A 72,089-nucleotide genomic window follows, 5' to 3' on the forward strand; every position below is an offset into this window, starting at 1 on the left:
TATGTGAGGCCATCACTAGACTCTCACTGCGCAGGAGATGGAGGACGGTGAAGAAAAGGAAAGGGCGAGGAGTAAAAACCAAAGAGGATGAGCAAAAACTGTTAGGATGAAGAATTAAGGAAAAGTTGACAGAAGAAAGGTCATTAAAAAAAAAAGAGAGAGAGGGACAACACTGGTGGCTCAGTGGATGAAAATCCGCCTGCCAATGCAGGCGACATGGGTTTGATCTCTGGTCCGGGAAGATCTCACATGTTGCGGAGCAACTAAGCCCATGCGCCACAACCACTGAACCTGTGCTCTAGAGCCCGCGAGCCACAACTACTGAAGCCCGTGAGCCTAGAGCCCGTGCTCCACAACAAGAGAAGCCACCGCAATGAGAAGCCTACACACCACAACGAAGACCCAACGCAGCCAAAAATAAATAAAATTAAATCTTTAAAAAAAAAGAGAGAGAGAGAAAAAAGAAAGAATTCTCTGTTGCTGACTCCTTGATGAACAAAGACGGTTATGAATTCTAGGAAAAGTGTTTAACTGGCAACCAGACAATTGCATAAACATTGACTCATTAATTTCTATTTATGAAGAGAAAATATTCATTTAATTGCAAAGTTAGGAAAGTAAACTTTCACCCTTTATAAATATTAATTTTCAAAATACTTAGAAAATTATTCGCATCGATTTGGCAGATTTGCTTTGGACTATCTGGGAAATTTCATGCTGAAACCAAATACACATTTTTATTAGGTGGAGGCTAATACACTGAGAGATGAACTGGAGAAAATTCTCAGTTATTTAAGGCTCTTTTTTGTTTAAAATTCAGGGAGGCAAAGAGAAGCAAGCAGTAAGTGTCAGCAACTGTGAATTTAAAACACATTTATTAGCAAATTAGTCTTTCTACACTTATCTTTATGCTTATTATTCCTAGAATAAACGAACCCACATATTGTAAGTAATGTCGATATCTTTTTTTTTTTTCTGCGGTACGCGGGCCTCTCACTGCTGTGGCCTCTCCCGTTGCGGAGCACAGGCTGCGGACGCGCAGGCTCAGCGGCCATGGCTCACGGGCCCAGCCGCTCCGCGGCATGTGGGATCTTCCCGGACCGGGGCACGAACCCGCGTCCCCTGCATCGGCAGGCGGACTCAACCACTGCGCCACCAGGGAAGCCCCAGAATATCTTTTTTATAATCATACACTGTTACCTGTTTGGTAGCCAATACTATAGTAATCACTTTGTTAGCATACTAATGAATGTCTGATTGACTAGAGTGAACACTGTTTTACACTGATTGTTAGAATTCAGGGACAAAACATCAGCATGCTTTTTTACTGTAATCTATTATATCTGAATTAGCTTATGTGATTGGACATGGTACTGAACAATCTACTGCCCTCTGGAAAAAGTGTGCGATTTAATAATTCTCTGCAATATACTTGTCCTGAGCATTGATCAAAGATAGTACTGTGATCTAATTCTTTTTAGTTTTATCTAAAATTTACAATACTACAAAGTACTAAATGAGCGAAATATAGAAATATAGTGAAATACAGAACCCATTTCTGTGTGCTGTTTAAGGACAAGTGTATGTTAAGAAATGATGGCATAGCTGACGAACATATTCACAAACACAAAGATATATGCAATGCCACATTTGCATGACATATGATCTCTTACCACCACAGAATGTATTCCTCATTATACTTTTATAAGCCTGTGGGGTTTCATTGTGTTTGTTTATTTTAGAGCATCCACATATTAACTTAATAGATTACGATGATATAAATCTATCTACCAGGGGTTTAAGTTCAATCCTATTTTATTTAAACTTGAACACTATATAAACACACATGTAGGTCTGTTAACTAAGAATCACCACACTGAACACTTACAGGTAAGTATGGTTATTTTATGGTGAATTATATAAATGTAAATATGTATATATAGGTTATTCAGCATAAAATAACCATATATAGTATTTATATATTCCTCTCTCTATATATATTCCTCTATATTTATATGCATATAAATATATATTCCTCAAAATAATCATTAGATTGCTCTGATTATTATGCTCATTTACCAAATGAGAGAAAAAAAATTTTTTTTTCAAAGAAGTAGTTTGCCTAAATTCACCAGCCTGTAAGTTAGAGACCAGAATTGGAATCTGGCTCTGTGTCACGTCAAAGCCTTATCACCCATCACTTATCACCTTATCACTACGCTAAACTGAGTAAAGACTGAGTTCATACATTTCCAACAAAAGCAAAGAAATACTGATCCTTTAGTTAGTCTTTGTGATCTTATCAAAGATATTAAGAATAAAACATTGATTTCTGTTAAGGAAATGACTGAAGAGTCTGGAGGATACCCACTGTGATTTTTCACAGATCCCAAAGGTTCCTAGACCTGGTTGGAAAACTTGTTTTAGGCATCCATTAATTACCTTGATAGTTTCTTAGTTTATTTGGATTTTGAAACCCAATGTTTAACAAAACAACAATACTACTACTCTTTAATTTGCCAACATTTTTGAGAAAGGAAACAAGGATCATACTGGGTTGTTATTTTGTTCTTTTAATCATCCTCATATTCGTAGTGTCTAACAGTGTTGAGCAGCAGGTACCCGATAATTATCTGTTGAGGCGATTATAGATATTAGGAACAGGTGGCCATTTAGAATCAATCGGTTAGGGCCATATGTTATTGTAATGTCTTGTCGTTATCATTTGCTTTAAGTGGAGGGTAACTTCTGAGTTTCAAAATTTGAGATACATTGTAATTTTAAAGCAATCGTGCCACGTAATGGATTCCAAGATCCTATGAGATTTCTAAAGCATGCTCTAATTCTATATTTACTCTGTGCAAATAACCACATTAATTCCTTTCACATTTTTATTTGTATTTCTCTCATATCTTGAATACCCTCGAATTACCCATAGCAATGAAATAATGTAGAGATGTAAATGTGTACATGAGCAGGTGTAAAGTATGCACACATGCAGCCATGGCTATGACAAAAATTAAAACTGGTATTCAATCCTAACAGCATATAATCTGTAAGATGATTGACAAAGAATGAGACATTTATATATATATACATTAATAAAGATTTATTTGTGATGTCTTTGCTAGATTAAACTAATACAGTTTTTACCTTAAATGTTTATGTATTTAATGTTTATCTTAAGCAATACTGTGCGATTTGTCAAGTCATGCAATTTTAAATGATGGTAGGTCCAAAAACTTTGCTGTTTATTAATGTGTCATTTAAGTATTACCCTGATTCAGAAACTGAGCGGAATGCAGGATGGCAGGCAATATCTGTGCACATGCTAAGGTTAACATAGTTTAAAATTAAAAGATTATCCAGTAAATAAGCTCAGGTATACTAACCCAATTATCTCCTTCTTTTTTTTTTGGTAAATACGTTTTAATGAAAACTAAGAGTAACAAAAATGTGTACTTAATTAGAATGTGTCCTGGAGATTGTACCAAAACAAAGAATAGACTGAGTACACGGTTCCACTCTGCTGTTATTCAAAATCCCCATAATGAGAAAAACCCAGAAAGCAAAGTAGGATGAGGGAGAGAATGAGGGAGAAGTAGACCAGGAGGGTGTACCACTAGGAAAAGAGACCACACACACACACACACAAGCCCAAACATCTTCAAGTGAGCACTAAAACATTAGAGGACGCCATTAGCATACCAGACTTTTGTAGGAATTCCTGGAATTTAGAAAGGAGATTAGAAAGACCTATGAAGGTAATAAAACAAACATAAGAAACCAGAGCCCCAAACTTGTGTATCGATCCTGTGCTAACGTTGTAGCGCTCAGGAGACCTCCTTGATCCTAATCCAGAGGCCACCTGACCATTCATCACCATAATTATTAGAGTAGATGGGCCACTGCTTCCTCATCTCTTTCCAGTTTATACCAAGCAGTTGCCACTAACAAGAGTTTGCTTTAAGCTTTTGATTTCCAATTGAAATAAAATAGAAAACTTAATTGATGGGTTGATTTGAGAAGTGGATAGAGCTATAAAAGAAACTAGTGAGGGGCTTCCCTGGTGGCGCAGTGGTTGAGAGTCCGCCTGCCGATGCAGGGGACACGGGTTCGTGCCCCGGTCCGGGAGGGTCCCACGTGCCGTGGAGCGGCTGGGCCCGTGGGCCATGGCCCCTGGGCCTGCGCGTCTGGAGCCTGTGCTCCGCAACGGGAGAGGCCGCAACAGTGAGAGGCCCACATACAGCAAAAAAAAAAAAAAAAAAAGAAACTGGTGAGCTCAAAAATTGATTTTTCCTCTAGGAATGCAGAAAATAAATATGTAACACAGTTATGATTTAATAATCCAGGAATATTGCAAAAAATTTTATTAATACTAAATTAAACCCTGAGCATATCATCATCGGGTGACTGGTGGAGAAGGAACACATACATAGGGAACAAGGACGGTGAAGGTATGTTATGGTCATTTTCTAAATAGAAACTAATTTAAATTACCCTTCCAAAATTACAGTATAAACATGTGTATTAAACAGTGGTAAGTAACTCTTAAACATGATACACAATGCTTAAAACTAGAAAAAATGGGAAAAGACAATTTGACCCAGTAAAATACAATTAAAGAAACCCAAACAGATATTAGGCTAAAGACCATAGTATTAAAACCTCGTATGCACCATTCATTCACCTCCTCAGACCCACCTGCTCTTCTCTCAGCCCCCTCTGTGATGACCGGCTCTGTAGTTGCAGACCAACTTCTACAGGTGTGACCACACAGCAGTCAGCGCCCTTGCCTGGTGCCTCCTTCCTGCCTCCTATTCCCAGCATTTTGTCTTTTGCATATAAGTGCAGGAAGCTAAGGACTTTTGCTCAGTGCCCATCTATGTGTAGCTAGAATACAGGGCAAGGGGGAATGACTATCCCATCAGCCAGAATTTAGAGTAGTGGGCAACAGGAGCGAGTGGATAAATTCTCACCCCATTCTCCCTAGGGCATACTGTTCTGAGTCAGACAGTTTCTGGAAGAGTGGTTCTGAAGGTCAAGCATCAGCTCAATAAGCATTCTCTACTGACTCCCTTCCTTCCTCCTCTTGACCTCACTGTTCTCCCTGGGATCACACTCTTTAACGTAGCAGAAGCACGTAAGCCTTTGCTTCTGGGTCTCCTTTCTGGGGACCCCAAAGTAAGGAACGCTAACCAAGTCAGTAGGTACAACAAATACAAATAAGTTTTATTCCCTTATTATAAAACAAACTCCCTAACATCAGGCAATAAATAAATAAATAATAAAAGAAAGAAAACAGATGAACGACAATCTCAAATCTAGCTAATGCTATATGAGCGTGAGAGAGTTAAAAATATAACATAAAGTATGATAATAAAATAATGGAAAAAGTAGAGAGGGCAAATTTTAACAACGAGAACCGCACATTGCACCAGCAATGTAAAACCAATTATAATAGCAGAAAACAAAATGATAAATGGGACAAGCTAAAAATATGTCTTACTGGTAAAAGTAAAGTCATGAAACCTTTGATGCCTAAAATATATTATCAGGCTACATATATAAAACTAACCTGATAGAAATACAAGGAGAACTTATATTCAAACAATTAACAATTTTATTTAATAGTTATATGTACAGAGAGAGAGAGAGACAGAGACAGGAAGAGAGAGAGCTGCACTCTTATACTACAGTTTTTTCAAATACTCGTGAAAGGATATTTAAAAATTTCATGTAGTAGATCGCAAATAAAATCAGAACAAATTATATAACAGAAATCCACATTCTCTGAACAAAATATTTAAAAAGTAAAATTAAAAAGGAATAGTCAAAAATAGCCATAAGAATAACAAATACCCTTTCCTTGGAAATTATAATATATTTAAAAATAACTCTTGTACTAGAAAGGATATGAAAACTGAATTTATAAAATATTATTATGCAAAAAATAATTATCAACATGTGACCTTCTTTTGGGTTCTCCAACATGCTGTGCTTATTCGTATCTCAGACCCTCGCTGTTTACTACCTTAACTGCATAACATTTTTCTCAATTCTCATCCAGGATAATCGTACTACCTACCTCAACTGGTATTTGGGAGGATTAAATGGATTAATTTGTAGAAAGCATTTACAAAAGTGCCTAGTATCCTTGTAAAACTAAAAATCAATTTATAAGTGCTATCTAACTACTGTCATTATTATCATCATCATCACTATTATTATGTTGTCTATTTATAGATACTATGTGTTTTATTTAATTAGCATCCATTTTTAAATGTCTTAAGTTTGAAATCAATGCAAGTCGTCTATGTTTACAAATTGCAGATGGCTTAGCTTTTGCATAGAGGGTAATCAATGTGTTATTTGTGTGGATATTGTTGCCTAAATTGCATTATTAGATACCACCATAATGCTTTCCCCCAGCCCTGTAAAGTGGTATCACTTGTCCATTACACAAAGCAACTGGAAGTTATCAGATTCAAAAGCCGTTTGACTAATTTTGGCATGACTGAAAAAAAGTAAATGAGTCGTTTTCATCTGCATTTTTCATCTGCATTTTTTCATATGAATTTTTAATAACAAATAGACAAAGTATAAAAGTTTACCCAGAAGCTCCTGCAGAGGTCAGATTCTTGTTAAATAAGTACCTAAATAGGAGGGAAATCTCTGTGTTTGCTCGTCTATTATTTTTATGTGATTGAATAATGTTTGCTAGCATTTAACAATATTGTTAATTGTGGTAATTCAGAGCCTTGTATCTGCGGTACCCGGGCCTCTCACTGTTGTGGCCTCTCCCACCGCGGAGCACAGGCTACAGACGCGCAGGCCCAGCGGCCACGGCCCACGGGCCCAGCTGCTCCGCGGCACGCGGGATCCCCCCGGACCGGGGCACGAATCCGTGTCCCCTGCATCGGCAGGCGGACTCCCAACCACTGCGCCACCAGGGAAGCCCCATAGCCTTGTATCTGTAAATGGCTAGGGAGGAGACAAATAGAATTTTAAGAGTCTTAAAAGAGTCTCCAAGGTAACCAGAAAGATTCTGATTGTTTGAAAGAGAGTAAGGCATCACAAGGAATTTCTAATTCATCTTGGGCTGCAGCAGGAAGCATGGACCCTCAGAGATATGATAAAATGTATGGTTGTGGAAATACTATATCTGTTCTCCCACATGGCATGAGCACCATCTCCATATGTTACCCAGAACATTTTCTAGGCTTAAAGAGTGTGAGGGGCATCTCTCTGAACTCAGCTTATTATTAGCATAAGATGAACATTCCTTACATAGGACAATTAATAATCCAGGATGAAATCAGAAGGGAGAAAAAGATTTTAGGAGAGCATGTGATCAGAAGGTCAAAGCTATTAGAATAATCGAAAGTGTTATGAATGAGTTCCCAGAATTTTCATGTAATAATGTCTATCTATCATCTATGTATATCTATCTATATTTATCTATCTTAGTATTTACTGTGTGTTAACTGAATGCATGGTACTGTGCTAGACACATAGCTTGTTTTATACAATGTTTCTTGCTCTCATGTAGCTTATAACACTGGAGGAGAGAGCTGCTAAACAAATAATTAGATGATTAATAAATTACATTAAGGGTAAGGATTAAAAAAATAAGTGATCCTCATGCTTTTAATTGGAAATAATTAATTTTGTAAACTCTGGTAAAATTTGATGTCTACTTTGGGAAAATAAATGTTATTCCTCATGTCTCTTTCTGTGGCAAATAAAAGAAACCCAGCTGAAAGTGGCTTAAACAGTGTCAGTAACTGAAAAGTTCACTGGTACAACTGACTGCTAGCATGGTGTGTGCCCTGTATTTCCAAGTTATCAGGAAGCTCTTTCCATCTCCTGGCTCTTTTTTTTTTTTTTTTTCCTATCTTGGCTTCTTTTTTCCTACTGGAGCCTGGAGCAGCCCCAAGCTTTTTTTTTCAAATCTTGTTGAAATATAATTTATTTTCTGGTATTTTTGGTTAAAATTCTGAGTTTAGTCCTTATTGGCTCTGAATGGGTCAGATATCATGAAACAGATATCATGGATGGAGGACCAGAGTGCTTTGATTGTTCAGACCAGAATCTCACGTGTTCTGTTGAAGTCCACACTAGACAGAGCTCTCTTAAACCACTTTCCAGGGAAGTGAGGGAGCATGGATCCCTTAGGAAATGAAGGCACTCTTATTAGAAAAGAGAGAATGGATATTATGTAGGCAAACAACAAATATCTACTATTTATCAAATAGTTTGTGTGAAACTAGAGGACAAGACAAGAGACTTCTTTAAAAGTCGTATGACTTAACAGACCACAGCAGACTCATTTTCTTATTTGGGAGCAGTGGCGTCTTTTTCTTTCCCTCCCTCCCTGTCTGCTTCCTCTCTCTCCTTTCTCTCTCTCTCCCTCTCTCTTTCTCTCCCTCCCCTTTCCTCCCTCCTTCCCTCTTTCCCTCCCTCCCTCCCTCCCTCCCTCCCTCCCTCCCTCCCTTCCTTCCTTCCTTCCCTCCTTCCCTCCCTCTTTTTTTACCACCTTTAAATGGAGCAATCTGTGGAATGACTGACAGTAGAAGACTTCCAGTCTTGATATGAATGAATCCCTTGTAGAGAATGATTGAGGCTCAGCTGGGGTTTGCTAGGAGATCTACATTTTAAAACTGGATGTGACACACTGGAGAATGTTCTGGTGAGAGCACACAAAGGCAAAAGAATCTATATTCTAGGAGGAGATAGGTCAGAATTTGGGGACTAGAAAAACTAATATTACGACCAACCCTGGGAGTAGCTGGGGAGGGGGAGGTAATTTATTGAAATATTTGAAAGGTTGTCTTACAGAAAAGATTGTTGACTTTTTCTGTGCACCTTCAGACTAAAAAACAGTACAAAGATCTGGAAACTTAAGAGATGATTTTCTTATCTCAATGAAAGGAAGAAGCTGCTAACAGAGCAACAGAAGCTGAAGGTCTTTAAGGATTGTGTCTCTTAGCAGTGTAAGCTGCAAACCCAGCCTTGATTGCAACATGAAAGCTGTAGAAGAAAGGCTGACAACTGTACTTCCCAAACTGGAAGACAAAACACTATGACGTTGTCAGCTACCCCTTTGGGGGATGTTCTCACAGAGTCTGAGTTATGTCTTGTGTTCGGTCATGAACAAGTCTGCTAATGGAAAGCCCTGATGGAACAAAATAAGAAATCTCCCCAGCCGTCTAGAGCAGGTGCAAGTAAGAGAACACTGCCTTTGTGTGATCACAGCAAGAAGTTTAAGACCCAACACACTCTTAACTCCTGTATAGTTTTTGCACTGCTTATTAGCTGCTTTGTGGAGAAACCAAAGAGAAAGCAAGCTTTCCCTGAGTCCAAGTGAAAATTCTTATCCAAACTGAAACTTAGGCCAGAGTGGGAGGCCTGGCCTTTTCTCAGAGACGTTGGAACAATATCATCCCTTGGGAGGTGTTGCTCTGAATGCCCTCAAGAAATTCTATGATTCTTATTTATGCCCATTATCTACTGATCTATACAAATCTATTATCTATTGATCTATGCTCTTTGAAGTCCTAAAGTGAATAATTTACCACATCCTTGCATTCTTGCTGTTTCGTTCTTTGCAAACACTTGCATGTTTACTAAAAACCAAAATGAAGTGAACAAAGTAAAACTCTGTCCCTTCTGTCTTCTTCCATAGAAAGATGATTTCACCCAGTAAAAACAGCAACTCTATACCTTTGTAGGAAGTCACTGACTCCTGGTTCCCTTATCTCATAAATGGGTCTGGTCCATCTGCCTATTTTTGTAGTTGAAATGTTGAATGTGAAAAAGCAAAGAACTCATAAAACCTTAGTTAAATGTAAAGCTTTGTTTTTATAATTGCTCCATTCCACCATTCAACTCTAAAACATTTTTTCTCAATTGTAACAAATGCAAGAAGAAGGGATATTTTGCAGTCAAAACTTTACTCCCATCTCAAACAGCAGAACGAGTCGATTGGCACATGGAGGGGGTGAATGGGGGGTCAGGGTGTACTGCTGGGATAAGGCATATTTCAATTATCTCAACGTCTAATGGAGTCAAGAAATGGCAGCTTCAGTTGTAAACATCTCTCCAGATATGAGCTTTGCTAGAAAAGACTTAAAGAAGAGGCAATTTTCTTGTTGTTGTTGTTTTGGGGGTGTTTCTCTTCTTTTAAAGGTACATGGAGAAGATGAAGCTTGCGAATGAAGTGCTTTCTATTTTCAATCTGCTTTCATTTGTGGACACATGATTTTAGATGCCAGAGTGGTAAGAAATAAAACCGTATCCCCTATTCTTGGTTATAAATGGGCTTAGGCAATTTTGTTGAGGCAACGGGATGAAGGGCACTTCAGTGAGCAGGGCTGCTGGGAAGGTAGGCATGACTATGAGGTGATGTCCCCATCTGGCTCTCTCTGTTCCTCATCTTCCTCCCATTCACCCTCTTCTCTCTTGGTGTCCTTCTCCTCCATTTGGGGCTATTTGGAGAGAGAATATATGCAGCGCCGAACTTACATTGGCATGGTTCTTGGTTATTGAGGACTTGAGAACCATGAGGCTCCTGAATGACCCATGTTTTTCAGACGCTGGACATAATAGTATCTTGATAGCAACTCAGATCTATTCTGCTGCTGTTGGTCTCCACACCACAGTGCCCTCGACTCATATATTCTTTCTGTAAATTGTAGCCATTGTAGCCCAACCTTCAAACCCAGGCTGCTGTTTGTAGCTCTATATCTATACCCACAGTAAACATATAGGGAAATTCGAGAGAGTCATATACAGAATCATATTTACTTCCAAAGGAGATGATCAGGGAGCAAGAAACAAAGGAGATTTGACTTTTGGTAATCTTTTGTTTAGTAAACTGGGCAGCGGATATGGCTATTTATTTTATTCTTTATAAATTTTATATGTCTTAAGTGCTGCATGGTGCATTACCTTTTAAAACAGTGAGTCTAATATGATACTTTTTTTTTTTTTGCGGTACGCGGGCCTCTCACTGTTGTGGCCTCTCCTGCTGCGGAGCACAGGCTCCGGACGCGCAGGCTCAGCGGCCATGGCTTACGGGCCCAGCCGCTCCGCGGCATGTGGGATCTTTCCGGACCGGGGCACGAACCCGTGTCCCCTGCATCGGCAGGCGGACTCTCAACCACTGCGCCACCAGGGAAGCCCCCAATATGATACATTTTTAATATTATGTCAACAAAACCCTACGTTTTATATGACAGGAAAGCCCAAATAATAGCAAATATTTATGAGTAAAATGTATAAAATATTAACATATAAAATTATGAGCAAAATTTCCCTTACAGTGGCTTGGGTGCGTGAAGATGCAGTCAGCCCTCCATTCTAGAAGTGGGTGGCAGACAAATTATGCCAGTTCTACCAGTGACTGTGAAGAGTCACCTTCACATCACTCTTGGACAACTGGCAGAAAATAAACATTTTGAGGTACTTTGCTCATCAAATACCCATTTTATTTTTGAGATTTAGTATAAAAATTATGAACTTGAGAGATTAATAGTATTTCAAATTTGAAAAGCTCCTCAAAAATTACCTGCTCAGGTGGTTCTTAGCTTGTTGTTTATCTTCTGCCAAACATTTTGTCCAAGAAAGTGAGTTCTACCACCCTTGAAAAAGAAAGCCACTTTTCCAATCATGACATTGATATATTATTGGGAATCCTGTTATACTGATCACTTACAGTCAGGTTCAAAACAACAAAAAATATCCAGTGGTAGTTTTGGAGTGAGTTTTATTTGCATTACTTCCTGTGTTGAATTGTATGGCTCTGCCACTTACAAAAAAGAGATTAAAACCAGGACAGCTTGTATGGAATTTCAAGAGAATAATGGAAAATGCAGTTTACAGAGGCTTGGAATAGTCTAGACATTAGTAGTTTGTGTCATCTTTTTGTTTTAGTAAAAGCTAGACTCACGGAAAGAAAACAAGCTGGATGAGAAATGGCAGAGGAGGCACCAATAACACAGTTTTATTTCAAGCACCACAAAAATAAATAGTACCACTGTTATTAAAGGAGAGTGGGCGGGCTTCCCTGGTGGCGTAGTGAGTGCGAGTCCGCCTGCCGATGCAGGGTACACAGGTTCGTGCCCCGGTCCGGGAAGATCCCACATGCCGTGGAGCGGCTGGGCCCGTGAGCCGTGGCCGCTGAGCCTGCGCGTCCGGAGCCTGTGCTCCGCAACGGGAGAGTCCACAGCAGTGAGAGGCCTGCGTACCACAAAAAAAAAAAAAGGAGAGTGGGCAATTCAAAAAGAATGCTGAAATACAATAAGAGTATGCTAGCAAAGAAATACATTAAAAGGTGGAAACCAAACACCTGATATTTTAAGAAGAAATTGTATATAGCAAATATAATACATATTTCTAATAAAGACCAGGCATAAGAATATCATAGACTGAAAGCAAATTAAGAAAGTGAATTTTAGTTTTTCAGTTAAAACTTCAGTTTAACTTAGGTTGCTACAAGAAACTACAAAAATGAACTCAATAGTGCATTTTTTTAAAGAATATTATTGAAGTGACAGTCCACTGTGTTACTTGCAATGAAGCACCATGTATGGAAATGAGGCTAGACCTGAGTTCAACAAACTTATGCTTTTAAAAATTGCAGTTAGGAAGCAAGAGTCAAATATAATGCTCATCAGTGTCAACTATATAACGGCTTGAAATTCTCAGTGAGTAGAAAGTGAATCACTTCCCTGTCTTCTTTCACATTATTTGAGGACTTTGAGGGACCACAGAGCATTTAGTATTGAAACCAAAGATAGTAATAACTGATCATACTACCTAAAATAAGTTTTCAGAAAATTGCATTTTTTACATAAAGCAATGTACCAGACAATTAAGTTAATGCACATTTTAGTATTATGGTCATCAACTGAGTGATCTCCATGAAACTAACATGTGATGGCTGTTCCATCCCATTTGCAGCAATGACAGGAAACCATGGTTTCCGTACTTGGATCTGAAGGCAAGAATTAGGTAAGACATCACCAGTGATAGTATATTAACTTCCTTCTTCTCAGCCAGAATAATTAATTAAGTCATTCAACAACTATTGGTATGCTCATCAATCAGTTATAAGCGACTTAGCTAGTTGCAAACAGTAAACTAAGTTAAACGAAAAATTGTTTCTGTTCTCAAGGTGCATGTAGTCTAGTAGGAGAGTTAGCACATTCCACTATATTCTACAAAAACATACTGGAACCCTGATATAACATGCTAAATATTTCAGAGAAAAAGTCTAAAAGAATGGACATTTCATTTAACCAAAACTTATACTGAATGTGCAGTAGGCCATGAGATATACGCTAATTTCCATATTTGTATTCATTTTGAAAATGTCTATTAGAAATTCTTTTTTTAATTTAAAAAAATTGAGATAAAATTTATGATTTTAACCATTTTAAAATGTGCAATTCGGTCATCTTCAGTAAAATCTCAATGTCGTCCAACGATCACCGCTAATTCTAAAATATGTTTATCACCCTCCAAAGAAAACCCGTCATCTTTAAGCAGTCACCACCAATTCTCCCCAGCCCCCAGCCCCTTGCAACCACTAATATACTTGATGTCCTTATGAACTTTCCTGTTTATTCTGGACATTTCATATTAATGGAATCTTGTGTAGCCTTTTGTGTCCGGTTTCTTACACTTAGCATCATGTCTTCAGGTTTCATGCATATATCACTACTGTGTTCCTTTTTATAGCTGAATAATATTCCATCACACGAATATACCACATATTCTTTACCCATTTGTCAGTTAATGGACTTTTGGTTTGTTTCCAACTATTGTCTGCTGTAAATAATGCTGTTATGAACATTCACGTACAAGTTTTTGTGCAAATATATGTTTTTAATTCTCTTAGTTATACCTAGGAGTGAAATGGCTGGGTCGTATGTTTATGTTTTGGACTCTACGCTTAAGTTTTGGATGAACTGTCAAACTCTTCTCCACAGTGCTGTGTCATTTTATACTACCACCAACAATGTACAAGGATCTCAATTTCTCCACTTCCTTAGTAAACTTCCCCATATTGTTTTTGGTTTTTTATAGCCATTCTAGTGGGTGTGAAGTATATCTCATTAAGAGTTTTGCTTTTCACTTGCCTAATGACTAATGGTGTTGAGCGTCCTTTTATGTGTTTATTGGCCATTTGTATATCTTCTTTGGAGAAATATCTATTCAGATCAATTGCCGACTTTTCAACTGTGTGGTTTATCTTTTGGTGCTGAGTTGTGATTGTTCTTTACATATTCTGGATAGTAGACCCTTATCAGATATACTATTTGCAAATATTATCTCTCATTCTCTGGGTTGTCTCCTTAATTTCTTGATAATGTCCTTTGAAATATAAATTTTAAAATTTAAGTTTAGTTTATTTTTTCTTTTGTTGCTTGTGCTCTGGTGTATTAATTAAGAAACCACTGCCTAATCCAAGTACAGTAAAATTTACAGCTGTGCTTCCGTCTCGGAGTTTTATAGCTTTAGGTCTTACATTTACGACTTTAATCTACTTTGAGTTAATTTTAATATGTGGTATGAGTTAGGGGTCTAAACTCATTCTTTTTCTTGTGGATATCCAGTTGTCTCAGCACTATTTATTAAAAAAAATTATTCTTTCTGTATTGGGTGGTCTTGGTACCCTGTTGAAAAATCAATTAGCCACAGATATGTGGATTTATTTCTGGACTCTTGGTTCTGTTTCATTGATCTATATATTTGTTTTTATTCCAATAGCACACTATTTTGATTACTGTAGTCTTGAAGTTAATTTTGAAATCAGGAACTGTGAATTCTCCAACTTTGTTCTTTTTAAAGACTGTTTTGGCTATTTGGAGTTCTTTTGCAAATACACATACATTTTAGAATAAATTTATCCATTTCTGCAAAAAAAGGAAGGTGGAATTTTGACAGGGATTGCATCGAATCTGCATATCAATTTGGACAGTATTGCCATTTTAACAATATTACCTCTTCCAATCCATAAATATGGGATGTCTTTCAGTTTATTTAAATCATTAATTATTTTGACAATGCTTTGTGGTATACAAATTTTCACTTCCTTGGTTAAATTTATTCATAAGTGTTTTATTCTTTGTAACGCTATTATGTATGGAAATGTCTTCTTAGTTTCATTTTTAAATTGTTTATTCCAAGTATATAGAAATACAACTGAGTTTTTGTATATTAATATTATATCCTGCAATTTTACTGAACTCATATTAGCTCCAATAGGTATTTTTGTGGATTGTTTAAGATTTTCTATATATAAGATCATGTCATCTGTGAATAAAGATAGTTTTGTGTCTTACTTTTCAAGATGGATACCTTTTATTTGTTTTCCTTGCCTAATTGCTCTGGCTAGAATTTCCAGGGAATTTTGAATAAAAGTGGTAGGAGCAGACACATTTGGCTGAATCCTGCTGTTAGTATAAAAGCTTTCAATCTTTTACCATTAGTTTGAAGTTAGCTGTGGGTTTTTCATAAATGCCCTTTATCAAAACGAGCAAGTTCCATTACATTCTTATTTTGCTGCCTAATTTTTCATAAAAACAATGTTGCTATTTTCCAAATTTTATCTGGTGAACAAGAAGTCAGATTTGGGTAATCGGTATTTTGAGAATAGAGGAACTTACTGGGGGTTGGTAGGGAATCTTTGTGGTAAGTGAAGATCAGTAAGAAACATTTTAGCTTCTCTTAAATTACTGGTATCTATAATATGTATTACTTTCAGATTTTCTAATTTTAGGAACTGTCATTAATAGGTGTTCATTTTTTATTCTATCTTATTTGAAAGATACAAGTGAGTGTTTCTTTTCACGTCTAATATTCTTTCATTATTAATTTATTGCTCAAATGTCAAGGTTGCTGCCCTTTTTTACATTTTAAAATGTGTGTATTAATCACATTGATTACTGTTATTCTACATTTAGACTCATATAAAACAAGAAAGGAGGAATAATATGGAAGTTTTACTGATTTAAAAGAATGAAAGAGAAGTGTTTAAAAGTCGGTTGGAAATAATTCTTACTATTGAAAATATGATCATAGACAAATATTTTATGAAATTGAGCAACATTAAGATTAAACTGAATACACAGTATTTTTTCAGTCACAATGTCATTGTGATTGATATAATGAAATTTTAATTAACATTCGTATTGCTGGCAAAGAGCAGCAATGACATTATGAATGGACTTAAAAAGGTACAGTGTAAATATTTTAGTAGAAATCAGATAACTGGAGGAATCACGAGAATGATAAAACATTTGATTTACTCAACATTGGCATGAAAGTCACCTATCTATTCAGCATATTTATAATTTATAAAGTCTTCAGTGTGTTCTATGAATCAAGGATTACTTTAATTGTTCATTGGAATGATATACACACGTTACTAATAGTAAAATTGTAAATTCTCAAATGCTAGTAAATAACAAGTGATTAAAAAATAATGTAGAGGGACATCTCTTCAGCTTTGGTTTCTAAACAGCAACCAGATTAAATGAGGATATGTTTCATGTTTAATATGTACCAGATGGTGTTTTGCTGATGGAGCTTATAAAACAAAAACAAAATTAAAATACAAAACATAGCCACATATTTGAATTGGTAATAGTATTTTAAAATGGCAATTCTGATTTAAAAGAATACAGGAGATAAGAACAGAAAGTATAAATGAAAATAATAAACGTTCATATATAGTAAATTTATGCAAAGATTAAAAAGAACTGGAGAAATAATATTAATAAATTTTTCTATAAATATAGTGTCATTGTATGTTTACATTAAATATATTTGGATATGTTCTTCTCTCCTTGATATTTTTGGACAACCGAATGTTTTGGTCTTCAGCGTTTACAAGGTATTTGATAGATGTCTCCTATATACTATATGGTATGCTTCCAGACATTGATTACTGAAGTTATAAACTAAGATGGATCTTGTGGTTGAAAATTACAAACTGTATCATCCACCATGATTTAGGATGATTTCACAGAAACAACCTAATTATATGTAATATACGTAAGCACCCTCTAGAGGGAGATTCCTAATTTATTTCCCCACCCTAGCCTAGAATCATACTATGTGGCTTATTAAAAATGCCCATGGGTTGTGAAGAGTAGGAATCCAATAGTTAAGCTTTAAAGTTTCTGAGAATTCAAATGGTATGATTTGGAGTAATTATCTTTATTTCAGTAGATAAGAATTTATATGTTTTATAACCAAAGCTGGATTCTGTCATTGCTTTAAAACAATATCATTTGTGAAATGATGGTTTTACAGATGGAGGCAATTAAGTTGCTTACACCCTGATTGATTGCTAGAAGCGTAAGTTCTTATTTTTTTCTTTTTTAATCTTACCTAAAATGTCTATTGTCACTGCTTCTACATGAAAACAGCTGGCCAATTCAAAATTACGGATAGCCTGAATTTATTTAGCATTAACCAAAATGCACACACACACACGCAGTCTTTCAACACACACCAAACGTCTCTCTTGTGCATACACAACTTGAGATAATCACTCATCCAATTCGTAAAAGAAATGACATGAAACAAAATAAAACAAAAAAACCCATGAACTAACAGAATTGATAAACCAAAATTATCATCTGCATCCATTTTTTTATGTGGCCAAAATATATCTTTGAACACCATAGAAATAGTGAAGAGGAAGAGTTTTGATATTTTAAATATACAGATAGTCTAAAAACTTCAAATAAAAGTCAATATTTCAAATGTTTTCTCTACAATTTTTAAATTAAAAAGGTAATTTGCTAACAAAGGATACTGTTTAAATTTGGGTTTTGTTTACTTTCTTTTCTTCATTCTAATTGAGTTGCTAGTGAATACTGATGTGACCAAAAGGCATGCAGCAAGGAGAGAGAAGGAAAAATCAAAAACCTGATTAATGTACCAAGTGATTAGTCAATCCCTGAATAATCAAGAATTCACTATATTATATTTTGTAGTCAGATATGATAGGTATTAGAAACTTAAAATTATGAAACTTGTGCTTTCCGTGGAGGAAGAAATTTTAAATGAACTACATAATTTGTTAATATTTATATGTCTACATATTGTGATAAGAACTCTTACAAATAACAGCTTAGCAAAACCGTAAGGTCTCTCAAATTTTGTGATCTTGAAAAATGAGTTTATTTAGATCCAATCAACTGATTTTTTAATTAAATCTGACTTTTCCAAGATTCATGTGATTGTACATCATTTTCTAATATTCAAGTTCGGCTAAACCAATCATGCAACATCACATTATATTTTAAGGAGAAAAAACGTCAACACAATATTTTTTTGTCTGTTAGCCCATGAAGTATCCATTAGAGACTCAAAAAGTAGTGGGCCCTCAGATCTCCTTAAACAAAATATTTTAATTAGTTTGGCTAGCAAGGTTTAAATATATTCCAGCACACTGAGACAGGGAAACTTGCTATGTCCCCTCAGTGAAATAATTTTGCATACATCATTACTGAAATAAACTATTAAAATTATGAAATTATTTAACATGAAAAATATCACAAAACCCAAGGGTTTCACGTGAAACATTAGACAGAATCTAGTGAACTAGACAGAGTCGTTGATTATTAGGTTCAAATTCAGAATGATCCACAAGTACATGCTATGAAGTGAGAAGAGGAATAATGCTATTGGTAGGAAAACATCAATATGGGGATGTAGTAAAATAGACTCTGGCATGATTTGAAATTGAAGTATCATGATAGTGGGATGACAGCTCATTCTGTTTGTACCCTCTGCTCTTGCTTTCCTAATCTGCAACATGAGGGTAAAAATTAAGAAATGTTTCAACTCCAACACTCCATGCGTCCACAGTCAAGAGTAACTTGTGTTCAGATTACTACAGCAGCAACAACCCTAGGCGTGTTTGAGAATTTATTCCAGGACAGCTAAAATATTAACATTTTACTTGTATTACATAAAGTTGGTGACTCAGCCGGAATTCAAATCTGCCTTTTCTTTATTTTAAATGCTCCTTCAGCGAAATCATACGTTCTTGATTGAGAGAGAAGTAACAGCAAGAAAGACACAGCTTAATTACGAAAAAAGGAGGTGGGAGCCTCATGATGACAACTCTACTGATGGAAAACCAAGAAACAATGGAATGGCCTATGGACAGAGGGCCAGTAGACTCGTGGCATCCTCACTGTGTAACAAAGGGCAACGCCTATTTATATAATATGTTTTCTTACAACACATCATATTCAAAGTCATAACAAATCCTCATGGGAAAATGATGAAGGATAAGGTCAGCAAGAGTTTCCCAGGTGTGTGGACACAGTAGGTTTATAACTCTCATTAAAATTCTTGAGGCAGCAAGGGTGTGACCTAGAAAGATATACTGTGTGGAAGAAACAGAGTGAAGTACACTGTGATAGAAATAGAGGGAAAGCAAAGAAACAGCAAGAAAAACAAACAAAAGCCACAGCAAAAAGCATCACTGTTCCTATAAAAAAATGTATAAAGAATATGGCCTAATAATGCATAAAGGCAGAGATCCCTAAGTTCATATCCTGACTTGGGTCATAAAAATCGATGAGCTGGGGCTTCCCTGGTGGCGCAGTGGTTGAGAGTCCGCCTGCTGATGCAGGGGACACGGGTTCGTGCCCCGGTCCGGGAAGATCCCACATGCCGCGAAGCGGCTGGGCCCGTGAGCCGTGGCCGCTGAGCCTGCTTGTCTGGAGCCTGTGCTCCGCAACGGGAGAGGCCACAACAGTGAGAGGCCCGCGTACCGCAAAAAAAAAGAAAGAAAAATCGATGAGCTGGAGATCTTCTCTGTTTTATCCTATCACATAAGCAACATCTCATGGTGAGGAAGAATGATGAAAAACCCTTCACTCCTGGGTGAATGCCAGGCCAAACTCAAAGTAAGAAACCAACGATTATTTGTCACATATGATACAAGTGCCAGATACTGGGAATCATATCCGTGGGAGCAGAAGTGGTATTCCCTGAAATTTACTTAATGGAAAGGATTGCATCAGTTAGTAATTTTATTCCATTTGCCAGATGATCACAGAATACTAAAAACAAAGAATGACTATCTGCTATAGAAATGACTGGGGTGTTGGTAGGGTCTTCTCCTTTCCCCTTGGTTTATACCGGAAATTGTGACTAAATTTACTCAAGTAAAAAAGAATTAGTCAATTTTAAGTTAGTCCACTTTTAAATCAGGTTGAAATTGGAACATTTAAAAGTATTTATTTTTCTGAAAGAAGATGCATGTGTGTGTGTGTGTGTGTGTGTGTGTGTGTGTGGCTTGAATGAACCTGATGAAAAAATAGGATCCTAGCATCATCTATTGATATATTGATATTTGCATGAGTTTTTTTTAATGTCAATCCTAATCTCCCAATTCGTCCAACACTCCCCTTCGCCCCCATCCCATGTCCACATGTCCCTTCTCTACGTCTACGTCTCTATTCCTGCCCTGCAAGATATCTGCATGATCTCTGAATTGTTATTTGGATGGCTTTGTCAGAGAAAAGTTTGTAACTAGAAAATGGTGCTGTTAGTAAGGCGTTGCTTGAAAACTGCCCTATACACACTTGCCAATGGGGATGTACATTTGTACCTCAGTAGAGTCCAGCACCATTAATTATTGTGTCCAACAATATGTAGCCTCTAGGATCCCAAAGTACCAAACAACCTAGGCATTATTCCCAAAATATGATGCCTTAGAAATGAGGCATGCTCATGAAGGTAAACACAAAATAATTTTATTTTTTAATGCACCTGACCGACAAGAATAACAACCCCCACTAAGTCATGGGAAAAAAGTGTGCACACATAATTTGCCAAGTCAAAAACACTGCTGGGAAGGTCTTGCCCTCTGGTATAAGAAATTGTGTTGGGCTTCCCTGGTGGCGCAGTGGTTAAGAATCCGCCAGCCAATGCAGGGGACATGGGTTTGAGCCTTGGTCTGGGAAGATGCCACACGCCGCGGAGCAACTAAGCCCGTGCGCCACAACTACTGAGCCTGTGCTCTAGAGCCCATGAGCCACAACTACTGAGCCCAGGTGCCACAACTACTGAAACCCGAACGCCTAGAGCCCGTGCTCCACAGCAAAGAGAAGCCACCACAATGAGAAGCCCGCGCACAGCAAGGAAGACCCAACACAGCCAAAAATAAATAAACAGAATAAATAAATTTATTTTAAAAAAAAAGAAATCATGTTATGCTCACCCTTTCCCTGGGGCCAGAATGCCTACAACTGTCTCAGCAACACCGCTGTTTCTTTTATGAAAGAAAAGACTAAGAAGTATACCAACAAAATATTTGGATTCATTATTACCTAAAAGTTTACACTATTCATTACCATTCTTTAAAAATTAATTTCTCTGAACTGAAATCTAATGATTTATCTGTTTAAAACCAATCAATTTGTATCTTCTATAAGATAAATCTGAGATTCTTGTCATGACATATAATTATCTTTAATATCTGGCACATTACTACTCTGTCTGTCATTTCCCACTTCTCTCCTACCTCAAAACGTATACTTTAGCAAAACCAAGAAATTTTAGTTGCCTAAACATAGCATGTTGTCTAATGTTTTGTGCTGTTATACATACTGCTCCATATGCCCAGAATGTTGCTCCCTCGTCTCCTGGCATGTACCAAGGCAACATCTTCTGGCCTTCTCTGACTCCTACAGGTAGACCCGATGAATTCTTATTTCCTCTTACGCTTCCTTTGAATCTCCACTATGCCTCAAATGTAGCATGCTTGTCATATTTTTTTTCACCTTTGTGTCTAACTAAGCACTTTGATGATCTAATTCCTAGCATCTGGTGCAGTAATACAGCATAGAGGTTAAAAAGGAGGGCTTGAAGGGAAGAGAGGTGGATTCAAGTTCCCAATAAAATGTATTACAGCTGGGTGACTTCAAGCAAGTTACTCTTCTAAGGTTCAGCTTCCTGGTTTGCAAAACAGAAGAGATCACAGTCCCTCCTTTATAGAATTGTGACAATTAAATGTGATAACACATGTGACAATTAAGAAGAGTCACTAATACACAGTGAAACTGGTCTATAAATATTTGCTGTTCTTAATATTTTAAATGCTATTTAAATCCCTGGCTCGTAGAAAAAGCTTAATAAATATTTGTTGAATAAAATTAATGAACAGATGATTGAAGACAGGTTGCACTAACTCTTGACATCTGTGGTTTCTCTTATTTTTGTAATACAGACCTTCTAGCTATATTAAGTGTCCACATGCCCCTGCATCAGGCTGATAACAGGTATCCAGACACTAACTGATCAGCACAAGCAGTGCATCACTATTCTTTAAATTTTCAGTGTCAACTGGAACCTAAACAAACAAACAAACAAGAAACCCAAGCAAAGTGTAGTAAACAGATTCACCTGAGAAATGTTAAAAATAGAATAATGGATAACAGTGAAATTCAAGTTCCAGAGAACATTTAGTTGGTGTCTCCCACATCACTCTCCAATCACATCACATACGTTTATTGTATGGTTGGCTTCAGAAATGATATAGACCATACCAATGCTTCTCGGACTTTAAAGTGGAAAAAGCCCTTGATGACAACTTAAAATGTAGACTCAGAAGTTATGGGGGATGGGAAATGCTCAAACGGGAAATGCTAAAATGCAGTAGTTCTGTGTGCAAATTTTAAAGAGCAAAAGAATCAACTGAGGTGCTTGTTAAAAATATAGACTTTGGAAACACATACACAGAAATTATAATTTGGAGTGATATCAGATGTCTTCAGAGTTAACAAATACCCAAGGTACTTCTCACATAGGTGGTCTAAGGACTACACTTTGAAAATCACTAAACAAGAAACACAAACCTCTTGAGAGCAATCTTATTTGCCTTTAGTTTTTCATGCTTAGCAGATTCCCTGAAACTTAGTGGTTATTAAATGTATATTAATTTTATAAATCAAAGAAGAAAAATGAATAGGCCAGAAATTCATCTGAAATTTTAGAAAGAATGTGGATGGAAACAAACAAACAAAAAATTGCCACATGCATGTAATATATGTGAGTCTGCAAAGGTTTTCCACAATAAATTTAGATGATGATGATGTCTTTCCTTAATAATGCTCTACTTCTTCATTACAGATAAATAATAATATTCAAAAAGTACAAACAAAATAATAAGGCATAACTATTAAGAAAATTTGTAATAACCTATTTATGATAAAAACTCTCAATAAATTGGGTATAGAAGAAATGTACCTCAACACAGTAAAGGTTATATATGACAAACCTAGAGCTAACATCATACTCAATGGTGAAAAACAGAAAGCTACCCCTGTAAGATCAGGAATAAGACAAGGATGTCCACTCTCATCACTCGTAATCAACATAGTAGTGGAAGTCCTAGCCAAGAAATTAGGTAAGAAAAAAGTCATCCAAATTGGAAAAGAAATAAAACTGTCACTATTTGCAGATGACACGATTTTATGTATAGAAAACCAAGACTTTACCAAAATAATCCAAAAATAATAAGTGAATACAGAAAGTTGCACAGTACAAAATCAATATACAAAATCTGTTGTTTATATACACCAACAGTGAACTAGCAAAAAGAGAAATTAAGAAAACAGTCCTATTTAGAATTGCAACAAAAAGAACCTAGGAATACAATTTAACAAAGGACGCAAAAGACCTATACACTGAAAACTATGACACTGTTAAAAGAAATTGAAGAAAACACAAAGAAATGGAAAGACATTCTGTACTCGTGGTTTGGAAGAATAAACATTGTTTAAATGACTACATTACCTAAAGCAATCTATAGATTCAATGCAATCCCTATAAAAATCCCCAGTGACATTTTTTTTATAGAAATAGAACAAAAACGTCCTAAAATTTGTATGGAACTACAGAAGACCCCAGATAACCAAAGTAATCCTGAGAAAGAACACAGCTGGAAGTATCACATGCCCTGATTTCAAATTATACTACAAAGCTACAGTAATCAAAATAGCACAGTACTGGCAGAAAAACAGACACATAGATCAATGGAACAGAACTGAGAGCCCAGAAATTAACCCACACATATATGGACAATTAATTTATGGCAAAGGAGCAAAGAACATACATTGGAGAAAAGTAGATGGTACTAGGAAAACTGGACAGCCACATGCAAAAGAATAAAACTAGACCACTATCTTACACCATACACACAATTTAGCTCAAAATGGATTAAAAACTTGAATGTAAGACCTGAAACTATAAAACTTCTAGAAGAATACATAGGCAGTATGCCCTTTGACATGGGTCTTAGCAAAATCTTTCTGGATATGTCTCCTCAGGCAGGGAAACAAAAACAAAAATAAGCAAATTGGACTATATCAAACTAAGAAGCTTTTGAACAACAAAGGAAACAATCAACAGAATGAAATGACAACCAACCAAATGGTAGAGCATATTTGCAAGTCATATATTAGATAAAGGGTTAATAAAGTATATAAAGAACTCATACAACTCAACAACAAAAAAAAAACAACTTAATTTTAAAATAAGACATTTTTCCGAAGAAGACAAACAGATGGTCAACAGGCACTTGAAAGATATTTAACAACACTAATAATCAGGGAAATGCAAATCAAAACCCACAATATCACTTCACACCTGTTAAAATGGCTATTATCAAAAAGGCAAAAAATAACAGATGTGGAAGAGGATGTGGAAAAAAGAGAACCTTCAAACACTTTTGGTGGGAATGTACGTTGGTGCAGCCCCTGTGGAAAGTGGTATAGAGATTCCTTGAAATATTAAGAATAGAATTTCCATATGATCCAGCTATTTCACTTCTAGGTATTTATCTGAAGAACACAGAAATACTAATTCAAAAAGATACATGCACCCCTATGTTTACTGCAGCATTATTTACAATAGACAGGATATGGAAACAACCTACGTGCCTATTGATGGTTGAATAAAGATATGATATATATACCATATATATATATCATATATATGGAATATTAACACTCAGTTATTTGTTTCTAAGGGAAATATCTTCTTATTCTGAATCACACTAATCACAAATACTATTTTTCAGAGTTTTTTTAGTCTTTATCTATGCAATGCTTCAAGGTACAGACTTACAGAATCATATAAACTTTCTAATATCTACATAGAAATGTATAATATTAAAATTTTAGGTTTTTACTTCACCCCTCTGCAAAATGTCAGTTGCAATGATATACCCTGGGAATGATTTCTCTGCTTTGCATGGTCTCTGCTCTGCTATATGGATACTCTTGGTATTTTAATAGGAAGAAAGGCAATTTCCAGAGTTAATATGATTTGAAAATGCCTCTTCCCATTGCTAAGAAAAATAGATTCCAAGATATTTCCTTCTATTGTTTGCAAATATCGCCCGTTTGTTTTATTTTTTAACCACATTATTCTCACTCTCATGCAGAGTACATCAAAGTCAAAGAGTAATTTGTTCTCCTATTTGACTCTTCTTTATAATAAAATTATATATGATAGACTCAAAATTTGCATTTTACTATTACAGTAAGCATTTGCAGAAGAATAATTCAGCAATGACACATATTACTGTGGTTGTGTATTATGTTTGTAATAGGTGGTCTGTTTTTCAAATTGAATATTACAACTAACTTATGTAGTCCATACTAGACCAAAACACATTATGGCTATATTTCAGATGAGAAATCTGACACGAAGAAAGCAAAGAGATTCTCCCTCTCCCCCAAGTCAGATAGCAAGATTAGAAATGCTAAACTGCCAAAAGCCGCATGGTTCACATTGTAAGAAGCCATTCTTAAGGTATTTTTGAGAGCTTTTGTAAAGATTTGTAAAAAAATCACTGGAGAAAAGGATAAACAGAACAAATTCTTATCTTTTTTATTTGTTTCTTTTATCAGCACTCTAATTATCTGTAAAAATACGTATTTTTAATACACAATCTGCATGCAGAAGAATGACTTCAGTTTAGAGAAAGCAATAATTTAATGATCTAGGAAGTCTCCTATGTTTATTTCCTGACAGGTCAACAGAAGTGAGAAAAATATTAATTAATTAGATTGCAGATGCATCCTGATTGGACACAATTAAACCAACCAAACTCTAGGCATCTTCTATGAGAAGCCAGCTGAACATCTTGTAAGAATCAAGTGTCAACAAAGATGGAGCAATCAGTTCCATGATGTCACATAGATGCTGTCTAGAGTTCGTTATTTCACCGGCTTATCTGAGGCTATTTTTCCCTCCCTCCAAATATACACTGAGTTGGCAGGAGAAATCATTCTCCTTAAGTGATTTTTCTAAGTCAAAGATCTTGAGACATACTCTTATGGATAAAAAGAGGTTATGAGACACTTTTGAACTTTTGAGTATATAAGTAGTGTGTTGCATGGTATTTAGACTGCTTCCGAATAAGAAATTTTTAAGTGAGAAAAATGGCAGTTTCTTTACCCCCAAGCAGCCTCCAGCCAGGGACTATATGTCAAAAGATTTTTAATGACAATGGAATCCCAAGAATTGTGAGACTATATTCTGAAATAATATCCTAATTAAATATTAGAGAATAATACTTTGCATTATATATTGACTCTCATTTTGGAAAATTATATTCTTAACTAAACCCTGCCCTAGGAGCTAAAATGTAGCCTAAGGTCAATGTGATATCACAATGAATTCAGATATCTACTTCAGGGGTCAAACTGACCGTCATGCCTGAAACAACTAAAAGCAGAAAACAAAACCAAACCAAAGTAAAAACAAGAAACCAGACAAAATATATGAAACAATGGTTTTCAGGACACTGAATATCAGGCAATGAAGAATAGTGATTCAGAAAAATGTAAAGTAAATTAAGTCCTAAGACTGCCTGAGCTTACCTTCTATAGAGACTCCAAGGCATGGTACAAAGAAGAAAAATTAGGCAGAACCCTGAGGTCTCCCTGAATTGATAAAATAGTTGTTGAAAGTTATGGACAGCCAAGACTGCATGAGTTTGTGTGACAAAGTACTGCAAAATGTGGGCTGTATAAACAGAGCACTCCAATGATCTGCTTTATGATTTCAGCTGCAAAAACTACCTGAGTTAGGAAAAAAAACCACGCATAATATACAGGGCATTGGGTGGAGTACTCAGAGGATTTTGCCTCAGTAGTGGGGCAAACTTAGACCTAGAATAAACACTGTTCTGGTCCCCTAAACACAGCTTAAAAGCAAGATGCAAAGGGATTAAACTGTTTCCAAATAAGTTTAACTGAATCTCAAAACAAAGCCTAATCATATTTACATGAATGAAAAAATATCCAGCACCCCAAATCAATAAAATTCACCAACTCTGGCATCTAATAAAAAAAAATCAGACATTCAAAGAAACAGGAATATAATGATTCATAAAGAGGACAAAAATCAGTTAAAACATTCCCAGAAATAACACCATGATAAGATGGTTTACAAGGGTATTAAAACAATTTTGAGATGAAAAATGCCAGGTAGGATTAGAAACAGATTAACACTACAGAAAAATAGATTAGTGAATATAAAGACAAATAGAGGCTATCCAAAAGGAAATACAAAGAGAAAAAGATTAGAAAAAAAAATGAACAGAGCATCAGTGAACTGTGAGACAACTTCAAGTAGCCAAATATACATGTAATTTGAGTCTCTGATGGAGAGAAGTGAGGATACAGAAAAAGCTTTTAAAGAAATAATGGCCAAAACCTTTCCAAATTTGATGAAAACTGTAAACCCACAGGTCTAAGAGGTTCAAAGTACTTCAAACAAAGTATGAAGAAAAATAGACCAAGGCATGTTGTAATTAAATTGCTTAAAACCATTGGTAAATCTTAAAAGCACCCAGAGTAAAACAATACATAGAGTGGAACAAAGATAAGAATGACAGCCAACCTCTCAGCAGAAACTATGAAAGTCAGAAAGCAGTTGAGTAATACATTTAAAATACTGAGAGAAGAAAAAAAAGAAAAACAACTGCCAAGCTAGAGTTCTAGATAAAGTGAAGAGGTTTTTTTTTATTTTAAATTTAAAGTGAAATGAAAAGAATTTTTAACACATATCAAAGCTGAATTTCATAACCAGCAGATTTGTACTCAAAAAACTATTAGAGGAAGCCCTTCAGGCAGAAGAAAATGATACCAGAGGAAAACCTGGATCTGCACAAAAAAATGAAAAACACCAAAAAAAAAATAAAACAAGTATGTGAACAAAGAAAAAGCCTTTGTTTCTTACTATTTAATTCTCTGTAAAAGGCAGTTAACTGTTCAAACTAAAGTACCAATAACTTATTGAAGAGCTTAATATATTGTTGAAATAAAATATATAACAACAATAGCACAAAGGCTGGGATGGTATACATGGAAGCATACATTTGGAATACTTTTATCCTATATGTGAATAGGTATATAACTTGAATTAAATTAACTTAAAGATGTATGAATGCTATAAATCCTAAAGCAATCACAATAATAATAATAATAATAATGATAATGATAATAATAAACCAAAGAGTTATAGCTTATAAGCCAAAAAAGGAGATAAATAGAAATCACTAAAAAATCATTTCATCCAAAAGAAGGCAGAAAATAGGAATACAGGAAAAAAAGAAAAAGAATAAATAGAAAGCAAATGGCAAGCATATTAATATCCACATCATATGTAAATGAACTAAGAATCCCAAGTGAAGATGAAATTGTCAAATCAGATTAAAACTGAAACTCAACTATATACTGTCTACAAGAAACCCACTTGAAATATAAATATGCAAGTAGGTTACAAGCAAGATAATAAAAAAAGACATAACATCCTCACTCTAAACCAAAGAAGGCTGGGGGGACTATATTCCTATTAGACAAAGTGGATTTCAGAGCAAAGAATATTAGCAAAATTCCAGAGACACCATTTATCAGGAGAATATAACAGTCCTGAATGTTTACATGCCTAATAATGAAACAAAATACATGAAGCAAAAATGATATAGGTATAGTTAGAAATAGACTAATTTCAATTATATTTGGAAGTTTCAAGACTTTTCTCTCAATAACTGACAGGATAGAGAGAAAAGTAGTGAGAATATACAAGATGTGAATAACACTATCAATCAATGTGACTTAAATGTCATTTACAGAACACTGTACAAAAGCAGAATGCATACTCTCTTCAATTATACACAAAACATTTACCAAGATAGACCATATTCTAAGCCACAAAACAAATCTCAATAAATCTAATATGTTTAAAATCATACAATATATGTTCTTGGACCACAATGGGATTAAATTAAAAATGAGTAACAGTATTTGCAGAAAAGTCCCCAAATATTTGAAACTAAATAAAATATGTCTAAATAAACTGTTAATCAAACAAGAAATCAAAAGGGAAATTTGAAAATACTTTGAACTGACTGAAAATGAAAATATAACATATACATGAATTCAGGCCCATATTTGCCTCCAGAGACACTGCCTTAAATATGCACCTTGTATGGCCATTTCTACATTTTCTTCTCTATTCATTCCCTTTCTCCCCATCATTGTTTTAGATGTTGCCTCTGCTACTATTCCTTTTAATAGTAGAAGGCATATGGAACATTGAGGGGCTGGGAAAAATTAAAGGATTCAGGCATGCTGCGTTTACTGCCATAAACTCAGTAAACATATATTAATGGATTTTTCATTGACTAAATGATGGATTTGGGGAGCTTCTGTTGAAAAAGTCTCTCAATGTAATTTACAGCAATGATATTCATCTCATTTAAAATTCTTATCATTGCATTGGAGCCCTTTAGGCTTGTTTTAATTATGCAGAATGATTTATATTGGTGACCATGCTCTACAAATAGCAGTATATTATCAATTTGACCTTTTAATTTCTTACTCAAATTAGATACTAAAGAATGATAACATTTTGTGACTGACACCTGGGCATTGTCACATCTGTTTTTATGTTCAGCAATGACAAATGCAACATTTATGTTTAAACTTATACCCGCATTTTCTAAAAATTTTCTCTATGATTTACATGATTAACTTATTTAATGAGGCACAAAGAAACTCTCATGAATTGTGCTTATGCATAAACAATGTACAGCTGGATAAATAGCTATCACACATCAGTCTGCTTGACTTCCTGGAATAAATTAAAACTTGATTCTGTTGTTACATACATGTGTACACATTTTCACAGTGTGCCACCACATCGATTACAAGCTTGGTGCTTAGGTTTCTGAATTACCTTTACTTGGTTGGGCATAGAAATTTTAAAATAAGATTTATGAAAGTCATGAAGTTATTTACTTGTAGAAAATAACCACAAATGAAAAAATAAGCAAGAAACACACTAAGATACTCAACGATGTTTTATTTTAACAAAATCAAGTAGAGGGTAAACTGAAGATAGATAAACTGGAAAGTTCTGGAAGACCTACCACTCACTATCCAAGTAAATATCACAGTACATTCTAAACATCTATTTTATTTTCTTTAAAATAAAATTCCTGAAGGGCCAAAGCTAACCTTGCTAAGTTTTATAATCTCAGTGCTTAGCATAGGTCCATACATGTAGTAGGGACAAAGAAAATATTTGTTGAATTGACGAATAGACTAATAAGATGTAATATATAAATAACGTAATACTGTTACAATAACGCAATGAACAAGTCTATAGTTTTGTCAAGGTCTATAATTGCTACTAAAATTTGTTCTAAGTTTATTTACCAATTCCTACATAATAAGAAAATGTTGGTGAAAATCTACATGAATATATAATGTTTAATTTTTTTCAATCATTTGTGGCTGTTTTCAGAATTATGTATGCTTTGAACTTTTTTGGTGAGTTATTTATGTTACATAAACGATGTAAATGTTCTACAACTCTTCATATTCTTATGTTAAATATTTAACTTCCAAATTAAAGATTTCACACAATTCACTTCATAATGGCATTTAAAAATTTTTTTTAAATAAGTGAAAATGTCAAAATCTAACATTAGTTATTTAAATGTTGATAGCATTGAAAATGAAGAAAGGCAGATCTTGAATATAAATAGACATAATTTTTTTTTATTTTTTTGCGGTGCGTGGGCCTCTCACTGTTGTGGCCTCTCCCGTTGCGGAGCACAGGCTCCGGACGCGCAGGCTCAGCGGCCATGGCTCACGGGCCCAGCCACTCCGCGGCATGTGGGCTCTTCCCGGACCGGGGCACGAACCCGCATCCCCTCCATCAGCAGGCGGATTCTCAACCACTGCGCCACCAGGGAAGCCCATAACGTTTTTATTGATATAACAAGGCAAAGAATGTTAACAGCTCTATAGAAAATGTGAGAGGTAGAGTATGACAAATTAATAGATCTCAAAGTTTATTTGATAGGTTCTACTTATTGTCTTGCTCCCTAAAAGTCAAATATGTCACAAAACCAAGATCTGAAATAAACATTCATTTTCTCAGGTCTGAAACAAGGTATAGCAGAGAAAGTGACTATGCATTGATCATTTTCCTTTTGTATAATGACAATGCTTTGAGTGGTTTTGGAATTACTCATAAGCCTGATAAGATGAGAAGAATTGGGGATATTTTCAGATGTGAGGGTTTTAGTTTTTTAAATGCTTTTAGGAACATTCAACATATGGGTGGGAAATTAAATTATTTTACCTCAACATTAAAATTGTCTAAATATCTACCAAAGATACTGGTTTTTTAAAATATCTTTCTTGAAGTATAATTGATTTACAATCTTGTGTTAGTTTCAGCTGTACAACAAAGTGAATCAGCTATATATATATACATATATTCCCATATCCCCTCCCTCCCACCTTCCCTATCCCACCCCTCTAGGTCATCACAAAGCACCGAGCTGATCTCCCTGTGCTATGCAGCAGCTTCCCACTAGCCATCCATTTAGCACTTGGTAGTGTATATATGTCAATGCTACTCTCTCTCTTCGTCCCCTTCTCCCTCAGTGTCCTCAAGTCTATTCTCTATGTCTGCATCTTTATTCCTGCCCTGCCACTAGGTTCATCAGTACTTTTCTTAGATTCCACATATGTGCTTTAGCATATGGTATTTGTTTTTCTCTTTCTGACTTAACTTCAGACTATGAAGACAGACTCTAGGTCCATCCACCTCATTACAAATAACTATTTTTCATTCCTTTTATGGCTGAGCAATATTCCATTGTATATATGTGCCACAACTTCTTTATCCTTTCATTGGTTGATGGACATTTAGGTTGCTTCCATGTCCTGGCTATTGTAAATAGAGCTGCCATGAACATTGTGGTACACGACTCTTTCTGAGTTATGTTTTTTTCAGGGTATATGCCCAGTAGTGGGATTGCTGGGTCATATGGTAGCTCTATTTTTAGCTCTTTAAGGAACCTCCATACTGTTCTCCATAGTGGCTGTATCAATTTACATTCCCACCAACAATGCAAGAGTGTTCCCTTTTCTCCACACCCTCTCCAGCATTTATTGTTTGTAGATTTTTTGATGATGGCCATTCTGACTGGTGTGAGGTGATACCTCATTGTAGCTTTGATTTGCATTTCTCTAATGATTAGTGATGCTGAGCATCCTGTCATGTGTTTATTGGCAATCTGTATATCTTCTTTGGAGAAATGTCTATTTAGGTCTTCCATCTATTTTTTCATTGGGTTGTTTGTTTTTTTTGATATTGAGCTCCATGAGCTGCTTTTATATTTTGGAGATTAATCCTTTGTCAGTTGCTTCATTTGCAAATATTGTCTCCCATTCTGAGTGTTGCCTTTTCGTCTTGTTCGTGGTTTCCTTTGTTGCTCAAAAGCTTTTAACTTTCATTAGGTCCCATTTGTTTATTTTTGTTTTTATTTCCATCACGCTAGGAGGGGGGTCAAAAAGGATCTTGCTGTGATTTATGTCATAGAGTGTTCTGCCTATTTTTTTTTTTTTTTTTTTGCGGTACGCAGGCATATCACTGTTGTGGCCTCTCCCGTTGCGGAGCACAGGCTCTGGACGCACAGGCTCAGCGGCCATGGCTCACGGGCCCAGCCGCTCCGCGGCATGCGGGATCCTCCCGGACCGGGGCATGAACCCGTGTCCCCTGCATTGGCAGGCAGACCCTCAACCACTGTGCCACCAGGGAAGCCCCTGCCTATGTCTTCCTCTAAGAGTTTGATAGTGTCTGGTCTTACATTTAGGTCTTTAATCCCTTTTGAGTTTATTTTTGTGTGTGGTGTTAGGGAGTGTTCTAATTTCATTCTTTTACATGTAGCTGTCCAGTTTTCCCAGCACCTCTTATTGAAGAGGCTGTCTTTTCTCCATTGTATATTCTTGCCTCCTTTATCAAAGAAAAGGTGACCATATGTGCATGGGTTTATCTCTGGGCTTTCTATCCTGCTCCATTGATCTATATTTCTTTTTCTGTGCCAGTACCATACTGTCTTGATTACTGTAGCTTTGTAGTATAGTCTGAAGTCAGGAAGCCTGATTCCTCCAGCTCCGTTTTTCTTTCTCAAGATTGCTTTGGCTATTCGGCGTCTTTTGTGTTTCCACATAAATTGTAAAATTTTTTGTTCTGGTTCTGTGAAAAATGCCACTGGTAATTTCATAGGGATTGCATTGAATCTGTATATTGCTTTGGGTGGAACAGTCATTTTCACAGTGTTGATCCTTCCAATCCAAGAACATGGTATATCTCTCCATCTGTCTGCATCGCCTTTGATGTTTTTCATCAGTGAAAGTCTTTCATCTTCTAGTTTCTGCATGCAGGTCTTTTGCATCCTTAGGTAGGTTTATCCTAGGTATTTTATTCTTTTTGTTGCAATGGGAAAAAGAAATGAAGGAAACAGTAGCAAAGATCAATGAAACTAAAAGCTGGTTCCTTGAGAAGATAAACAAAATCGATAAACCTTTAGCCAGTCTCATCAGGAAAAAAGGGAGAAGACTCAAATCAACAGAATTTGAAATAAAAAAGAAGTAACAACTGACACTGCAGAAATACAAAGGATCACAAGAGACTACTACAAGCAACTATATGCCAGTAAAATGGACAACCTGGAAGAAATGTACAAATTCTTAGAAAAGTACAACCTTCCAAGAATAAACCAGGAAGAAATAGAAAACGTGAACAGACCAATCACAAGCACTGAAATTTGAACTGTGATTTAAAATCTTCCAACAAACAAAAACCAAGGGCCAGATGGCTTCACTGAAGAATTCTATCAAACATTTAGAGAAGAGCTAATACCCACCCTTCTCAAACTCTTCCAAAATATAGCAGAGGGAGGAACACTTCCAAACTCATTCTACGAGGCCACCATCACCCTGATACCAAAACCAGACAAGGATGTCACAAAGAAAGAAAACTACAGGCCAGTATCACTGATGAACATAGATGCAAAAATCCTCAACAAAATACTAGCAAACAGAATCTAACACCACATTAAAAGGATCATACACCACGATCAAGTGGGGTTTATCCCAGGAATGCAAGGATTCTTCAATATACGCAAATCAATCAATGTGATACAGCATATTAACAAACTGAAGGATAAAAAAATATGATAATCTGAATAGATGCAGAAAACGCTTTTGACAAATTCAATACCCATTTATGATAAAAACTCTCCAGAAAGTGGGCATGGAGGGAACCTACCTCAACATAATAAAAGCCATACATGACAAACCCACAGCCAAGATCATTCTCAATGGTGAAAAACTGAAAGCATTTTTTCTAAGATCAGGAACAAGACAAGGATGTCCACTCTCACCTCTTTTATTCAACATAGTTTTGGAAGTCCTAGTGACGGCTATGAGAGAAGAAAAAGAAATAAAATGAATATGAAAAAAATGAATATGAATTGGAAAAGAAGAAGTAAAACTGTCACTGTTTGTGGATGACATGATACTATATACAGAAAATCCTAATGATGCCACCAGAAAACTACTAGAGCTAATCAATGAATTTGGTAAACTAGCAGGATACAAAATTAATGCACAGAAATCTCTTGCATTCCTATACACTAACAATGAAAAATCAGAAAGAGAAATTAAGGAACCCCTCCCATTTACCATTGCAACAGAGGTACTGTTTTATAGTGCTAGTGTGCGTTTAAGAACTGTTACAGTAGTATATTTTATAACCATAAGAACAACAAACAGAAATGAAGAGCTACTCATAGAGCAAGTGATAAACACAGATCAAACCTGTCTTATGAGCAACAGAGTGGATTATAACCACATGAGGCTATTTACTGTAATGACCAAAGGAACCGATATAAAAGATACAAATTAATTCTTAACTACAGGTACTAAAAAGTCTTCTGAAAGAATTAATTATATTTCTTTTTCTTTTCTACATTACAGAATACAGTTCTTTTGGAAGGCTTTCCCCCCCCGACCCCCGGAGTTGTTAATCCTCAAAAAAGGAAAAATGTTGATAGCAAAAATTCTCAACTTAGGATTTGTGTCTGCTAATTTGTGTGTCGGTGCCTATTTCTTTCTCTTTATGCCCCAAGCAGTCCTAGATGTACAAGCACTAAATTAAAGCTTGCTGAATCTGATTTTTAAATTGTGTGCCCTTATTTTTCTGCAAATAACTTTAGGCAATTTATTTTTCAGAAAGTACATGAACAATAGATACGTAAAAATAGGAAAAATCTAATTATAAAGGGGGGCTCAACATTAGGTTCTTGAATAGAGGAGATGGAGAAGTTAGAAGAGAAACGTGTGAAGACTTATAAAATACACTAGATTCGATGTAATTGAGCTGGAAATTTGATTCTGAGATGAGGGATGATCAAGGGGAAAAGGGAGACTAATTAATTCCCCCAAAATTTGTTGTTTAAAATAATAGGAAAAATACATGCATATATACATACGTATGTAGCATTTCCTCAGGGAATTGGATTGAATTAGTAGAAAGAGTAATAAATACCTTATACCCTTTTGTTCACTCTTTTGCCAGAGAATAATACTTTCAACTAATCTTGGGAGCACTTGTGAGTAAGGGGGTGGAGGATTAAAAAAAAAGTCCTATAACTCCTCCCCAATTCATTTTTTAAATTATTGAAGTATAATATATATATCATAAAATCCACCCATTTTAAAGGTACAATTTGATAAGCACTGCTAAATATATATACGCGTGTAACTTCTACCACAATCAAGATAAAGAACATTTGTGTCACCCTCGAGATTTTTCTCATTCCGCATTTCAGTCAATACTCCCACCTGTAGCAAGTTTTACCATTTTCAACTGTTTTTTTAAACTTTATCAGATTTTTTTAATCAAAAATACATGCTTCTGAAATTAGAAAATATAACTTGACTGAATTTTTAAGTTAATAGTATTCCCTCTAACAGTGTACTCTTAGGCTCATCACTACTCCAGATTAGAAGTCTGATATGTATAATTTTCCAAACCTATCTCTGTATTTATTTAAACACTTATCACATGTATACAATCTGTATTTCTTTAAATGTGATTTTACCGTCTACGTTACTATGCAATTTGCTTTCGTTTACTTTTCCATTTCTCTGAATTGTACACCATGGACAGCTCTCCAGATTAATGCTCATGCATTCTCATTTTTAAAAGCAGATGTACCTACCTTAATTTATTAGCTTATTTTAATTGAAATATGCCTGATTTCAGGGTGCTTTTTTGAATTTTATTATTATTATTTTTATACAGCAGGTTCTTATTAGTTATCTATTTTATACATATTAGCGTATATATGTCAATCCCAATCTCCCAATTCATCATACCACCACTTCCACCGCCACTAATTTCAGATTTTTGTCCTCAAACAATACTGCAGCAAGTGTATTTTAGGTAAAATGATTTATTTAGGCTTGTATAGCCATAAAATAGTTTTCTAATTGGAATCTCTGGATAAAATACTCTGAACATTTTATAATGATAACTGATATCACCAGGTTATAGCAACTTAAATTTTTACCCAAAGTTAAAGAGACTTTGGACTCTAGGTACTGAAAATCTTATAGTTTCCCTTACTGCCACATGTGTAATTTAAACGAAAACAAAACTAACATTAGAGATATGTAAGAAAATCCAACACAACTCTGACTTCTCATGATGATAACTTCGTATATCTTTTAAAATTATAAGTATCAGAAACTTCAAATACAATTTTGGAAAGCCTGCTTTTTGTAAAGATATATCACAATACTGTTCCCACCAGCAATAAATAACTGTTTTGTGTATAATTTTCTTATTAGCACCAGATTATATCAACCTTCAAAAATGTTGACTATCTGAAGGACAAAAAAAAGTATCTCCTATTTGTTTTAATTTACATTTTTCTGACTGGTAGGTTTGAGAATCTTTTCATGGATTTAATATCTATTTGCATTTACTCATTTGTAAATCTGCTGCTTAAAAATAAATTTCAGGAGCTTGTCTCATATAATCCTATCACAATTCTGTGCAGTTAGATATTAACGTCATTTGGCAAATGAGAACACCAAAGCTCAAAACATTTACCAGGCATAGGTTAGGCCCCAGGCAACAGAGAGGAACAAGAATCGTTATCTGCGTTTGAGGATCTCACAATCTTAGACCATATCATGCTTTCTAGAACATGTTTCCTCTCCCAACTTTGCCTGTCAAATTTTCTATTTTATAATAGCCCTTCAGGGTTCTTCCCACCAATGGAAATGGTGCTGAATCCTGGGAGAGAGGAGAGAAGAAACATTTGTTACTAGATTCTTTTTTTTCCCCTCCTGGGGAACACCTTACATATATCAAAGAGAAAGAAGCTGGAGGTTAAGCATGCTAGTGGGTGTCACAAAATGGCAAAACGGAGGATAATCTTATCTTTGTCACTTTTTCTTCACTTCTGTTTCCTAGGAGCACCGGTATGCAACCTCAAAGCAGAAATGTGTCCTTTAAGTTCTTATATTTTTAATGCCTGGCTTTCTTCATGTCTGTTTATGCAAAGTGGGATATCTGTAGTTTGGTTGTTTTGAACGCATTTTTTTGTTTAGACACTTACTATGTGCTGAGTGCAAAGGAACAAAGGGAGTATGAAAAACAAAGTTTTGTCCTGGAAAGGAAGTGGATAGCAGAGAGAGCCAAGTAACTACACGCAGCATCCTCTGGAGTGGGAAAGAACTACACAGACGGTGCTCTAGGAGCAACCTTGGCATTCAGGTGTTAGGGGGGTTTCTTAGAGGATGTGGCACTTGGTAAGTTCCTGAAATTGTAATCTGAGACTTGTCCTGGCACGTTTAGTCCTGTTTCCGTATAGAAATGCATGCCAAAGCAGACTGTGCACTCTGGTGCCACTCACTGTGTACCACTAGCCACACTCGTCTCCTTCCTTTTTTGTGATTCTTTTTTTTTTTTTTTTTTTTTTTTGTGGTACATGGGCCTCTCAGTGTTGGGGCCTCTCCCGTTGAGGAACACAGGCTCTGGATGCGCAGGCTCAGCGGCCATGGCTCACGGGCCCAGCCGCTCCGCGGCATGTGGGATCTTCCCGGACCGAGGCACGAACCCGTGTCCCCTGCATCGGCAGGCGGACTCTCAACCACTGCGCCACCAGGGAAGCCCTTTGTGATTCTTTTTGAAGGTGGTTCATTTTAGACCAAGTTCCCCAGCAAATGTTTTAGAGCCAACCTTAGCTTGCCCATAAACCATAACAATGAAAAGATAAGATTAAACTCTAAAATGTGTTTCCAGGCACATTTAATGGTACATAGCAAAAAAAAAAAATATATTTACCTGAATGAAATGAAAACACTAATTTGAAAAGATACATGCACCCCAATGTTCATAGCAGCATTATTTACAATTGCCAAGCTATGGAAGCAACCTAGATGTCCATCAACAGATGAGTGGATTAAAAAGGTGTGATAAGAAGATATATATATATATACACATACAATTATATACATGTGTATATATATAAAGGAATACTACTCAGCCATAAAAAAGGATGAAATTTACAGCCACAAGGATGGACTTGTAGGGCATCACGCTAAGTGAAATATGTCAGACAAAGATAAAAATGGTATGAATTGCTTATATGTGGAATCGAAAAGTACAACAAACTAATGAATGTAACATAAAAGAAGCAGACTTACCGATACAGAGAACAAATTAGTGGTTACCAGTTGGTGGGGGCAATATATGGGTGGAGGAGTGGGAGGTACAAACTATTGGGTGTGAGACAGGCTCACGGGTATATTATACAACATAGGGAATATAACCAATATTTTGTAATAACTGTAAATGTAAAGTAAGCTTTAAACACTGTATAAAAATTAAAAAAAAATTTTAAATGGCAAAAACGTCTGATTTTAACATGTTATTTCCTTTTCAAAGAAAAAACAAGTTTGGGTCCCACCAGAAGGGGAGGGAACATCGAGGGTGTAGCAGCTGCGTTGAGTATTAAAACTAAAGCAAGGTATCAGAAAAGGGCATCTTGAGATGGAGGGAGGAGTCTATAAAACAGAAGAATTGACATGAACAAAGGCCTTAGGTTATGTAGGGACACTAGGAAAGAGCAAATTTTTCATGCAGCTGCAGAATGAAGCATGAGGAAAATGGTGGCCAGGGCCAGATCTCTAAAGGGTGTTGCAGGAACTCGGTTTTACTGAACAGGCAAAAGGAAACTTCGCTTGGAATTTAACCAGGTTCGTGAGTGATGAGCTCTGACTAAAGAAATTTCACTCCAGTTGTAAAATGAGAAATGGATTGGAGAGGAGTGAAGTTCAGAAGGACTCAGACGGACTCTTGGAAGCAATCTGGCAGAGAGAGGAGTGTCTCTGGAAGAGGCAGTGGCTGTACTGTTGAAGCCTGCCTCTCTCTCTTCCCCAAAGAGCACAGCTATTTCTCTCAAGATTGCTCTCCCCACTCATTCATTCACACATGCATTCATTCATTCAACGAATATTTATTTTGCTCCTTTTATAAACACTGAGGATACAGCAGTAAGCAAAACCATTTCACCTCTCACCGAGGTTGTGACATCCTTATAGTACAACTAACTTCCTCACATTTTATGAAATGTCTGCTTCAGTGCTTAGTTATTCCAGGACCTAAAGGAAAACACGACTTCTGAGGACATTTCAAGCCCCAAGACAAAGGGTGGGATATTTGGATAAAAAATAGATAAATAAAATAAAAACAAACACTTTACTTTCTTGAAATTATATCATGTAGGTTAACTAACTGCTTTCCTACTCATAATATTACAGGTACCGTCACAGTTTCAACACTTAATGACAATGTATTTTCTGCAAAGCACTATCCTGAATGTTTTACGTGCATTAGCTCATTTAAGCCTTACAATGATGTAATAAGTTCAGAACAGGGGTAGCCAGAATAATGACTCCTCAAAAGATGCCCACATCTTAATCCCCAGAAACCGGTACTATATTATATTACATAACAAAAGTGACTTTGCAGACGTAATTAAGTTAAAGGTATTGAGATGGTGAGATTTTCCTGTGTTATCCAGGTAGGCCCAGTGTAATCACACGAACCCTCAAAAGTGGAGAACTTTTCCCATTTGTGGTCCGAGAGACAGCTGTGACAACAGAAGAAAGGACTGAGAAATGGTAGCTTGAGAAGATGTTCTGTTTCTGGTTCTGAGACGCTGGGGGCTATGTGTTAGGACCAGAGAGGGGTCTCTAGGAGCTGAAGCTGACAGCTAGCAAGGGAAAAGAGACTTCAGTTGTACAACTGCATGGAAGTGATCCCACCAAGAAGTGAGTGAACAGGAAATGGATTCTCCCCTAGAGCCTCCAGAAGGGGATGCGGTCTTGCCAGCATGTAGATTTCAGCCTGTTGAGACCTGTACTGGCTTCTGATCTTCAGAACACAACATTTATGTTGTTTAAGTCACTCCATTTGTGGGAATTGTTTTACAGCAGTAATAGGAAACTACCACAAGGATTACGATTATATTTTTTAAGTGATGAGGAAACAGAGGCTCAGTGATTTAAGCTACTGTGCTCATTTGAGGCAGTAAAGAGACTGAGCTAGGATTTGAACCTAGCGAACTCTGGTTTCAGTGTCCATACTTTTCCTCTATCACTGACTTTACTTGAGTTTGGGCATTAAGTTACTTATATTAAATAGCTGACATCTTAGAAAGTATGTTTTCTTTGAGAAATTATTGTGTTAGGCAATGCGTCCTAGGAAACTATAAGATGGATGTGTTTCATGGATATAGAACAATATTGAAATCAAAGGTAATTTCCAAACTCCAGATATGGGAACAGAAAAGGGAACTTAATGCCTGAAAAAAAACATTACGGGGAGATTGGTTCAGTCATTGTTTTACTGAAAGAAGATTGTTCTTTGTACAGAAGAGAAAATTGAAGCCTAGGTTTTAAGCAGCTTACACATGGTCCTTGAGCAATTTGGCAGAGCTGGGACCAGAGCTCGGTAAAGCAGAGAAGTCGTCCCTTAAGAAGAGCTGAGAAGATGAGAGATGTCTAGGAGATGTGTGTGTGTGTGTGTGTGTGTGTGTGTGTATTGAGGGATTGGGTTGGGGATCTGGTGACATGTGGGGAACGTATGGAATTCAGCCTGGCTCTGTGTGTCTATGCTCATGCTTTATCCAGGGTAAGTAAAAAGTGTTTTTCCCCTTGATAATAAAATGAGTGCTTGTCTTATTTAGAATTGTTGGAGAATATAACTAATTATAAAATAATAAAATATAAAAGAATTCATATGAATTCATAATAGCTGTAATCTATTGAATTTTTTGTTTGTGCCTCTAAATCACTCATCACCCTTTCCCCTTAGCTAAGCTTCCCCTTAGTCCTGTGCCCTGGGAAGCTGACCCTTACAGATGTAGGACTTCTGGTCCACCAGCTTCTGACTGGTTTCAGCCAATGGGAGGAACAGGCAGGAGATAGGAGGGTAGGAGGGAAAATAAGGTCAGCAGGACTAGGTCCCTCTAGTTGTTGAGGGTCCTCCAATGCAGCTTCCCTCTATAATTTCCCTGCTCTGTTCTTGCCTCTTCAGACTTCAATGTGGTGCTAGCTTCCTGCACTATCCCTTGTTGGTACCACGAATTAGCTCTCTCATCTTTTTTTTTTTAACTTGCAACTAAAAGCATGATGCCCAAAACAGCAAGAAATTCCATTTAACCCAGAGATTAATAGGTTCTTGATTAAGAGTCTGAAGCAATGTACCAAAAAGTACTGTGAAGAATCAGGAAATAGAGTTGATAGTATTCAGAGAAATAAGCCATCAAAAATGCAAATAAAATTATTTTGAAAGCCTTATGTCCTTTAATATATTTGTTTATTTATTCTCACAACATAAATATTAGGACAGAATTTAAATGAAGAAGAAGTATTTTATTAGAAAGTAACCTGAAAATACCATGAATGTCTCCAATGGGCACGGTAAAGCACTATATTCTAGTATATGCCCTGGCGACTAGCCCGTTGTCCATGTAAAATGTACTGTTTGCAAAAAAATGCAAGCTGTGTCTTTTGCTGACCATTAGTTCAGGAGTCTCTTGTAATCCACCATTACAGATATTGGCAAACTATGTTCTCAATATTCTATCCAATTAGATGTTGACAATGGAGGGAGAAGGCCATTATCCAACAGAGCCTTGGTGATAGACTAGAGAACAACTTCTTACCTTGGTCAAGGCAGCTGACTACCAGCCTTAGTTTTGTCATCTGTAAAATACTTATAAATTTTACATGCCCTAAGTACTGCCTTATAAAGTTCTTGCAAAGCTCAAAAGACAAGAACAAAACAAAACAAAACACGGTACTACCTCAAAGCTAGGTATTCTTGAGGTAAGACACCTGTGGAAGACAAAACATTTTGTTTTGCTTTACGAACCTTCCTACTGCCTTACATGAGCGCCAGAAAGCTGTAATCTCTAGGCCCAGATTTGAGCTAAAGTTGCTTCTGTATTATGAGTCCATAAAGAATTTCTGCTCAGTTGGGGCAGGCTTTGCCTACTAGACTCTCAAGTATATTCCATAAAAACTTGTGAGGCATGGAGATACCAGACTCTATCCTATTTGTGGTTTTCAAGGTAGGTATAGTCAGCCATACAAATAATAAATAAGAATTCTCAAAGGAAGGACTTGACAAAAACATGTAATATGGTTCCTTTTCAGAGCCAGGACTTGACCAAACTGATGAATTCTGTTGGATCACTGTATACACATAGACACAGTTCTAGCCTAATTGTATCAAATATTAGACATTAAAAAGTTGCTTCATGTCACTCTTCCTATATAGTTTTGTTGGTTTGGATCAATGTTACAGTTCTTTTCTGTAAACTCTCATAAATGAGTTGTTCTGAACCCGTTCAAAACTTCGAATTTTCTGTGTCAGTGATTATTGTTTCTATTAGAGAAAAGAAATGAGCCTTGACACAAGGAACCCCATCATTTAAAATCACTCAGCAGGGTGATACCAAATTCAAGATTCTGTTACCTTCAAGATTGAAAGCAGACAAAGATTGTACATCACTCTCCCTTTTCTCTCCAGCTCTCATCCCTCATGTTAATAGAAGCCTTTCCTTCCTTCCCACCATTCCCATTTCCAGGATTTATGATTTATTTAGCCAAGGCTGTTTTCATATTGACTTCTTTTGTTTTCCATTTTACCAGTTCTTGTTTCTTATAAAATATATATAAATGTGGGTATCGTTATAATCGAAATGTTACAATTTTTGCAAGGTGATGTTTCTCAAAATGTGTCCCATCTATGACCTTTATCTAAAAGAGTTGACATCTTTTTGCAGTATTTAAATTTCTTATAAACTATTTAATGATTACACTGACTAGGGAAAATAGAGATATCCTTTTATATTGGAGTAACAAAAACTAGAGTTCCATCTATGACTTTTCCTAACATAGACTAGTATTCCCAGTGATTCTCTTAGGAATTATGTTGTGAACTAAGACATGTTACTACAAGTAAAATTATTATTGAGGTAGTATATATCTAGAAAACTTCAGTTTTTTCTGCCCACTTGATAACCTGAATATTTAAACCTGTATATTCAAAATCATAGAGTTACAGATTTAAGGTGCTAATATTGGCTAAAATATAAAACCAGCAAAAAAAAAGAAAAAAGAAAAACTCTGGTGTCTTCTAAATTAAAGAAATTAAAAACTGTCTTCAACCTGTATTTCATACAATTTCTATTTTCTGGCGACTTAAGTCAGAAAAGAAGAAAAAAACGTAAAAAAAGGGAATGTCTGAATTGATGCTTGCATGTGTTTTGTCTCTCAGTCATCTTTTAAACGGATATACTCCCCACAGCCTTGAGCAATTTATAATGCCATTATTATATCTATATACTACAGTCTATGACAGAGAAAGTAGAATGTGATTTCCAGGTAGGGAGATCAAAGACTATTTCAGAAGTGAGGGGACATCATTTAACTGAAGACTGACAGATGATTATACCTCGCCTCAAGCCACCTGTGATATTAAAAATAAATTAAATCCCTAGAAGAAAAGCAAAGCTATTCAGTTTCCACACCTGTCCGTAAGTTTGACGTTTACTACTTTTACACTAGCAGCTTAGAGAAATACCTTTACATAGATTGATTCTTTCAAAGCTTGAAAGAAAAGTCCTTTGTGCGGGGGCATCAGAGCAATCTTTCCAAACAGCCTGAATCCTAGAATTTCTAATCTTTCTGTATTCATATCTTGAGATTATGTTTTTGATTATTTACATGAAGTGAGAGATTTACCTATTTGGTTACACCTGCCAGAATTGTAAATTTATAAGTAATTTTTTATTCTAAATATGAAAAATAGTACGTTATGGAGCTCATGGAACAGGAGAGAAAATTTATACATGAAGTTTACATTGAAAATGGACACAGCCTAAATATGTTCACTAGAGGAAAGATGAAAAAAGAACACTGGTGCTGTTTTCAAAGCTGGTCTCCCTGTCCCTCCGTAACCAAAATCATTTTTAGAGAAATTCAAATCATTACATGAAGACCACTCAGGAAAAATACGTACTCTCTTTGACAAGCTTAAGATTGGCTATAGTGGTAGGTGAATTAGTCATCTGCATATGTTAATTACTTTAGAGAGATTATACAGTTCTCTTTTGAATACTTTTGTTTAGAATCTCTTTAAGCAGGAGACTAAGTTTTTTTTTTTAATTTACCTATTAGAAATAAGATATACATCACTTCCTTTGAGAAAAGGAAAATAATAGCTTTCATCAAGTTCAATTCAACCAAAACATATTAGGTCAACTATTGTTCTACCTATGAAAGAAACATGGCATAGAGTCCTCACTCTAGTATTTCAGAGTGGAGTCAAAGCAATCATGTGGTTATGTTTGTCACAATAATGTTGTATAAAAAGCATATCTGCTGAACAGCTGGCTGTCGGTTGGTCTGAGGTGGCCGTGGCCGAGGTAACTGGGTCAACCCAGTTCTGCTCCGTGTCTCCTTCATCCTTCAGCAGGCTAGTCTGTGAAGGTTCTCATGGCAATGGCAAAAGGCAAGAGCAAATAAGCCTCCGCGTGCAAGTGCATTTCAAGCCTCTGTTTGCACTGTATGTGCCGACATTGCATTGGCCCAAGTGGATAGCATGGTCAAGCTCAAAGTCCAGTGAGCAGATACTAAAAACAAGATTACAAAAGGAAACAGGGAGGCGTAATGCATTTCAATCTGGCACCTTTTCAATCTAACACAAAAACTATATTCAGAAATAAATGCAGTGTGGTAAGTACAGTATTAGAATTAATAAGGTAGACAAATATATGTAATTCAACTTGTATAACTGCCATGTCCTTAGATGAGTCCTTCTGGAGCAGGTAATCTCAGAAGATCTGAGACTTAAAGACAAATGGTGATTTGTCAGACCCCCAGGGAAGGTAAGGGCATTTCAGATATTGGGAATATGTGGAAACTGAATATATGGAAAGAGTATAATGGGTAAGTGGAACTATAGGGTCAGCACATGACAGTATGTCAAGTGCAGACGTGGGTGGCAAGGACAGCAGGAGTGCGGAAGAGTGGCAGTCGAGGATCTGAGACAGGAAGCTGGGAGCCAGACCCTGAAGAATGTACCTGGGGAATGTCCATTTCCATGATGGGTAATTCTCCTTAGAGTAGGTTCTAATAGGGTAGGGAGAGAGGGAGGAGTGAGATACCCAGAGGACACCAGTTGCAGGATGGGGGAGGGATGGATATAAGAAGGAAACCATGGAATTGCCCAATATAAATTCTACTGCTTCACAGTATTTTTGAGATTTAGTTCTGATCATGATCGTTTTAAATTAAAAATATATATAAAGAATTTTTCCCTAGGTAATTTTCTCATGTAATTTGAGATTACTGTGCTACTCTACATAATAATTACACTTAACACAGACCTTCTACCCAGAGTTTTAACGCACTTTTTCAATGCACTACAACTTGATCCGTTATGGTTTAGTGCTAGAAATACATAAACAGGTAAAGTTTGTTCTTATATTTATGAAGGCAGCCCAAAACTCCAGTAGTGGTAACTGTTTACAGGGACAGCATGAGTATTTTAAAAAGAATTTTAGTATAAAGCCTATAATATCAGCATGTGAGACAGGATTACTTGCATGCAGACCTCTGTTTTATTTTAAACACTGTACCAGTGGGAAACACTGCCTTAAATTGTAATTGTGACTATGATTTCAATAAGCTATTGTACAAACTGATTTCCCTAGCTCAGTTTCTCAAATTGATTTTCTATACCTGTGTTAGAATGACCTTATCTGATCTAGTTACTTATCTGCTCAAAATCATTTGATGATGCTACTGATTGTATTAACACAAGATACTAAGCCCTTTACAACTTGGCTACAACAACCTTTCCAGTCACATAATGCTATCACTATCCCCAGAATTAACCAACAATCAATTCTTAGTTCCCATAGTCTCCTTCTCTCTCCTCTGGAGCATCGTATACTTCCTCTGACTGTGGATATCCAATCCATTCACCCAGGACCCAGGTCATATATGATCTCCTTTATAAAATTTTCCTCAGTGGAGAGTGAAGTTACAGGGAGTGAAAAAATGAAGTGTGATAGCCTTGCATAGATCCATACTGATAATGTTCCATAAACTGAGAAATGTGATTAACTCAAAACTCAGTGACGTTTTAAAAAAAGGAGAAAAATAAACACAAAACACCCAACAATCCACCCAGTCAGAATAACACTTCTCTCTCCAGAAGAATTAATTATTTAAACAGGTGATGAAATTTAGGTTCAGAGAAGGTTGGGAAATGAAAGATATGATGAGTATAGAAGAAAGTGTCTCTGACATAGAGTGAAAAAAGTTGAAGATGTGGAGTAGAGAAAAAAAGGTCTGGTATATAACTTTTCTAGCAGCTTAACTGAAGTATAATTTGCATAATGTAAAATTCATCCAGGGAAGTATACACTTCAGTGAGTTTTTGACATGTAATTTTTTTCAAAGACCCTTAATGGCAATTAGAAAATCTATCTTACAGCAATGCATTTGTAAAAGTCATCTTTAGACTTGCAGATACTCTTAAACGTCTAGATTTTCATTACATCTTACTACTTAATTATGCTATTTATTTGTATTATTTACCTTTCTGCTATTAAATGATAAGGTTGGTAATTTCACTGTTATTTTTATGGACATGTGTTTATTAAAGAAGTTGGTCTTTAGATCTGACTGGTTGTGGCAGTTAAAGTCACGATCGTGCTTTTGGAGTAATCTGCAAAGATTCTTATACTCCTTACATAATTATATCCAGGAGGGGTTTATGAGATGGAATCTCAGGGAAGGGGGTGAAAATGATATTGCTGAGAATTCTGGAAAGAACATGAACGCAATGACCTCCTCCTTAAAAGCTTCCTAAGCCTTAATTAAGTTTTGTGGTAATTACCATAAACTCAAGGTCCAGTCCAAATTGAAAAGAAAACCTACATTCACAAATAATAGCCATTTTGATGTCAATTTATTACACATTTTGATGTGTAATAAAGATTTCTGGAATAGGTTTACTGGACTTTCAATTAAAGGAAAATAAAGAGTAAATATGACACTTCTTAAACTGTCGTATTTTACTATTCTATCATTTTAACTTCCAAAAAGACAGATTCACTTTTAATCAAAATTATTTCATTTGCTTCTGTAGGTTTATCGTCTCAAACTATGATACATGAATTACACGCAAGCGTTTCAATTACAAAGGCTACTTAACCATGTAATTTGTCAGCCGTATCACAGGGTATATCATTGGTTAATCTGACGCTGTGGAATCAAGGCATCCTATTTAAAATTTTCAACTTCTGAAGACTCAGGAGTATGTGCATTTATCTTTTTAACTAATTTTATAAATCTATTTTCCTATTTTAATTATTGCCATGTTATGATTAAATTTGAAAACTATCAAATACAATGTACATTTTCATGAAAGGATAAAACTATATATTAGATACATATACAGTTTTGTTACATATATATATATATATATATATATATATAAAACAGTCATTCTTTTACTATGTCATCTTCATTTACTACATTTGGGGAGGTTAGGCTCAGTGTGACTCCTCCAGCCTGTCTTTCTGTTCTAACAAACATGCAAAGAACATGTTCACCATCCATGGTCTCAGTCCTGGACTCTTTCCCTTGACCTAATTCACCACCAATTTCATTCTTTCAGTTGACATTGATCTCATGCCTACTATACACCAGGCTTTTTATTTAGCACAGTCCAAAGAAGGTAGAACGGGCCTGCCCCTTTGGTAAGTTTTACCATCTAGTGGAAGAAACAACTTTTATATAATTAAATAAGTAAGCAAGAAAATGTAGACTGTTTCCAATTGCTATGAAGCAAATGAACAGGGTGGTGTGATAGGAAGTAAGTTAGAGGCCCTCTTTCAAACAGCTGCACGGCAAAGCCTTCTCTGAGTAGGTGATACTGAGTGGAGACCCGAATGGGACTGAGCCAGGCATTTGAAGGTCTGGGGAAGAGCATTCTACACAGAAGGGGGAAAATCTGCCAGGATCCTGAGACAAGAGAGTTCAGGGGCTAACTGGAGAACTAAAAGGAGAAGAGTATAACTGGAAATAAGTTAGCATGGGGCAGGGAGGGGAAGTGAGAGAAAAAACGAGATGAGGTTAGAGAAAGACAAAGTTATTCAGTCATTGAGCTTTGAAAGGAGTTCAAATTTTATTCTAAGGCCTATGTGAAAGCACTGATTTTTCTTTTTTCACTAAAATAGGGCTTAGGTAGGAGAGCGATAGGATCTCATTTCTAATTTAAAATTCTCTGGAGTGTGTCGTACAGCAGGGCTTGGGGGAGGGCCGGAGTGGAAGCGCGGAAATCCACACACAGCAGTGGCCTGGGCCGTGGTCTAGGCAAGAGAGGAACACAATGCTGACTAGGAAGCTGGTGGAAGGGAAACTGGGAGAAGTGGCTTCATTCTAACTTTATTTTCATGGTGAACCTCAGGGCTTCCTAAATGGCTCCGACGTCAGAGTAGGGAAATGAGGGAAAGAAGAAACTAAGATACTGCTATAGGTTTTTGACAAGAGCAATGGTGCCTGATAGTTATTTTGTTTTGTTTTTTCCTTTTTCACCCTTTCATTCTTTGGTCATTGAGAAGAATATTAGCAGAAAAATACACTGGACAATACAAAAGTTCTTTTAAATAGATTTGGTATTACTGATAATTAGGAGATCTCTTTATTACAATTAACCTATTTTTATCTATGAACTTCTGGGTTTTTTACTAGTAATTTTCCTGTTTCCATTCTTAACATTCCTATGGGATTGACACACTCTGCTGACTAGCAACTATGACAATTTCTTTTCCTTTTTTTTTCTCTTTTTGCTCACATGTGCTACAAACTACAGTTACCTTAGGTAATATTCCTCCTCGTTCAATCTGGTTTTTTGAACCCAAAGGCAGCTGTCACAAATGTGCACCAGGCTTACCCCACTCCACAACCCAGGGTTTGTATTTAAAATGAAATACACATATTCTAGCAAAAGGATGAGAAAAATGAGGCTAAGCACCAGTGACTTTGATGAGAAAGCTTATCCTTTTGTGCATTAATTGGCAGGAGTTTAGAAGCAAGCAAGTACATCTTTTTATAGTTTAATACTGAGTGGCAGCAGAATGGAAGCAAATCAGATTTATTGGTGTAATCTATTAAAGTATTAAATAAGTAGAGAAACCAGAACTTCCAAGTATTGGCAAATGGGTTCGTGGTAGCAAATTAAAGTTATGAAATCTTGAGTCCTCTATGTCTGCAGCTTTATATGTCACGTGGTTCCAAGTACCTATTTCAGTTAACCAAAGCTAGAGAGAGGTCGTATAGCTTAATGGTTAAGTCAGAGCATGGCCTGTTGAACTATACTATCTGGGCTCAAACACTAGGTTTATTCCTTACTACCTGTATGGCACCAGGTAAATTACCTAGCATCTCTGAGCCTCAGTTTCTTCACCTCTAATATGGGCATAATAATAGGTTCAAATTCTTAGATTATAATGAGAATTAAATGATTTAATATGGATGAGACAATTTTAAAAGTGCATGACTGGTGTGAACTCAATATAAGTTTTTCCTACTTTTTGCGTTATTTTGCTTTTTCTCCATTCTTTTAGTTATTCAGTCTACTGGGCAGTCCCCCATGCAATAGTAAAATTCTTTGACAGCACTCAATTTTATATAACTGATGAAAGCCTTTAACCATGTGTAAAGGCTAAAATGACCTTAGGAGAATGCAATTTATATTATAATGGCTTAATGGAACCAATTATATTATATCAACATAAAAACTTTTAAATAGAAAATTGTATTCACCAGTAAAAATGTTCTATATTTCAATGAGGATGTTCATATGCCAACTGTTTATTAGTCAAGGTTCAAGAAATATTCACCAGTTAGTGTTAAGTTTTATGATTTTTAATTCAATATCCATTAATAAGTTAATTCAGAAGCAGGAAGAGCTTTTGTAACATGACATTTAATTATAAAATAGTCTTAAGTATAAAGCATCTAGGGCAAACTTTTCAACAAGTGTAACTAATTAAATCTTTCTAGGGAGAGACTGGACCATCTAGTAACTCTGATTCATGGAAAGAAAACTTCTGCAACAGTGAAAACCACTGGCATTCTCTTTATATCCAATTTGGACATTCACTTAAAACAAACACAAAATTAATAATCAAATGTGTAACGTACCATTAGCTCTGAATAGTGTCATTAATATTGTTTCAAAGAAAATGGGTTTTGATATCAAACCTAAACTCACTGGAGGATAGTTAATATACAGAAATAATATTTTAGTAGGACAATAATGCTTAAGTAATACAATCTTTCAGATTTGAAAGTTTTATTTGAAACATTGTATTTGAAGTAAAAAAATAATTACAATTAGTCACTATTTTACTTCAACCATCCCTACTGCTACAACAATAAAATGTGTGAGATTAGTACCATAGGAAGGTGATAAAGGATTTTATCACAATTTATTGGTTCTGGGCCTATGGATTTTTACAGATAATTATAAACTTTGTGTTGAGAAAGAAAAGTTGAAGACTCTCTAAAATATATTGGTATAAGTGGTCAAAATAAGCAATAGAAAATGTTAATGGTCTACGATGGCATAAATTAAAACCTATTTCAGTTACAATGCTTAAAGAAACATTAATAATTTTCTTTAATAAATTTATTTATTTAGTCTGTGTTGGATCCCTCTTGCTGCGCACGGCCTTTCTCTAGTTGTGGCGAGTGGGGGCTACTCTTCGTTGAGGTGCGCAGGCTTCTCACTGTGGTGGCTTCTCTTGTTGCGGAGCACGGGCTCTAAGCTCATGGGCTTCAGTAGTTGTGGCACGCAGGCTTAGTAGTTGTGGCTGTCAGGCTCTAGAGTACAGGCTCAGTAGTCGTGGTGCATAGGCTTAGTTGCTCCGCGGCACGTGGGATCTTCCAGAACCAGGGCTCGAACCTGTGTCCCCTGCACTGGCAGGCGGATTCCTAACCACTGCGCCACCAGGGAAACCCCAGTGAAGGTTTTTATAAAACTGATTCTTAGAAGTAGGATTAATCAGTTAATGAATCTGAGCATTTAAACTTTTGAGAAATATACACAATTTGTTCTCTGAAATGGTTGGGCCAGTTTATTCTCCTATCAATAGTAAATTATATTACCTGTCATCCTCATGCTCTCTGAAACACTAGATATCATTTATCTTTACATTTTGTCAATCTTGGTTAAAAACTGCCATGTCATCATTGTCAAGACTTGCATTTCTTTATTGAATTTGGGCCATTTTGGATTTCTAGTTTAGGAATTTTCCTAATTATATTCTTTGTTTTCTACAGTATCCTTTTGTACTTTTCAAATTCTAGGGGCTCCTTATGAAGTGTGGCTTTTTTTCTTCTGTATTTTACATAGGTTACAAATAATTTTTTTCAAATTTGTCACTTGTCCCTGATATATGCTTATGGAATCTTGGTAACTGTGGGATAATGCCTCTTAACCATATCCTTTAGTGCCAGTGTAATTTAACAGTGACATTTAAGATGTATTGTGAGTCATTTGCAGATATTATTAGAAAGCATAAGATTTGTGAACATATTAATTATTAAAAGATAACTAAGATCAGGTCATAGTTACTCATATAATGTTATGCTTTCCACTTGCTTCCATGTGTTTTCCTAGATACAGAGGATAAAGCAATAAAACAGACATACAGACACACACTGTCTTCACTTCACTGCCCTCAGAGGGTCGTTCTGATTGAAGAATCAAGAAAAATGATAGAAGGTAAGGGAATAAAGTTACTTAGAAAAACAAGCAAGCAAATAAAAAACTCTAAGGGAGATTATCCTCATTATAGTTGATTAATGGAGATTTAGCACACACAAAAAACTCATTAGGTGGTATAAAGCGATAACAAAAGACTACAGAAACTGACAAAATTTTTTTAGGAAGAAACTAATTGACATTTATGCCAGAAGGCAGAAAATTAATATTTGATTGTGCCCACCTGTATCATAAAAGAAATATATCTAAACACACAGTTTAGATATTTAAAATTGTATTTTATAAGTTTTAAGTGATCCTTTGCCACTAATTACCTATTTACTAATTAATTTTTATCATTTATTCTTTATAGTATTTCATGCATACAAAAATCTGGAATGAGGGCTTCCCTGGTGGCACAGTGGTTGAGAGTCCGCCTGCCGATGCAGGGGACACGGGTTCGTGCCCCGGTCCAGGAAGATCCCACATGCTGCAGAGCGGCTAGGCCCGTGAGCCCTGGCCACTGAGCCTGCGCTCCGCGATGGGAGAGGCCACAGCAGTGAGAGGCCCGCGTACCGAAGGAAAAAAAAAAAAAAGGTCACTGATGTTCTCAAAGTAGAAATCCAACACATAGAATGGAAAATAGTACCGAGGAAGGTAATACAAGGAAAAATATCCTGAAATAAGGGAGCATTGAACCTGCAGACTAAATAGGTACAATAAATAAAATAACAGAAACATTTACTGAACAGCTAGTATGTATATATATCCTAGTTAATTTTTTATTGACCTTCAAGAATAAAGAAATTTTACTCTTCTATAGGCAGAAAAAAAGTCACAAGGGAGAAAAAGTAGGCTACTTTCAACCTTCTCCACTGAAATACTATATGCTAAAAGACAATGAAATACTATCCAAAAAGTTCAAAAAGGACAGTATAATTTAGTAATTCTCTTTTATTTCCAACTATATTGTCATTTTGTCAAACAAAAAGGCAACAGGGAATATTCAAATCTTCTGCTTAAACGTGAACAAAAAAATCCTTCAGGAAATATTGCACTGTTTTTCTCAAAAAAAAATAAACTGCCCAATGCTGAAATTCAGCTAGGAGATAAATTAAAATAAATTGCTAAAAAATGGGGACACCATGGTAGAAGAGCTAGTGATAAGCTTTGGACTTACTTAAATATAACACTTAGACAAAATGGTAGGAAAATTATAGACATAGACTGGTATATGAATGCTGAATAAAGCAACAAAATTAGGAGGAAAGGTGAGAGAAAGAAACAAGGAGAGAAAAGGCGTTAATAATTGTGTCTTTCACAGGAAAGAATCAACTGACACTGTAAAAATGCAGTGTATAGTTTAAATTGATCATGTTAATAATTTGCATAATTTAAAAAAAATTTCTGAGCAATTTTTCCAAAGTTTATGTAATAAAAAGCATTTATGTAAAAGTTCAGCAATTTTTCAATTTTACTTCAAATTATTTTACTTCCATTAAAATCAGGTAAAAATTTACTTGATTTATTGTAGATTTATTTAAACTTTCTAATTTAAAGTACCCTCATTTAAAGCAACTGGCCACCGAATTTAAAAACACTAAGGTAAAAAAGGAACAAAAAGCATATCAACACTTCAATATTAACCTAAAAGATATTTTCACTAGTCACTATTCACTAGTTATCTGCTGAACGATAAATGTTTCTTTTTTGAGTACACGGCCACTAATTGAAGTTCAAAATTTTCCTTTCAGAATAATCATACCACAGCATATTTTCTACAATTTTCAATTTCATTTTCTTTAAAGAAGAGCAAGATGTTAACATTAAAAATGTTTGCAAAACAGTCTGATTGCAAATCTTTCCAGATTTTTTTCTTAAATCTTATCCATATGTTTTACAGTTGCCTCTCTCACACTAATTTTGCAAAAAAATTTAAAAACCTAAGTCCTTCAAAAGCATTCCATTTAGCTTCATAAATACAACTCACATTTTTCCAACTTCATGTTTCATCAGCTTATAAAGTATTTTGTCAAAATATTAAATTGAAATAACAAGTATAACCTGCATAAACAGGTTTAGGAACAAACCTATCTGACTCTTAACATACAGCTCAACTGATAGGAACCTAAATGTATGGTTGTACTAGAGAGGTGCTTACTGATGATGAGTATCTATTACCCCATAGACAGCCAGTTAAATGGATGTCTACGTAGAAAGCCTCCACTGTACCCCTTATGAAACATAAGGTAAAGTATGACCTCATTCTTACAAATTACTTCTTTGCTCTATTTTTTTATTATATATGTATATCCATCTAGTTAGTCATTCTTCTATATGCATATATATGCATAGAAAGAGGTTGGAAATTATATTCACTAAAAAAATATTAACAGTGTGAATATATTCAGTAATATATTTCATTACCTCATCTTTCCATAAGTACCTATCATTTTATTACCATATTTTGTTATCATATATTATGTTTCACTATATATATATATTACTAACATCATATTACTATTCATGGACTATGAAATTAAAAATAAGTAAACAAAAACACAAAGCAAAAGTGCAATGGAAAGAAAATCCTGACTGAATTTGCGATGCTGGGCAGCGCTTTTGGTTGTGTGATTAGCACAAATTGACCCCTTCCTCCTTCCGAAAGAACACTAAGACCTCTCCTTTCATGGAGCCCACGAGCTGCAGAGAAATACAGTCAGCAAATTCATTCCCCCAACCACAGTCAATATTAAGTGTGGACCTGTGACTTAGGCAATCCAATCAGGTCACATCACAGAACTTTTTCTTAATTAAAATACCGGACAGGAACATTCTTCCTCAGCCTTTCGATACATACAGGGAAACATATAGTCCTAGTTGCTAGTAAGGAACCATCCTTCAGCCATGGAAAGATCAATACAGGACAAAACTGGCACTGTGGGGAGAAATGTGGTCAATTTTAATGGCATTGACTTGATGAAGCTGCCAACCCTATGGCTTCCTGTACTTCTGGATTCCTTTTAGGTGAGCAAATGTCTTTTTGCGTGTGAAACTGTGTTCATAGGACACCTAAAACACCCTCATTGACACATTCATTAGCTGAGAGCATCGATCCTTCTAACTACCTAAATAACACACAATTATCAAATTTGTACTTGAGCATAATCACAAACTCCTCAGGCCATGGATCTTCAATCTTTGTGGATCTTCAAAACTGAATACCAAATCTGTGAAAATCAGAGGTTTACACTCATCAGACGTTTCCCTAACTTCAAACTAATTCAGTCAAATTGACTGTGAGTGTGGACTTAACCATTTTTAGGCAAACTAACGCTTGTTAGGAAAATGAATGAGAACAAGTTCAAGATTGACGACACTCCAGGATAATAATAAAAACTGAAACCCAAAGAGTGATTAGCAGTTAGCAATTAGTTGTGATTACCATCTAAATCAATCTCATTCTAAATGGGATTTTAAAAAAAACAGTGAATAAATAGAGGAGAGCCAACTTATTCATAGTAGTCTAACTTGGTTTTTAACTGTGCTCTTCTAAGGAGTGAATTCAAGTTTGCCGGACTGATTTTCATAGTAGTTCATGACTAAACCAGAGATGCCCCTCAGCCATTTTACTACTGCAAATTATTAGTATGGAAGTAAGTGAGCAAAACTGATTGTCTCAACATGAAAAATAGATATAAAAATAATCTAGAAAAACAACTATCTTTAAAGCTTGCTTATCTTCTTTAACAATGAAAGATTAAACATCTAAACAGGCTGTCCCTTAGGGAAAATGGAAAGTAGTCTCAGATTTTTATTCACTGCCCCTTGCCTCTTTGCCTGTGTTTCCTATAAAACTTCATGGTATCTTTCTCTCTGTTTCTTTAGTGTCTACTTGCTCGCTCCAACTTTTACTTTTTAGTCACAATGTAGCTAAAGTATAATTTTGTTTATGTCACAGCAAACTGAATGAAGCTTGGCATTCATTTATCTCTATGTGAATCAAATTTGTGTCTCTTCTTCCAGTGGTGACTTTACATTTAAAGCTATAGTTCTAATAATAGAAGGAAGATTTATTCCTTCTAATGAAGATTCAAATTATAAGTGAGTAGGTGGTAGTGAAAGCCCTCTTCCAGGGGACCAATAATGGTACCATGTGATTATAATAATGGTACCATGTGATTATAATCTAATTTATCTCTTATCTCAGTAGGTGAAAAGGTAGATAAAGTAAGGTAGCAAGTTAAATTACGTCTGTAAAAATTTAGTTTCTTAAAGTGGCTAGCATACCATAAATTATGGTATCCAAATATGACTCAAAATTTGAATGTTTCCTTATCTCTCAAACTGAATGTCAACTTTGTGGAATTGCTACGAGCTCTAAATGTGTTACTACAAGTAATATATCGGGCACAGTGTCTGATACAAAGAAGGTGCTCAAATTTCACTCTTTTATTTAAATTGAATATGTATTGAGCCACAAAGTCTGGGTTACATTTGCAAAATACATTTGTCTGAATTAGCTGGTTGGGTTGTCTTTGTATGCTAAGGACTCCTAAACAAACTCATTCTCTCTGCTATCCTTCAATTTCCTAATCTGGGTTAGATGCACACCCTATGTGCTATCTTAATAGCCTGTGCTTAACTCAGTCATCCATGTCCTCCTGATCTACCCCATTAAGTTTTGAATCCCTTGAGGGCTGAGATCCAGTTACCAGAGATCAATAATTTGGGGATTTGAGGAAAGAATAAACAAATTGAATCAATTTATTGCTAACTCCTAATTTAATTTGGTGTGAAATAAACAAAGCTGCATTAATACACTGTTGCTAAGAACCCATTATTTAAAAATATAAATAGTTAACGGAAAAAAAAAAAACAAACCTTTAAATGTAAGGAGTTCTGTTTAGCTGCCAGAGTTTTAGGCAAAACTCAGATGCCTGGAACTTTATCCCTTGTCCTGAGAAAATAATCTGATGATGATAATCTCAGGTGCTAGGAGATTAGCCACTATCTGTCCTGCCTATGTTGTGTCCCTACCATCAGTCTGTCTTCAGTATATCACAACAACATATAACTTTCATCAAATGCATACTGGAAGAATTTAAGAAATGAGAACACTACCAATATAGGAAATAGTTTTCACCTTTAAAAGGGGAGGCTTTTAAAATACGTTTGAGGTACATAGGGGCCCAGTTACTAAATTGTTTTGATCAGTAAACCCTTGTAGTACAAATACCTCTAGAAAAAGTTTTCATCTTTGCACCTGTGATATAATAGGAAATATATATTTGGTCTTTGTCTCCAGTTCTTAGCACAGTGCTCCTAAAACACTTGTACATTTATCAAGTGGTAAGGGTGAGAGGGCATATTTTATTATTTATAATAAACCCATTTCTGAGTTTATGCTAATGACGTGACCCTTGGTGGACTCAAATAGCTTCAGGATGGGGGCTGGTTGCTGGAAGAAACAACTATGTGATTACAGGGTTGGAACTTCCAACTCCACTAGCAGAACTCTGGTTTAATTAACTGCGTTTATGTAATGAAACCTCCATCAAAACCCAAACAAAGAGGTTTGAAGAGACTCTGGGTTGATGGACACATCTCCACATGCCAAGAGAGTGGTGTACTCCAAACTCCTCCTCTGTGGACCCTTCTAGACCTCATCCCATATACCTCTTCATCTGGCTGATTATTTATATCCTTTATAATCTCCTATATAATAATCCAGTGATAGTTCAGTAAAGTGTTTCCCTGAGTTCTATGATCCACTGTAGCAAGTAATCAAACCTCAGAGGGAGTCATGGGAACCTCAGATTTGTAGCCAAGCTGGACAGAAGTGTGCGTACCCTGGGGACCCTCTACTTGAAGTTGGCATCTGATGTGGAAGGACAGTCTTCTAGGACTGAGCCCTTAACTTGTGGGGTCTGGCTAACTCCGGGTAGTTAGTGTCAGAATTGCTTAGTGTGAGGAAAAACTCCACACATTTGGCGTCAGAAGTGTAAGTAGAGAAACAGTTTTTCCTTTTAGCCTCCGACTTCACCTTCATGTAAGCCATATCTAGATTCCTGAGTCCTGAGTTATTTCCCGATTTTAACCTTCCACTCATTTCACCATAGGCTGTGACTAAGCCTGCCACCAATCATGTGAGAAGCTCACACATGCTCCAGGTCAAGCTTGGCCATATTCTGCCTTGACCCTGCCCAAGTTCCCAGTTTTGCTCTCTTATCGTCTAAATCATCTTTGCCAAGCAGAGTCTGGACATTCAACTGTAGTTGAGGTAAAGCCAAGGCTGGGAGAAGACTGAGTTTGGGCCATAGAGAGTAGATTCCAGTGATGTTAGTTAAGGCAACTAATACTAGCTTCTATAAAGGACAAATCCTAAAATCTGAGTGACTTAAAACTTCAAATTTCAAAGTCACATTGCAATGCAATAGGGACCAGGGGTGGACTGTTTTTACCCATGGAAACAGTTCAGAGCCAGGTGCTTCCCCCAGGTCCTGGGATTTCTGTACATTTAGCCAGATAACAGGAAAAGAGGGCTAGGGATGCTTTCTGAGCCTTGCCTGGAAGAGGCACATTTCACTTGCACTCATATCACATTGACCAGATGTCAACTATATGGCCACACATTACCGTCAGGATGCTGGAAAACGCAGCTGAGCTTGTGCCCAGGAAGAGAAACGACAGAGTTATCAGTGAGCACTGACATAACCTGCCACCTGTGATATCTCAAGAAGTCAAGCAGATAATCCTCAGAAGGATCGATCTCAGGGGAACTTTGTAAAAGGATCCTCCCCAAGTTCATTTAATTTAGTGTGTATGTGCACGTGTGTATATCCTGGCTGTAATCTCTGTACAGTGGAATCAAACCAAAATTTAAACAATGAAATTATATTGTAAAAATACTACTCAGGAAGCCACGTGAACCCCTTTGTATAGCTAGTAACCCTCTTCCTAAAAAGTAATGGTCCCATAATTTACATTTGCCTTAAAACAGGAGTATTATGTAGTTTGATTTCTTAAAGGAGTCACACATTTGCTGTAATAATGCAAGGCTAATATGAGTCTGCATTGCTTTTTGAAAAGTATATTTCATGAGCCAGAACTGTTGAAACTTTGATGTCAGACAGTTCCATTAATACACCAACAATGGAGCTATGTTATTGGATATAGATATCCCCAAATTAATCATTCTATCATTTTACATCTCCATTGCCCAAGAATATCTTATCATTTACGTAAAGGTGTCAGTTGGTCCAGCTGTTGGAGACTAACTGTGAAGTGTTGGTTAGAACAGCCCAAGAAATGAATGGCTTAACAAATCCAAATGAGCCTGGTTGGCTTAGTTGTCCAGAACATGTAATTTGTGAGATAATTATTAAGACGTCAGTCATTGTTTAAATTGGAAAACCCTGTTGCAACACCACTAGGCGTATTGCCCTGACAAAGTAACAGGCAAATATTTTCAAGAACCAAAAAGGTACTCTTGGGGGAAGAATCTGAATACTTGGAAAATATTCTACATAGTTCAAGAAAAATAATTTACTCAAATCACAAAGTCTTATTGAAAAATAGTAAATGTTTGGTTTTACCATATGAAGAATGAAAGTATTATAAATATTTTATTATTTAATGTACTGATAAATGACCCAGCAAAAAAAGATATTCTATAAACAGATTGTTCATTATTTCTGGCTATGTACAACACATACTAAATTGTTGTGAATCAGATTTCGACACGGCATAGCATCTGAATTCAGAAACCATTTTCCTCTGGAATAACTTACTCAGTCATTCATCCTCCAAGAACATATAGTGAATGCAAAATATCTGGACTAAAAGAAAAAAGAAAAATATCCTTACCATCAAGGACCCTTCTATCTAGTGAAGAGAAATAAATGCAAAAAATAATGAGATTATGAGATGTCTATTAGAACAGAAGTCTAGGAGGACCTTCAAGATGGTGGAGGAGTAAGACGTGGGGATCACCTTCCTCCCCACAGATACATCAGAAATACATCTACATGTGGAACAACTCCTACAGAACACCTGCTGAACACTGGCAGAAGACCTCAGACTTTCCAAAAGGCAAGAAACACCCAACGTACCTGGGTAGGGCAAAAGAAAACACAGAGGCAAAAGAATAGGGACGGGACCTGCACCAGTGGGAGGGAGCTGTGAAGGAGGAAAGGAGGAAAGGTTTCCACACACTAGGAAGCCCCTCCGCGGGCGGAGACTGCAGGTGGCAGAGTGGGGGAGCTTTGGCACCACGGAGGAGAGCGCAGCAACAGGGGTGCGAAGGGCAAAGTGGGGAGATTCCCACACAGAGAGAGGATCGGTGCCGACCGGCACTCACCAGCCCGAGAGGCTTGTCTACTCACCCGCTGGGGTGGGCAGGACTGGGAGCTGAGGCTCGGGCTTCGGAGGTCGGATCCCAGGGAGAGGACTGGGGTAGGCGGCGTGAACACAGCCTGAAGGGGTTAGTGCACCACGGCTAGCCGGGAGGGAGAGTCCTGGGAAAAGTCTGGACCTGCCTAAGAGGCAAGAGACCATTGTTTTGGGGTGTGTGAGGACAGGGGATACAGAGCACCACCTAAACAAGCTCCAGAGACGGGCACAAGCCATGGCTATCAGCATGGACCCCAGAGACAAGTGTGGAATGCTAAGACTGCTGCTGTAGCCACCAAGAAGCCTGTGTGCGAGCACAGGTCACTCTCCACACCCCCCTTCCCGGGAGCCTGTGCAGCCCGCCACTGCCAGGGTCCCGGGATCCAGGGACAACTTCCCTGGGAGAACGCACGGCATGCCTCAGGCTGGTGCAACATCACGCCGGCCTCTGCCACTGCAGGCTCGCCCCGCACTCCGTGCCCCTCCCTCCCCTCGGCCTGAGTGAGCCAGAGCCCCCGAATCAGCTGCTCGTTTAACCCCATCCTGTCTGAGTGAAGAACAGATGCCCTCAGGTGACCTACATGCAGAGGCGGAGCCAAATCCAAAGCTGAACCCCTGGAGCTGTGAGAACAAAGAAGAGAAAGAGAAATTTCTCCCAGCAGCCTCAGGAGCAGTGGATTAAAGCTCCACAATCAACCTGATGTACCTGAATCTATGGAATACCTGAATAGACAACGAATCATCAAAAAGTGAGGCAGTGGACTGTGGGAGCAACTGTAGACTTGGGGTTTGCTTTTGTGCATCTAATTTGTTTCTGGTTTTATGTTTGTCTTAGTTTAGTATTTAGAGTTTATTATAATTGGTAGATTTATTTTTTGATTTGGTTGCTCTCTTCCTTTTGTTTTTATATATAAATATATATATATATATATTTCCTTTTTCTCTTTTTGTGAATGTGTATGTGTATGCTTCTTTGTGTGATTTTGTCTGTATAGCTTTGCTTTTACCATTTGTCCTAGGGTTCTGTCTGTCCTATATATTTTTTTAGTATAGTTTTTAGCACGTGTTATCATTTGTGGCTTTGTTTTGGTTGCTCTCTCTTACTTTCTGTTTTTTTAAAAATATTTTTTATTACTTTCTAATTATTTTTATTTTTAATAATTTATTTTTTATTTTAATTATTTTATTTATTTCTTTCTTTTTTTCTCCTTTTTCTTCTGAGCCATATGGCTGACAGGGTCTTGGTGCTCTGGCCAGGTGTCAGGCCTATGCCTCTGAGGTGGGAGAGCCAGTTCAGGACATTGGTCCACCAGAGACCTCCAGGCTCCACGTAATATCAAACAGCGAAAGCTCTCCTAGAGATCTCCATCTCAATGCTAAGACTCAGCTCCACTCAACGACCAGCAAGCTACAGTACAGAGCTGGACACCCTATGCCAAACAACTAGCAAGACAAGAACACAACCACACCCATTAGCAGAGAAGCTACCTAAAATCATAATAAAGTCACAGACACCCCAAAACACACGACCAGATGCTGTACTGCCCACCAGAAAGACAAGATCCAGCCTCATCCACCAGAACACAGGCACCAGTGCCCCCCCCCACCAGGAAGCCTACACAACCCCCTGAACCAACCTTAGCCACTACGGGCAGAAACCAAAAACAACAGGAACTACGAACCTGCAGCCTGCGAAAAGGAGACCCCAAACACAGTAAGTTAAGCAAAATGAGAAGACAGAGAAACACACAGCAGATGAAGGACCAAAGTAAAAACCCTCCAGACCAAAAAAATGAAGAGGAAATAGGCAGTATACCTGAAAAAGAATTCAGAGTAATGATGGTAAAGATGATCCAAAATCTTGGAAATAGAATGGAGAAAATACCAGAAACGTTTAACAAGGACGTAGAAGAACTAAAGAGCAAACAAACAATGATGAGCAACACAATAAATGAAATTAAAAATTCTCTAGAAGGAATCAATAGCAGAATAACTGAGGCAGAAGAACGGATAAGTGACCTGGAAGATAAAATACTGGAAATAACTACAGCAGAGAAGAATAAAGAAAAAAGAATTGAAAGACTTGAGGACAGTCTCAGAGACCTATGGGACAACATTAAACGCACCAACATTCAAATTATAGGGGTCCCAGATGAAGAAGAGAAAAAAAAAAAGGGACAGGGAAAATATCTGAAAAGATTATAGTTGAAAACTTCCCTAATATGGGAAAGGAAATGGTCAATCAAGTCCAGGAAGCACAGAGAGTCCCATACAGGATAAATCCAAGGAGAAACACACCAAGACACATATTAATCAAACTACCAAAACTTAAATACGAAGAAAAAATATTAAAAGCAGCAAGGGAAAAACAACAAATAATATAAGAGGGAATCCCCACAAGGTTAACAGCTGATCCTTCAGCAGAAATTCTGCAAGCCAGAAGGGAGTGGCAGCACATATTTAAAGTGATGAAAGGGAAAAACCTACAACCACAATTACTCTACCCAGCAAGGATCTCATTCAGATTCGACAGAGAAAGTAAAATCTTTACAGACAAGCAAAAGCTAAGAGAATTCAGCACCACCAAACCAGCTTTACCACAAATGCTAAAGGAACTTCGCTAGGCAGGAAGCACAAGAGAAGGAAAAGAGCTAAAATAACAAACCCAAAACAATAAAGAAAATGGTGTTAGGAACATACATATCAATAACCACCTTAAATGTAAATTGATTAAATGCTCCAACCAAAATGGATGCACAAACAAGACCAGTATATACGCTGTCTACAAGAGACCCACTTCAGACCTAGGGACACATAAAGACTGAAAGTGAGGGAATGAAAAAAGATATTCCATGCAAATGGAAATCAAAAGAAAGCTGGAGTAGCAATTCTCATATCAGACAAAATACACTTCAAAATAAAGACTATTACAAGAGGGAAAGAAGGACACTACATAATGATCAAGGGATGAATCCAAGAAGAAGATATAATAATTGTAAAAATTTATGCACCCAACAAAGGCACACCTCAATACATAAGGCAAATCCTAACAGCCATAAAAGGGGAAATCGACAGTAACACTATCATAGTAGGGGACGTTAACACCCCACTTTCACCAATGGACAGAGCATCCAACATGAAAATAAATAAGGAAACATAAGCTTTAAATGATACATTAAACAAGATGGAATTAATTGATATTTATAGGACATTCCATCCAAAACCTACATAATACATTTTCTTCTCAAGAGTTCATGGAACATTTTCCAGGATAGACCATATCTTGGGTCACAAATCAAGCCTGGCTAAATTTAAGAAACTTGAAATCATATCAAGTATCTTTTCTGACCACAACACTATGAGACTAGATATCAATTATAGGAAAAAATCTGTAAAAAATACAAACACATGGAGGTTAAACAATACACTACTAAATAACCAAAAGATCACTGAAGAAATCAAAGAGGAAATCAAACAATACCTAAAAACAAATGACAATGAAAACACAACGACCCAAAGCCTATGGGATGCAGCAAAAGCAGTTCTAATAGGGAAGTTTATAGCAATACAGTCTTACCTCAAGAAACAAGAAACATCTCAAATAAACAACTTAACCTTACAGCTAAAGCAATTAGAGAAAGAAGAACAAAAAACCCAAAGTTAGCAGAAGGAAAGAAATCATAAAGATCAGATCAGAAATAAATAAAAAAGAAATGGAGGAAACAATAGCAAAGACCAATAAAACTAAAAGCTGGTTCTTTGAGAAGATAAACAAAATTGATAAACCATTAGCCAGACTCATCAAGAAAAAAAGGGAGAAGACTCAAATCAATAGAATTAGAAATGAAAAAGGAGAAGTAACAACTGACACTGCAGAAATACAAAAGATCATGAGAGATTACTACAAGCAACTCTATGCCAATAAAATGGAAAACCTGGAAGAAATGGACAAATTCTTAGAAAAGCACAACCTTCTGAGACTGAACCAGGAAGAAATAGAAAATATAAACAGACCAATCACAAGCACTGAAATTGAAACTGTGATTAAAAGTCTTCCAACAAACAAAGCCCAGGACCAGATGGCTTCACAGGTGAATTCTATCAAACATTTAGAGAAGAGCTGACACCTATGCTTCTCAAACTCTTCCAAAATATAGCAGAGGGAGGAACACTCCCAAACACATTCCACGAGGCCACAACCACCCTGATATCAAAACCAGACAAAGATGTCACAAAGAAAGAAAACTACAGGCCAATATCACTGATCAACATAGATGCAAAAATCCTCAACAAAATACTAGGAAATAGAATCCAATAGCACATTAAAAGGATGATACACCATGATCAAGTGGTGTATATCCCAGGAATGCAAGGATTGTTCAATATATGCAAATCAATCAATGTGAAACCATATTAACGAATTGAAGGAGAAAAGCCATATGATCGTCTCAATAGATGCAGAAAAAGCTTCTGACAAAATTAAACACCCATTTATGATAAAAACCCCTCAGAAACTAGGCCTAGAGGGAACTTACCTCAACATAATAAAGGCCATATATGACAAACCCACAGCCAACATTGTTCTCAATGGTGAAAAACTGAAAGCATTTCCACTAAGATCAGGAACAAGACAAGGTTGTCCACTCTCACCACTATTATTCAACATAGTTTTGGAAGTTTTAGCCATAGCAATCGGAGAAGAAAAAGAAATTAAAGGAATCCAAATTGGAAAAGAAGAAGTAAAGCTGTCACTGTTTGCAGATGACATGATACTATACATAGAGAATCCTAAAGATGCTACCAGAAAAATACCAGAGGTAATCAATGAATTTGGTAAAGTAGCAGGATACAAAATTAATGCACAGAAATCTCTGGCATTCCTATACACTAATGATGAAAAATCTGAAAGAGAAATTAAGGAAACACACCCATTTACCATTTTAACAAAAACATTAAAATACCCAGGAATAAACCTTCCTAAGAAGGCAAAAGACCTATATGCAGAAAACTATAGGACACTGATGAAAGAAATTAAAGATGATACAAATAGATGGAGAGCTATACCATGTTCTTGGATTGGAAGGATCAACATTGTGAAAATGACTATACTACCCAAAGCAATCTACAGATTCAATGCAATCCCTATCAAACTACCAATGGCATTTTTCACAGAACCAGAACAAAATATTTCACAATTTGTATGGAAACACAAAAGACCCCAAATAGCCAAAGCAATCTTGAGAAAGAAAAACGGAGCTGGAGGAATCAGGCTCCTGGACTTCAGACTATACTACAAAGCTATAGTAATCAAGACAGTATTGTACTGGCACAAAAACAGAAATATAGATCAATGGAACAGGATACAAAGCCCAGAGATAAACCCATGCACATATGGTCACCTTATCTTTGATAAGGGAGGCAAGAATATACAACGGAGAAAAGACAGCCTCTTCAATAAGTGGTTCTGGGAAAAGTGGACACCTAAATGTAAAAGAGTGAAATTAGAACAGTCCCTAACACCATACACAAAAATAAACTCAAAATGGATTAAAGACCTAAATGTAAGGCCAGACACTATCAAACTCTTAGAGGAAAACATAGGCAGAACACTCTATGACATAAATCACAGCAAGATCCTTTTGGACCCACCTCCTAGAGAAATGGAAATAAAAACAAAAATAAACAAATGGGACCTAATGAAACTTAACAGCTTTTGCACAGCAAAGGAAACCATAAACAAGACGAAAAGACAACCGTCAGAATGGAAGAAAATGTTTGCAAGTGAAGCAACTGACAAAGGATTAATCTCCAAATTTTACAAGCAGCTCATGTAGCTCAGTATCAAAAAAACAACCCAATCCAAAAATGGGCAGAAGACCTAAATAGACATTTCTCCAAAGAAGATATACAGATTGCCAATAAACACATGAAAGAATGCTCAACATCACTAATCATTAGAGAAATGGCAATCAAAACTACAATGAGATATCACCTCACACTGGTCAGTATGGCCATCATCAAGAAAAATCTACAAAGGATAAATTCTAGAGAGGGTATGGAGAAAAGGGAACCTTCTTTCACTGTTGGTGGGAATGTAAATTGATAAAGCCACTATGGAGAACAGTATGGAGGTTCCTTAAAAAACTAAAAATAGAACTACCATACGACCCCGCAATCCCACTGCTGGGCACATACCCTGAGAAAACTATCATTCGAAAAGAGTCACGTACCACAATGTTCATTGCAGCTCTATTTACAATAGCCAGGACATGGAAGCAACCTAAGTGTCCATGGACAGATGAATGGATAAAGAAGATGTGGCACATATATACAATGGAATATTACTCAGCTATAAAAAGAAAGGAAATTCAGTTATTTGTAGTGAGGTGGATGGACCTAGAGTCTCTCATACAGAGTGAAGTAAGTCAGAAAGAGAGAAACGAATACCATATGCTAACACATATATATGGAATCTAAAAACAGAAAAATGTTTCTGAAGAACATAGGGGCAGAACAGGAATACTGATGCAGACATAGAGAATGGAGTTGAGGACATTTGGAGGGGGACGGGTAAGCTGGGACGAAGTGAGAGAGTGGCATGGACATATACACAGTACTAGATGTAAAATAGATAGCTAGTGGGAAGCAGCCACATAGCACAGGGAGATCAGCTCCGTGCTCTGTGATCACCCAGAGGGGTGGGATACTGAGGGTGGGAGGGAGGCGTGGAACTCAGCCGAAAGATGGCCATCTGTGAGCCAGGAAGAGGGCCCTCACTAGACACAGAATCTGCCGGCATCTAGATCTTGGACTTCTCAGCCTCCAGAACTAAGAGAAATAAATTTCTGTTATTTGTAAGCTATCCAATCTGCGGTATTCTGTTACAGCAGCCCAAACAGACTATCTGTCTGCAGATCTCACCTCTGAAAAGCCCTTCCCTGGTTCAGCTCTGCTAGGTCTCTGTTTTAAACCCTCCACTTCACAGTTCTCTCTAGGGTTCTGCTGGGTCCTCAGAATTTGAGCTTTAGGAAATCCCTCGTGACGAGACTGGTTAAAGTTGCCTCCTCTTTGCTTTTTTGGAAGTCTCAGGTCACTCCTGCAAACGCTGAAGCTCAGTCCAACTCCCGCTGAGGCAGCCATGATGAGAGCTGAGGGCAGCATTTACTCCAGGAGCTTTAATAACAGAGAATTTACATCGGCACAGAGCGTCAGCCTGGTTATGGAGAGAAGAGAATCCATCATGTGGTGTTTTAGTGCCCCATATAAATTTTACACCTCTGGTTGTACGTGTGTCATAAATTTTTTTCCCCCTCTTCTCGTATATTCTGTCTAATGACTGGATCACGGGGCTTTTTCTTTTTTCCTAAAATATCTTTCTTATTTTTTCTTCAAAACAGATGATAAATCTGGATTCTTTCAATGGCTTCTAAATTGTGATTTTAAAACTATTTACTAAAAGCATTTGGATATTATTTGTAATTTGAAAAAATTCTCATTTGATGTTTTAACTAAAAAAAGACTCATTTTCTTTTAAACTGAGATATTTTAGGAGTCTCAGGAATATTTCAACTCCAGTTTGTACATTGTTTGGAAATATGTTATTTTACTATTAAAAAGTTAACTAAGAAATGCACTATGCCCATTGCTTTTTAATAGGGAATGAATAAATAAAATCAGAGTTTTTAGTTGTCAGGATCAGTCAGACACAGTTTTAATGTGCTTCACACACAGCATCTACATTAATCTTCACAACTATCCATCATTAACCAGATTTCACAGGTTAAGGAAATAAGCACAGAGTGTTAATATGACTCTGGGCAAATCCTACATTTAGTGACGGGGCTGTGACTTGAGCCTAATTTTTCTGTTCTTGGGCCCACATACCCAAACACTGTATTTGTGGTGACTAGGCTGAACTACATTTTCCAGAATTCTCTTTCCTACATATTTTCAGTTTGCAGGGGCCGCCTGAGAAAGTTTGGTGGGAGGCTGGAGAGCAGGCGTCACCAAGCAGCACTGCTAAGGGTCACGCATGGTGTTGCCGACCGATTGGTTCACCCTGTTGGCGGAAGGAAGAGGCTGGGCCTACAACTGCTACCGATCAGGTCTTGGACCCTTTAATCAATAGAAATGGATTAACAGGGCATACCAGACATTCAGGCAAGGCTTTACTGGGACTGGTGCTGCAGTGGCGGGGGGGAGCGCAAACAAATCACAGGTTCCCTTGCTCCCTGAGGGGGTGGGAAGTAGTAAGCTGGTCCCTTATATGGGGTGAGCGTAGGGGCAGGTCCAGGGTTCAGGCCAGAGGGGTGGCTTGAGGGTCTGTCCACTCCCTTGGTGGTGCTGTGTGCAGGGGGCATGTGTAGAACCCTGCTTTTGCTCCTGGCTCCTTAGAAGCGGCAGTTGGATTTTTGGTCTTTTTGTGTCTTTTTCATAATTTTCCCTAACTGGGCATGCACGCAGTTATGTTTAGTCCCTTAGAGTTTCTCTGTATTCTGGTGCTCGCCAGGTGCAAGCATTGCAGCAAAGAGTCCCAGGCCCCAGTTCCTAGCCTGTCTCACAACTGCTCCACCCTCTCCTGAATCTTTCTTTAGCTTTTCCCCAACCCTGGGCCAGGTATGGGCTTAGGCTGTCATAAAGGACTCCAGCTTCTGTATGTAACATATATATGTATATGTATATCTATCCCATATGTTTATGTATATATACATCCCATATAGATTCCAAATATAGATTCCATATATATAACCTCTATATATCATATATATATATATAATATATGTGTGTATACGTGTGTATATATATATGTATATATAAAGATAAAATCTCTTCATGGTTCTGCTTCTCTGACTGAACACTGAGTGGTCCAACACTGCATTATAAATTTGATTCTGCTGAAATAATAAATGCTGTATGAACTTTTATTCATGTTCTAAAGTTGAATTCTTCCTAAAGAGACCACTGTTTTGAACCCAGGTCATTTTCTTTAGTCCTTTCTTTTAGAGGAAAAATAAATGAATGAATGAATGAAGTCATGAAAATCTTTGACATTTGAAACAGATATGTTTCGTTAATATCTGAAATGCTACTACTTTGTTATTTGAATAGATCATGGGCAAGACAAGTCCTTTCAATTTGGAAGAGTCACGTAAGTTATAGTCGCTCATTCTCCATTTTTCTTACAACCCCAATGAGAGGTAAAGAGTCAAAGCAAATCTTGTGTAGCCTTTCCCTCCTCTGTTTAACATCTGACCTCATGTGCTCCTGGACCCTTATCTTCAAGAGAACTACGTAATGAATGCTTGCTTCACCTCTGCAGTGGCAGAAATCTGTTGACTTTCCCTTCCTTTATTGTGTGGGTACCATGTAAACCCAGGAGTTGCCAGAGTGTTCTTCTTGAACAACACTGTACACTATCCCTTTACATATACTTACAGCAGAATCATTAGACCACAAACCAATCTAACCTGAAACAGTCTTAACCTACACAATAATCCTGACCATTCTTCCTTAATTTGAAAAGACAAATATGCTTTCCCCAAACATGCTTATATATTTTAAAATATATATAGTCTACTTAGGACTCAAAACATTATCCTGCTAATGTGCGAAAATGACTATAATCTGTGAAGCCACGTGCAAAGTCATGTTTGTTCCCGCAACCTGAAACACTCAGATGTGAGCTGAAGAGCAAATGAAAACATACACATCTCAGGCTCCCCAGACACTTATCATGTAGAATGCATAGCTTGATCTTTGTCTTATTAAATAAAATAATCCATACTGAAAATTTTAATATTTTCTATCAAGCAAGTTGAAAATGAAGCAAGCATATTTCTCCCTGGATTCTTTACATAATTGCTCTGACCCACACTCAGATTTACTGTCTCTACTATCAAAGCATATGAGTAACCTGATCTGTTTCTCAGCACTTGCACTACTCCATCCTGGTCCAAGTCACCATCTTTTCTTCACCTGAATTATTGCAGTAGCCTCCTAGTTTCTCCTTTGGTCTGTATTAGAGAATACCTTTTAGAATGGAGTTACATTGTATCACTCCTCTGTTCAAAGTGGTTCATCGGTCTCTGATTATTTCACTTGGAGTCAAGGCCAAATGCTGGACCATGATTCACCTGTTTGTCTTGTGTCCTTTACTAGAAAATAAGCTCTAGGAGGGCAGGTATCTGTGTATTTTTTTGTGCACTCTTGTACCCTCAGAACTTAGATCAGTGTTTGACACACTGTAAGTGCTTAACAAACATGCAATGAATCCATGAATGAACTTTTAAGTTAAATGAGACTGACATCAGGCATAACAATTTGTATATTTCTAAAGACAGTAGCTGAGCAAGGATCCGAATGTTTGGTGAAGCACCAAGAAGAGTTCTGGCTCTAGCTGCTTTCCTCATTGTAAATGCAATTACGCCATGTTATGGAACTAGTACCACTTTCCTGGCGTGCAAGTCTACACATCTTTATTTAGAGAAGGATAGCACTTAAAGAAAGCCCTTCTTTGATATAAAACACTCTCTCTTTGAGTAGAAAGGTGATTCTACTAACAAAGGGCATGAATTTTGAATTGTGTTTCTTTTGCCAGATACTGAAATTGCATCCTTTCTTGTCAAGTTTATCTAGAGACTGATGGCATGATTTCACATTTGTTTAAAACTACAGTACCCTTATGACTATGGTAAAATGTTTGCTTCTACGTAAAGTAATCACGCTTAAAATGAACCTAAAATCTGGGTCTCAGTATTCCTAGGTGTCAAGTAACAGTTTCAAGAAAATCTTACTGTCCTCATATGTAAATATACACGAAGATAATCCATGGATTTTGTTTTAAAAAATACTGTGCTTAAGAATGTTTGTAAATGCTGAGGTTGTTACAC

Source organism: Phocoena phocoena, chromosome 7 (assembly GCF_963924675.1).
Source record: "Phocoena phocoena chromosome 7, mPhoPho1.1, whole genome shotgun sequence".
NCBI classification, from domain to species: Eukaryota; Metazoa; Chordata; class Mammalia; order Artiodactyla; family Phocoenidae; genus Phocoena; species Phocoena phocoena.